General features: G+C 35.2%; 3 protein-coding genes across 8 annotated transcripts; 2 read left to right on the forward strand and 1 right to left on the reverse strand.

Annotated features, from left to right (window-relative positions):
• The first annotated feature begins 9480 nt into the window (after positions 1–9480).
• LOC109012581 (homeobox-leucine zipper protein MERISTEM L1-like) lies at positions 9481–14721 on the forward strand. Of its 3 annotated transcripts, none has more exons than XM_018994292.2 (12): positions 9481–10291; positions 10967–11239; positions 11334–11451; positions 11593–11781; positions 11880–12320; positions 12413–12514; positions 12643–12843; positions 12930–13104; positions 13219–13490; positions 13620–13715; positions 13858–14251; positions 14438–14721. In XM_018994292.2, the coding sequence occupies exons 2-11, from the start codon at positions 11004–11006 to the stop codon at positions 14224–14226; spliced, it is 2199 nt and encodes a 732-aa protein (XP_018849837.1). In that variant the 5' UTR covers positions 9481–10291; positions 10967–11003; the 3' UTR covers positions 14227–14251; positions 14438–14721. The 3 variants fall into 3 exon arrangements, with proteins under 3 accessions (XP_018849837.1, XP_018849836.1, XP_035544330.1); XM_018994291.2 differs by having other exon boundaries at positions 14441–14721; XM_035688437.1 differs by lacking the exon at positions 9481–10291 and adding an exon at positions 10360–10375.
• Positions 14722–33845: 19124 nt separating this feature from the next.
• On the forward strand, positions 33846–36898 carry LOC109012576 (tryptophan synthase beta chain 1-like). The gene is made up of 5 exons (XM_018994282.2): positions 33846–34332; positions 35098–35454; positions 35563–35996; positions 36345–36439; positions 36529–36898. The coding sequence occupies exons 1-5, from the start codon at positions 33961–33963 to the stop codon at positions 36699–36701; spliced, it is 1431 nt and encodes a 476-aa protein (XP_018849827.2). The 5' UTR covers positions 33846–33960; the 3' UTR covers positions 36702–36898.
• Positions 36899–37472: 574 nt separating this feature from the next.
• On the reverse strand, positions 37473–44780 carry LOC109012574 (polyadenylation and cleavage factor homolog 4-like). Of its 4 annotated transcripts, none has more exons than XR_001999474.2 (8): positions 44271–44780; positions 42864–42965; positions 42515–42769; positions 40927–41718; positions 39367–40329; positions 38663–39211; positions 38246–38343; positions 37473–38137 (listed from the first exon to the last, which is right to left on the reverse strand). XR_001999474.2 is itself a non-coding variant. In XM_018994280.2 (7 exons), exons 1-7 carry the CDS (start codon positions 44619–44621, stop codon positions 38296–38298), a joined length of 3057 nt encoding a protein of 1018 aa, XP_018849825.2. In that variant the 5' UTR covers positions 44622–44780; the 3' UTR covers positions 37473–38295. The 4 variants fall into 4 exon arrangements, 2 of the variants coding, with proteins under 2 accessions (XP_018849825.2, XP_018849824.2); XR_001999473.2 differs by having other exon boundaries at positions 37473–38140; XM_018994280.2 differs by having other exon boundaries at positions 37473–38343; positions 39367–40326.
• Between the last annotated feature and the right edge of the window lie 16168 nt (positions 44781–60948).

Here is a 60948-nt window from a genome sequence, read left to right on the forward strand (position 1 = left end):
TTTCTCTCTCCCTTGAAGCGTTACAACATTAGAAGTATTGATCATATTTCGATTTCTTTTATGACATATAATTACTTTGGTCTAATTAAAAGTATGACTTGAGACTCCTCGAAGCATCACAGATTGTCGTGAAATGTATATACTGTTACTAATATATATAGTAATCTTAACGGATCATCCCGCGTGCATCAAATGCATAATATAGGATTATTAGAATATATCTCTCGTGATAAATGTTATCAAAGGAATATATATGACCATTTAATTGTAATAAATATATTACATTATATTCAATGAGATGAAAATAAGATGGTAGTATGGTATATAAAATTTTCTTATATATATAATTCTTTAATTTCGTTTATTAGTTATTTTGTACTGAGGCGTCCTAATGATTTTATGAACCGAGTGGTGATATTTTATTCTCTTTAGAATTAACAACAAGACCATTAAAGAAAATATAAATTGTAGTTAGGTAGTAGAGTGTATGGTTGGTGAACGTTGTAATTCTAGCATAACGATATATTATATATATGACTTTATTTTTTTTTGTTCTCATTAATAAATGTTCTGCCATACTACTGATCGCCAAAGGCAGAGCTGGAACAAGTAGTACTACTGGTGGCTGGGTGAAAAAGTTAAAACTCCTAAAGTAGTTAATGCATTTGTAGAGATAGAACATTAATTCGAAGATGATGGGTAAAATTAATACGATAATTTCAACCATCCAAATCAATCTGGACAAAAATAAATATCACCTCCTGTCGCGTACCTACGTACTACGTACAGGTATTTATTGGTAATTCCTGAAAGCAATCCCTTCCAACAATTTGGACAAGAAAACAAGTACTAATATATATGTATAGTAAATTAGACATATCTAAAAGAGTACTAATATATATGTATAGTAAGAAGTACTTAAGTATTATACAGTAACTTTGAAGTAGAATTTATTTTCGTCTCTCAAGTCGACAGAACTTCTATCTCCTAATTAATAAATAAACACATTACAGTAATTAACAGTGAGCCTAATTTTAATTATTTTGTTCCGAAGCAAGGATTGATATCCATGGGATGGTTTTGTTCCATTCAAATATTCGCAATCCGGATTATTGAATACGATACCAAAGCAAACTTATATAGAAATAACCATTTAATTTTTAAAAAATAGACACGTACGTAATTATATTGTCGGTGCATGAATTCATTACCAAAAAAAAAATAACATATGTGACGAGTTACTTAGGACGAAAATATTTATTTGTCATGAGAATAAATTTATTTTAATAAAAATAATTATTTTAATAGAAAATAATTGATGATAACTAAAGGGACCAAGTTGCTAATATTATAACCGGACGAAGATCGAATTAGAACATTTTTATTGATTTGGTCAAATTTATTTTTAAAATTTAACTAATATCACACTTCTTTGCATTTGTTTATTCTATTTAAATTCAATCCTCACATTAGATTATTCATTCACTTTCTATATAATAATAAAATATTATTAATTAATAATTTTTTTATTTAATTTATTTTTATTACATTTTATAGTTTTGTCAATTAAATGTTAATAATTGATTTTATTATATTCTAATTAAATTAATATTAAAAAATCATATTTTTAAAAGTCATTTAATGCTAATAACAAACAATACTTGATTAAACTCAACTAAAATTCTATCTAAATTTCTTAATTACAAATTAAATAGTATTTTTGTTTGGAGTGAAAAATTAATATTTTAATATTCGATGAACTAACTAATATTAATCTTCGATCTTTAGTCATATATTATAGCTAAAATCTAAATTATTTTAGATATATAGAGAAATAATAATTACAATCGTAAATACGTAAATACCGTTATACTATACAAATATTTTAAAAATAAATAAATAAAAGATTCTTATAATAAAAAATTAAAATTTTAATAGTGTCCACTCTTTTCGTATATGAAGTGGCCAAAAAGAGAACGGGCGCCGATTACGATTGCTTCTGTGAAGTGTGAGATTCACTGTGAAGTATCTTTCTGCCATAATGGTTACGGTACGTAATTATACGGCGGTTCTAAAATCTGTATGAAAATAAAGGCGACGGAGACTGGAGTGCTCAAATCCCAACACATAAGAAAATGAAAGATAAAAATTAAAAATTTAATAAAATATTATTTAAATATAATTAAAAAATAATTTTTAATATTATTTTTATTTTAAAATTTTAAAAACTTAAATTATTTATTATATTTTATTTTAAATTTTAAAAAAATTATAATAATTATATAAAATAAAATAAGATAAGATGAAATAAAAGAATCAACATAAATTTGACTTTCCGAGCAATTACATTAACTCACTTAGCCATTCACTTTTGCAAACTATACTGCATCCAGGATATACCTTTTATGAAAAAAAAAAAAAAACTCCAGAAGTTACAAAAATTCTAAATTCAAACTCTAAAAAAGTTAAAAGTTAGAAGAAATACAAGACAATTAAAAACTTATATTAATTTTCACAATAGATGATTTAAAGAATTAAAACAAACAATAGCAGATGATAAAAGTATTACTTTTAAATTTCATGCCTTCGACAAGCACTTAAATCATAATAATAATAATAATAATAGTAATAATAAAATTCGTTGATTTGGTACATTTTAAATGATACATAAATCAATCATATAAATTAAAAGTCAACTTCTTAAAGAAAAAGTCACTTAATTAATGTGATTTTGAAAAAAGATCTAATATGAAAAGTAGCTTTGGGCTAAATAAATAACTAAATAAGTATTCTCTTGGATGTGTTTTTGCGCATTTACAGCGTGAAAAAATCTATTCTCATTTATTTTTTATTATCATCTCATAATTTTATAATTTATCATTAGATGATTAGTTCATAAATAAAATATAATAAATAATTTCTAATCATATAATGACACATCATAAAATATTGGGTAGCATCACTCTTAACATCATAATAATTAATTGCATCCTGAATGTTAAAAATTCTATTTAAAGTCTTACACCACGTATTTATTTTTATTTATTATTATTTTTTTATTTTATTCTTTCGACAAGTGTGTGGTGTATAGCAATGATTACTAGTAGATCTAATTCAGCAAAGCACAATGAAAATTGGATTGGATGTGTATATATCCAACATTCAGAGTAGATTTTCTTTTTAAATTTTTTGTCCCAAATATTTTTCAAAATCCTAGAGATAAACACGTACAATAATATACCCTACATATTAAGTGTGTCCAGAAATAATTACATGGATTTCAAGATTAAATACTTTTTAGTGACATTTTATACAGTTTACATCTGTTTTTTTGTTAATGAAAAGTAAAACGGTGTTAAGTTTAAACGGCATCTCTTCGTTCGAATTAAGTACCGGATTTTGTTCAAAATTTCATATATCATTGTTCAAATTAACAAAATAAATTCCGTTCAAACGACATAATGATTTCGAACAAATTTTATTACTTATATCATTTATTTTAATGAAAGTAAAACGGTGTAAGTTTGAACAGCATCTCTTCGTTCGAACTACCGGATTTTGTTCAAATTTTCATATATCATTATTTAAATTAACAAAATGAATTCCGTTCGAACAACATGATGTTTTCAATCAAATTTTATTACTTCACATCCAAAATATATGCAATTCTCTCGCTAAAATATCCATTCGAACTATTATTATACGTTCGAATAGAAAAATATATTCATTCCAATGGTAGACAATCAATTTGAACGGTATATATACCTATTCGTGGATGACATATTTTCGTCTCAAATCAATCCGTTCGAACGATTTTCAGATGTTGGAACTTTATGGGACAAAACATCAATTCTATCCCTAAAAGTGACTTTTTAATAAGAAATTCAATTTAAATTGGATTAATTGGTTCCAAAAGGCCATCAAATTTTTTGTAGTGCCATTAGGTGTTTGAGTAATGCTACTCATCATCTCAATTTTTATCATTTTCTCATTATTCTATGATGTGGTATTAAGTGATTGGAAATTATTTATTATATTTTACTTATAAACCTATCATCTAATGTCACATCATGAGATAATGAAAATTGAGATGATGAATAACTTTTTTTTTTGATACATTACCAATCTTTTACTCCTTAATAATAGGACCACATGATGATGAAGTACGTACTAGCATGCATGCTATTGTCACAACTCCCAGGTCAGAGGAGGATGCATGCATGAAAATTGGGGGTCATCGAAGATAGTGATGCGTGCTAGAGATGAATTCATATTATATCGACGTCTTCCAATATACCTATCATTAATGGCGTGGACCAGCTATCGACGACAACTCAATCCCACAAAAATGAATTGTGGGGAACGATCGCGCGATATGTAATGCCATCCAAATTAACAAAAATGCATGGCTTAAACAAAATCATGCCCAACTTTAGCTGTGGTACTTAAATTCTGATCAGTGTCTTTTTTTTTTTTTTCTTTCTTTCTTTTCCTCTAGCTAAGTGCTTGCCTTAATATTGTTCATATTTATGTCATTAGAGTCAAAATCTGAACGTATTGAAGGGTACGTACGTAGAGGCTAGCTCTACATGACGGCCTCTAATGGGTCACTTGGTATTAAGTACATAATATAAATAATCAAATCTATTTCTTTCTATTAATTTAAGGTCTAGTTTAATTACACAGATCAAACCATCTCATTATAATCATTATAATTTTTTCAAACTGATTTTATACAAAATATAATAAACAATTTAGTTTTTTCAAATTTCAAAACAAAAATGATATTAAAAAAAATGATATTCTAACAATATTTTATTCAATTTTTATCTCATCTCATTTGTGTAACCAAATGAGATTTTTTTATGATAAGTGGTGATTTCACATGGTATCAAAGTAGAAATCTTAAGTTAAGATCAACTTGTCTCTAAACTTCATTCATTTAAATAGTTAAATATTTTATGTGTTGGGCATACTAAGTGAGAGGAAGTGTTAAGAATATAATATGAATAAAACCTATATTTTCTCATCATTTTAAACTTTTAAGATAAGTTGATCTAAGATAAATGGACTGTAAGGGCCGCTGTTGGGGAATAGAGATGGTTTCATCTCATCTTAAATTTTCTCTTCTATTTTTCCTTCCAAATATCACTCAAACACAAATAATTTTCAATTTTAAATTAAATGTAGTCATGCGATTTAATTCCGGCCAATATGCATGGGATACCGATCGTGATTGATCTCATTTGATCAATTCTCTCTTCTTCTTACGTCCTAATTAATTTCTCGGCCGGAGTGCTGCATGCATGTGATACACAATATATATTATCATGTAGGAATATTATAACCTGCCTTATTAATTTCATATATAAATATGTAGGAGCTAGCTAACAAGAAACAAACATGATCAGTTGGCAGATATTGCTTCGAAGCTTTAAAGGCTTTTGAGAGAGAGAGAGAGAGAGAGAGAGATTACCTTTAATATCTATAATTGTTATAATAACTTGCAATGACTTAACATTATTATCTTAATTTCATCTGTTAAAATTAGTTTGAGGAGGCCTAGTCTTAATTAATTAAGACACGTACGATAGCTTCCATGCCTGATTCTTTATTTAGCTGGTACGTAGGGCTGTACAACAAACCGAGAAAGCAACCTAGACCGACTCAGACCGGCTTCCGGAGCTCGGAACCGGTCGGCGTGTGGCAGAAAATAGTGCAAATCGATATCAGCATGTTCGGCGTCGGTTCGAACCTGGTTCAAACCGCTGAACCGGCCAATTAAAGAAATGTTAATTTTTTTTTATATATTCTGTATTCAAAACGACGTCGTTACACTTAAGTTTCTCTCATCTCACAATCTTTTCCCCCCTCATACAAGCATTCGGGACAGGAAGATTTAAAGATTGAAGCAATTCTTCATCTCCTTGCTTGATATTATTCTGGTCTTAAAATTTTAAGGTAACCCAAGATAACCAATATTTAATAGATATCCAAACAGTATCAATAGATTCAAAGGAACCCTCCATCTGAGCTTTACATCTTCGCCACCACAAACGCCAAGTGATAATAACAGGAAGGAGACCAAAAATCTGACCATGACAAGAGGATCGTTTAGCCTGACGAAACCAACACTCCATCCGCTCTTTCCAATTTCTTCCAATCAAAATCGGCATGCCTAAAAGGAGACATGCCCGGCACCAAATTTGTGATGCAAATTCACCCAATGCAAGAACATGCTCTTGATCCTCATAGGCTCCCAAAGCACAACAATCACACTTTGAAACCAAAACAATACCCACTCTCTTCAATCTATCATCTACAAGAAGGCAACCATTCAAAGCTTTCCATATCAATATGAACATTTTTTTGGTAATAAACGGGTGCCAAACCCAATCCATCCACGGAAACTTAGGTGCTTGAGCACGAAAACACTCACAAGCACTTTTAGTGGAAAACCTTCCATCCGCCTTTGGAACCCAAATAAGAACATCCTCACCATTTTTTAAATTTTCCAATTTTTCAATCAAAAGATCTGTTTTTTCCAAGCTAACCAATATGTGAAATAGGTCAATATTCCACCCTGCTCCGGATTTACACTCTGCCAACATGATAGAAGGAAGATCCATAATTGGTTGTTACTCAAACAAAGGGCCCTCACCAACCTAGATATCCTACCAAAAAGAAATATTTCCATTTTTTACCCTCCATAATGATTTTTTTTTCCACAAAAGGAAGGCTCTTCATAATTATACGCCAAAACCGAGTTCCCTTGCAAGAGTCAACTAGCGAGCATGGTCCGAACTCACATACTTGGCTAAGAAAAATTGAGACCAGAGAGATTTACCTTGGAGAAGATTCCAAGCAAGCTTCATATGGAGAGAACTTTGAACTTCATTAAGATTTCGAAGGCCTGCACCCCCTTCCAAAATAGGTTTACACAAAGCATCCCATGAACACCATTTTCTTTTTGGTTTTCCTTCCCAAACTCTCCAAAACAATGTACTCATAAGCCTCTTAATCTTTTCCAACACCGAAATTGGCATAGACAAAATGGAAAGGCAATGAATCGGAATACTTTTCAAAACATGTTTAATTAAGAGAAGACGAGCACCCGTGGAAAGTAATTTAGCTTTCCAACCCTCTAATCTACTTCGGATTTTATTAACTAAATCATCAAAGTGATGCGTCAACAAGCGCCCAGAAATAATCGGAACTCCTAGATAAGTAAAAGGTTATTTACCTTCAGTAAAACCAGTCTGTCTCAGAAGCATACGTCGTCTAGCCGCAGTAATCTTATTGGAGAAAATTATCGAGGATTTTGCCTTATTCACAACCTGGGCCGACCAAGCTTCATAATCCTGTAATATCTTCATGATAGCTCTTAAAGAAGCTTTTCCCCATTAGAAAATATAGTAATATCATCCGCATATAATAAATGAGAAATCACAGGGGAGTCCATTGGATGGAGAAAATGCTGTATTTTCCTCAAAGCAACCTGGTGTATGATCATCCGGGAGAGGACTTCTTCCACAATAATAAATATGTATGGGGAGAAGGGATCACCTTGTCTCAATCCTCTACCACTCTTAAAAAAACCTTTAAGGGATGCCATTTAAAATAATAGAAAACCATGGAGTAGAGATGCACTGACCTATTAAGCCACAAAGTGAAGCCGAGAATCCAAAAGAAGCCAGAACATGAAGAAGGAAACCCCAGTCAATACTATCATAAGACTTAACCATATCAATTTTAAGCACAATCCCCCGAGTGGGTTTATTTAGGCCATGGATCAACTCTTGAGTCAAACTAATATTCTCCTAAATATTGCGCCCTAGGATGAAGGCATCATGTTCTGGAGAAATAAACTGGGCAAGCAAATGAGAGAGGCGATTTACCAGAATTTTGGAGCAAACCTTATAAATCACCAAGCAGGGACTAATGGAATGGAATTTATCAAAACTTTCCAGATTTTCAACCTTAGGAATAAGAACCAAATAGGACGCAGTGTAAAACCGAGGCAGAACACCCCCTCTAAAAAATTCAGCCACAGAATCAAGCACATCACTACTAATAATATGCTAGCAGGATCTAAAGAAACCCGAGTTAAAACCATCTGGTCCCTGACAACTATCCACAGAAATGGACCAAAGAGCATCATACACCTTTTAAAGTAGAGGAACTTTATACAAAGCAATCTTATCATCATCAGAAATAATGTGATCAAACAAACCACCAAGATCCGGAAGCGCTATACATAGTCGAGCCTAAAAAAATTTATGAAAATATTCTACCGCACTTGCAAGAATCTGTTCAGGTGAAGTAAGCATGGTCACATCCCCAAGTCCCATCTTATTGATAAGGAATTGATTCTTCTTACTCTTAGCACTGAAAAATTCAATATTCGCCTCACCCTTTTGCAACCAAGTCTGTTTCACTTGCTAAGCCAAACGAGTCTCTTCCCTCTCCATCCAAACCAATAATTCCATTTGAAAAACCAACAAATCTGACTCCAATTCAGCTGAATAGCCAGCTTGCAAATCGGACTCTAGCCCCTGAATACGAGCTTCCAACTCTACAATATGCACCTGTGTCCTCCCAAAAGCTTGTTTATTCCACACTTTCAAAGCAATTTTCAATCTTTTAAGCTTGCCAGCCAATCTGACAAGACCTAAACCATTGGATTCCTCCAACCAAACTGATGAAACAAGTTCCATAAACTTTCATGCGAAGTCCACATTTGTTGGAATTTAAAGGATGAATAACCATACGGTGCTACACTCCTTAGTCCTTTCCAAATTAATGACCATCGGAGCATGATCTGAAGAAGTACGAGGAAGGTACTAAAAAGAAGCCTCTGAGAACATATACATGCCCCCACAATTTAAAAGAACACGGTCAAGTCACGCCCAACTACGAGTGAGGCTTTGATGCCCATTACACCAAGACAAGGAATTTTCAGTGTAACTCATCTCCATGAGATCACAATGATCCATATAAGCATTATAGTCTTCCATAGCTGCCGCCAAACGAGGACGACCACCACATCTTTTACCATCATGCCAAATTATATTAAAATCTTCCGTAACAAACCACAAACAATTGAAAGATTCTAATTTTTTTTTTTTTGAGAGAGATTGAAAACTTCTAACTGACTCCATAAACAACGTCTATCTTGATCGTTACATTTAGCATAAACAAATGTCAAAAACACCTCAACAACGCGCACCCTAATAAGTTGCTCACTCATACTAACAACAACTAGGCTCACCGTATACGAGAAGAGTACCTAGAGAAGAGAGACCCTCGCTCTGACATTCTCTCTCTCTCGCAATTACACCATGCACCCTCCCCTCCATAAATGCTATTACATCCTCTCAATACGCTGTGTATTAACTCCACGCTGATAAATACCCTCCACTCGTTTCCATTTCTTCCTCTTCTCAACCCCTCAAGCGGCGCCCCCTGATCTCTCGATTTTATATTCTGTTTTTCCTCGACCGTTTCTCTTTCTCTTTGCGTCTTCTTTGCTCTCTGATCATCTTCATCACCGGGTTTTTCTTGAACCCTTTTTAAACAGTACTAGTATAAATCATCATGCCCCAAGAAAAACTAAAAAACCAGTAACCTTTCGGCCTTCAAAACTAAGCGTACGGTGACCCAAAAGTCAAAAAGAGATCTAACCGTCCTCTCACGGTTCTTTCCTAGCAACTTCCAAAGGGTTTTTGTGCTTCAAGCTAAAACATCCATATCACATATATCTGTTGTGACTTGTATCTCAAACCATTGTCCGTTACTTTAGCATAAAACGGACATGATTGAGAGAGAGTGATCGAGCAGTCCGTGCTTGTGTTCACCGAGATCTTAGCATGCGTTATATATAATCTTAGTTTTGAAGTGTAGATGTCTAAGGCCTTCTCAAGAGTGTCAACTCTTTCCTGCCACGTTTGTTTCAAAATCTAGTCTTTTGGCACGTAAAAGAGCAAAAAGGTTGAAGACTTTTGGAGGCCCAAATCAGTAATATCTGCCCCTCTGCTACATGTACTATTCCTATTAGCTTTTCTCAGATAGTGACAGAGAATCTATTTAAAGGATTCCCCCATTTGCTCCAACTCAATTGAAACCAAACCGGCCCCGTCCTCCCTACACATCGTAAACACTGGTTTCTAGGTTTTGTACTGGAAGAGGGAAGCATGGTAGCCGGGAAAATGCATCCGGTGAATGAGTTAAAGGGAGCATAAAAGCTGCTGAACAGCTTAATGCAGTCATCTTTGTGGCGGAGCGGCAACAGGTAATTAGCTGTTTCATTACTTTTTTGAGGATAATCATTTCTCACCTCTTATTAATATTTATGCTGAAAAAGAGAAGATAAAAGGTGTGTACGTGGTGTATTCTAAATATGGTTTAGGATTGTTTCACTATTTCATTTTCTATTTCTCACGTTTGAATGAGTGGGCTTTTATTTGTTTTACTTTTCCCTCCTCAACATACACTAATAATTAGGATCAATTAGATTATTATCGATGTCTAAGCGGAGTTATTAAAAATAGCCCAAAGAGAAACATTTATGCCGATAGATCAAATAAGTAAATGGGAAAGAGAAATTGCATATATGGCTTGCAAGTTTACATCCTTACTCAGTGCACGTATATCACCTTCGACATGATGAGCGGGATACAGATCACTTGCCATACAATATTTATTTACTATTTATTAGTTACGGCTCTCTCTCTCTCTCTCTCTCTCTCTTTCTCTCTCTCTCCTAATTTGTTCCTTTTTTTTTCTTGGAATTATGGGGTACTGGGTAGTTTAACATACGTGTATATATATATATATATATATTCCACTGTTCTAGAAATTTGATTTTTCGTGGTATTCATATTTCATTCAGGTCTCAAATATTGCGTTAACATGATCATCTTCTTCTTCCAAGTCATTAATTAATTAGCTTCTATTTTCCTTCCAGAGTAAAAAACACAGAGTTCCAATATTCGTAGATAGTTATGGAAATGTTTCAGCCAAACATGTTCGATACTCACCATCTTATGCTGGACATAATGACACCCAAGTCTTCCGAAAGTGAATTGGTAAAGATTAGAGATCAGGACGATTTCGAGACTGGATCAGGCACTGAAATCATGGAAGTAGCTCCCTCCGGAGAAGACCAAGATCCCAACCAAAGCTCCAAAAGAAAGCGCTACCACCGCCATACCCAGGGACAAATCCAGGAAATGGAAACGTAAGCATTCCCACTATTAATACAGGAAAGAGCTAGAGATGTCCGTTATAACTGTACGATATAATTTTTTGAGTGATTTGAACTTTGTTTCCAGCTTCTTCAAGGAGTGCCCTCATCCAGATGACAGGCAAAGGAAAGAACTGAGCCGTCAGCTAGGGTTAGAGCCTCTACAAGTCAAATTTTGGTTCCAAAATAAGCGGACGCAAATGAAAGTACGTAACGCATTCACATATAAGAGTATATATGCATTTCAGAACTTTTATGCGTTTCCCTAAAACGTAACTACTTCAAACATTCATGCACGGCCTAATGCTAATGATCACACACGAATGACTAAACTTCTTCCATCATAGGCCCAACATGAACGCCATGAGAATGCAATTTTAAAGGCAGAGAACGAAAAACTTCGTGCGGAGAACAATAGGTTCAAGGAATCCCTGGGGAATACGTCATGCCCCAACTGTGGAGGTCCAGCGACTCTTGGTGAGATGTCGTTCGACGAGCAGCATTTGAGGATCGAGAATGCTCGTTTAAGAGAAGAGGTGAATTAATTATGCCTAGATTTAGCAAATATTGTGTTGTATTTGCATTTTATTAAGTAATAGTCTTATGAATTTTTTTGTTTTCGGGTTGATCACAGATTGATAGGATATCTGTGATTGCGGCCAAATATGTTGGCAAGCCTTTGACTTCGTATTCTCACCTTTCACCCCTCGTGCCTTCCCGCTCCGGCCTTGATCTTGGGGTCGGGAACTTTAAAGCACAGACAGGGTTTGTAGGGGAGATGTATGGAGGGAATGATCTCCTCAGGTCAGTTTCAGGGCCTACTGAGGCAGATAAGCCAATGATTGTTGAGCTCGCCGTGGCAGCAATGGAAGAACTCGTAAGGATGGCTCAGGGTGGAGAGCCATTGTGGGTTTCGTGTGCCAACTCTACTGAGATATTGAATGAAGAAGAATATTTGCGGACTTTCCCTAGGGGAATAGGCCCCAAACCATTAGGATTAAAATCAGAAGCATCGAGGGAATCTGCCGTAGTTATTATGAATCATATCAACCTTGTTGAGATTCTCATGGATGTGGTAGGCACTTCTCCCATGCATAGATTAATATGATTATATGCTTATTATGAATTAATTTGAAACGTTTCTTACACTAATATGGTTTTGATCAGAAACGATGGTCAACTGTGTTTTGTGGTATTGTTTCGAGAGCAACGACTTTAGATGTTCTCTCAACTGGAGTGGCAGGGAACTATAATGGAGCCTTGCAAGTGGTATTTAAAGAGTCCTTTTACTCTTCAAACTTATTTTGGAAACGAATCTAATGTGCTTTCCTAGGCAAGAACAGATATTTTTTAGCAAGAAAATGCTAGAGCTGCGCCTAACTTTTGTTCTCCTACAGATGAAAGCTGAATTCCAAGTCCCTTCACCGCTTGTTCCAACTCGTGAAAATTACTTTGTAAGGTACTGTAAACAGCATGCCGATGGGACTTGGGCAGTTGTTGATGTTTCCTTGGATAATTTGCGCCCTAGTTTTATTTCGAGGAGTCGACGAAGGCCATCTGGTTGTTTGATCCAAGAATTGCCAAATGGTTACTCAAAAGTAATGAAAGCTCTTAAATCCACCTTGTTTATAATATTAGATAATTTAGTCGTCTAATTTGTCATACTTTCGTAATTGATCTGTAGGTTATATGGATCGAACATGTAGAAGTAGATGACAGAGCTGTTCACAGTATATACAGACCATTGGTCAATTCAGGTATTGCTTTTGGAGCAAAACGTTGGCTGGCGACCTTAGATCGACAATGTGAACGTCTTACTAGTTCAATGGCCAATAACATTCCAGCAGGAGATTTATGTGGTAAACTATTTCAGTTGTTTTTCCTTTTTGGTAAACTCATATTCTTAGGATCATAGAAACTTCATTCACCAGATTTGTCTGCCCTGCTCTTTCTAATTCAATTGTAATGCACAGTAATAACAAGCACAGAAGGGAGAAAGAGTATGCTGAAGTTGGCAGAAAGAATGGTGATGAGCTTTTGTACTGGTGTGGGTGCTTCTACTGCGCACGCATGGACAACATTATCAGCAACAGGTTCTGATGAAGTAAGGGTTATGACCAGAAAGAGCATGGATGATCCCGGCAGGCCTCCTGGTATTGTGCTGAGCGCTGCAACTTCCTTCTGGATTCCAGTTCCAACAAAGAGGGTTTTTGACTTCCTTCGGTATGAGAACTCTCGAACCCAGGTACATGCGTGCGAAGCTTTTCATTAAGTTCTTGCATAGATTTCTTCTATTATGTTAAAACTACTGGCTGTTCAGTATTTGGTAAGCAAAATATACTTTGTTTCTAAAGGATTTTGATCTTTCATATAGTGGGATATCCTTTCGAACGGTGGCCTAGTTCAAGAAATGGCACACATAGCCAATGGTCGTGATCAAGGCAACTGTGTCTCTTTACTACGAGTAAATGTAAGTTCCTGTGTGCGTGCAACATCTATCTAGCTAGCCCGTGCTCAATATATCCGAAAATCTATCTCATCAAAATCGAAACTGACGATTCTCATTGAGAAAATTAACTAATTAATTGTCTCTCTGTCACGACGAACTGCAGAGCGCGAATTCGAGTCAAAGTAATATGCTGATACTACAAGAGAGTTGCACTGATTCAACTGGATCATACGTAATTTATGCTCCAGTTGATATAGTTGCCATGAACGTGGTCTTAAGCGGCGGGGATCCAGATTACGTCGCACTTCTACCATCAGGATTTGCCATACTGCCCGATGGGCCTGCAGGTGTAAACGGTGGGGGCATTCTTGGGGTTGGATCTGGTGGCTCTCTGTTGACAGTTGCGTTTCAAATCTTAGTAGATTCAGTCCCAACGGCAAAACTCTCTCTCGGATCAGTGGCTACAGTGAACAGTCTAATAAAGTGCACGGTAGAAAGGATCAAGGCTGCAGTCATGTGTGAGAATTCATGATTGACATGATCACTTAATTAATATGGTGAGAGATCGAATCTTCAAACTCGGTTTTAGTTTTATTTGATCATATATAATGCACTTACATTAACAAGTTTTTTGGGGTCAGTGGTGAAATTGAACTAATAATTCGTATCTTGTCTCTAATTATTAATTACTTCGGAAATTAAGGACCTAACTTCCTTTTTGCCCTTTATGATATTAATTGCAGCAGAACAAAAGAACGGAAGAAAAGAAGGGAGCCAAGTCAGGGAAGCTGGTACGTGATCATGCGTAGTCCAAAATTCGGATCAGAAAAATAGCCAAGGAAAGAAGTCAAGAACGCACCTTATAATAATATCCTTGCCTGGCAGATCATGTCAATCTGCCGCCCTGCGAGGGTTATAGGTTCGGGTATTGACTTCACCTATATAATAAAGAGGAATTTTGTAAAATCAGACTGTTTTTATAATTAGGTAGTCTCCTGCAGTCAGCTTTTCTAATTAACTTCCTATATATGAGGATTATGATATATATATATATATATATATATATATATATATATTAGGTTTTCTTTGATGAGTGGTTGTACGTCTTAGAATAGGTATTAGTTCGACCATTGAAGGTCGGTCGACGGTAACAAATTTAGGGTTTTCTTTGTTGTATTTGTAGTTTTTAGAATGAACCAATAAGCTCTTTTACAAGCTGAGCTATCCTATCCGAGTATTGATATATGAGATCTGAATTTAAGGGCAAAGTCGATTTACTCATGTGATAGACTATTAAGTACCACTTTGAAATCTACTTTACATTTACAATAAAAATATATTTATAGTCTAATGTACTATATAATCAAATCACGTCAATTTATAAATTTATTTTTATAAAATTCTTTTACAGCTAGCCAAAGCGTTAATTCTCAAACAAGAATAGAGCTGACTTATGGTGCACAAACTCGCTTGTATCTAGCAAAACCCTAATATTATACATTGCGAGTCCCCCCAATGCATTGTCTCCACCATAATAGGGCTGACTTATAATATTGTAACTTATCATGTATCTGATATATACCAGATAAAGCAACTACCTACCTACGTACCATGCGCTCCTCCCTTATAAATTACGTATTGAAAATCCTGACCTACCGCCTTGATCATCTTCGGCCTAAATTCAGGAAAGGATCGATGTTTGAATTTAACTCATTTCCCTACCTAGCTGCCTGCTACCTCTCATCTTTTCTCAACCCATCTCTGATCCTCTCCCCTAACTTATATTAAAATCCTCCACCCAGCCCTTCCAATATAGCAACCAGGTAATTATAGAGCCTACCTAGGAGCTGGAATCTTACATTATATTAATCATTGGTCATAAAAACTCACCCATCGATAACTACAGATAATTGGTTTCTTCTATAGTATTTGTGCAAGACTGCCCCATAAAAAGTGTGAAGGATCGGATCTTTATTTTGCTTGAAACAACAATCGATTTATACTCTCATGTCTATATATTGAATCAATTATATTATATATATATATATATATATATATATATATTGATCGGTTCTCCATATTAAGGCAGTGGAATTACCAAAGGCTTCTAGAAGCAAGAAGAAGATTCAAGAAGATTTGCATTGTAACTAATCGAGTGACGTGTCCCAATCATAAGGGTTCTGTTGCTTTCTGATTTCTCTTTATATTCATTCATGTACGCACTGCCTTTGTAATGTAGTGGTTAGAATACTCTTCCTCTTCAATACTAAGAGAAAGTTTCTCCTAGACATTCTATCAAACTCTTGGTGCGCATTACTCAATATGGTATCAAGAGCCTGACCAGGACTCACGTCCTTCCCCTTCCTGCGTTTCTACATATATATATATTTTTTTCCCACAATGGCTCCATCCGATAAAACCACAAATATCCTCACTACTGCATCTCACTTCATTACAATCAAGCTTACCATAGATAACTATCTTCTATGGAAAGCTCAAATTGTTCCTTTCTTGCAGGGCCATCAATTATACGGGCATGTTGATGGTTCTCTACCGATGCCTCCTTCCTCCATTGACAATGTTCCTAATCCAGAGCACAAAAAATGGGTTTTACAAGATAAACTCATTATTTCTACTCTAAATTCGTCCCATTCAGATTCAGTCCTCGGACAAGTTCTGGATTGTCATACTTCTGCTGAAATATGGACCACTCTCCAGAATCTCTTTTCTGCAAGATCTTCCGCTCATGTGTGTCACACAAAATTTCAGTTAGCCACTCTCCGAAAGGGTCCCGAATCAGTCTCTGATTATTATAACAGAGCCAAGTCTCTTGCCGCTAGCTTAACTGCTGTTGGTCATGTTCTCAACGACTCAGAATTTTCCATTTCTTTGCTCGCGGGTCTAGGCACTGAGTATGAATCTTTGGTTACTTCTCTAACCACTCGTGCTGATACTATTTCTTCCGCTCAGCTCTACAGTTACCTCCTAAATCATGAGTCCCGTATTTCTTATCAAACCCAGAATTTACTTGCTAATACTTCTCTTGCTGCCCATCATACCGTTCGATATCCTCCTTCTCCTCAATCCTCTCGTGCTCCATCCCGTGGAGGTCGACGAGGTCGTGGGCGTGGTCCTTTCACTCCATGTCCCGCTTCACCCCAGTTTTATCCTGCTTCTCCACGTCCTGATACTCGTCCACAATGCCAATTGTGTCAAAAATTTGGTCACACTGCCTTGACCTGCTACCATCGGCTTACCACTCCATACCCATCATCTTCTCCCGCACCTTTTCTAGCCAATAACACATCTCTGTCTACTCCATCACCCAATACCACAACCTGGTATCCTGATACCGCTGCCTCTCACCACTTCACTTCAGAGTTCAATAATCTCAACCTGGAGTCGACGCCATATTAGGGACCTGACCAAGTCTTCATCGGAGATGGCTCATCACTTCCTATTCATCATCTCGGTTCCGCATTCCTTTTGGGCCTAGGCTTTTCAAACCGCCACTTTTTTGATTAATTCTATGCCAACTCCACTTTTGCAAAATAAGTCGCCCTTTGAGGTATTAATGGGCCGTCTTCCCGATTATAAATTTTTTAAAATTTTTGGGTCTGTATGTTGGCCCAATCTCAGGCCTTTTAATCAACATAAAATGGATTATAGATCCAAACCCTGTGTTTTCATGGGCTATAGTCCAGATCACAAAGGGTACATTTGTCTTCATATTCCCACAGGTCGCAATTATATTTCTCGTGATGTAATTTTTTATGAGACTGTCTTTCCTTTTGCGTCTCAAGCTGATCTCTCTCCCATAACCCAACAGCACCGGCCTTCCATCTTTTCTTCTCAAAATAATTCTAGCCTCCTTCCGTCTGATTCCATACACGTCTCAAGGCCCACTTCTCCTATAACCCAGCCCATATCTCCATCTAACCCTAACTCCATCTTATTCTCTCCTACCCGCTCGTCTGCCGCTAGCTTGTCTTCAAGTTCTTCCTCTTCGTCTCAATCTTCCCTGTCTCCTGCTGCCGTCACATCACCCTTGCCGAATACGGTTTCACAACTCGAGTCTGCTGACATTCCCTCTTCTTCTCATGATCAACATCCTTCTTCTTCCACTCATCCCATGGTTACAAGGTCCAAAACCCATACTCTATGTCCTCGCCGTCGTACTGATGGAACGATCCCGTGGCCTTCTCGTCAACCATCTGGTTCTCTTACCACATCCACAATTCCCCAAACTTCTTCTTCCCTTTCAGTTCCCGAAGAACCAACCTCGTTCTCAGAGGCTTCTAAATATGCTGAATGGCGTACTGCCATGGCTACTGAGTTTGATGCTCTTCTCCATAATCAAACTTAGGATCTTATTCCTCCCTCACCGACCTATAATCTCCTTGGATCCAAGTGGGTTCTCAAGTCCAAGCGCCACGCTGATGGTTCTCTTGAGCGTCGCAAGGCACGCCTTGTTGCTCAAGGGTTTCATCAGCAACTCGGATTGGACTCTCATGAAACCTATAGTCCGGTTGTGAAACCAGTTACCATTCGGCTTTTGCTCTCTCTTGTTGTTACCTCAAACTGGTCGCTGCACCAACTTGACGTCCAAATCGCTTTTCTGCATGGTGACCTTGAGGAGGCTGTCTACATGAAGCAACCTCCCAGTTTCGTGAATCCCGATTTTCCGGCACATGTCTGTAAGTTGAAAAAATCTCTATACGGTCTAAAACAGGCCCCTAGGGCCTGGTTTGCCAAGTTAAGTGACAAGCTCCTTCATCTTGGTTTTACGTGTTCTACTTTGGATTCATCCCTTTTTATTATGCGTACTGCTTCTGACTGTTTATATCTTCTGATATATGTTGATGACATATTGGTGACTGGTTCAAGTTCCACTCTTATTGCTGATTTTATTTCTTCCTTGAAGCAATATTTTCCTGTTAAAGATTTAGGGTTCCTCAATTTTTTCCTTGGTATAGAAGTGTTCCGCACACAATCTGGTTTATGTCTATCTCAATCCAAATATATTCATGATTTGTTGATACGGACTCACATGCATGAATCTAAACCAGTAAATACGCCTATGTCTGTTACAGAAAAATTAACAGCCTTAGATGGACCTCTTTTTGATGACCCTCACTGGTACATAAGTGTTGTAGGAAGTCTTCAATATCTAGCCTTTACTATACCAGATATCTCATTTGCTGTTAATCGTGTTTGTCAGTACATGCATAGTCCTCGCCTTCCCCACTGGAAGGCAGTCAAGCGCATTCTTCGTTACTTGAATCATACCTACACTTTTGGTCTTTGTTTTTCCTCATCTTCATCATATAAACTTGATGCCTTCTCTGATGCCGACTGGGCCGGGTGTCCAGATGATCATCGCTCCACAGGAGGTTTTTGTATTTACTTTGGTAGTCATTTAATTTCTTGGGGTTCAAAAAAACAATCCACTGTTGCTCGGTCTTCCACGGAAGCCGAGTATAAATCTGTTGCTAATGCTGCCTGTGAAGTTATTTGGTTGCAGTCACTATTGCAAGAACTCGGTATTCGGCTCTCAACTCCACCAATTCTTTGGTGTGATAATCTCGGAGCTACATACCTTTCACTTAATCCAGTTATGCATTCAAGAACGAAACACGTGGAGCTAGATTACCACTTTGTTCGGGAACGAGTTGCAGCCAAAACTTTACAAGTTTCTTTCATTTCCAGCAAAGATCAGATCGCCGACATCATGACTAAATCTCTCTCAGCACCTCGGTTTACACAGCTTCGATCAAGCCTCACCATTGTTCCAGTGATGCTTGGCTCGCGGGGGGATATTAAGGCAGTGGAATTACCAAAGGCTTCTAGAAGCAAGAAGAAGATTCAAGAAGATTTGCATTGTAACTAATCGAGTGACGTGTCCCAATCATAAGGGTTCTGTTGCTTTCTGATTTCTCTATATATTCATTCATGTACGCACTGCCTTTGTAATGTAGTGGTTAGAATACTCTTCCTCTTCAATACTAAGAGAAAGTTTCTCCTAGACATTCTATCAAACTCTTGGTGCACATTACTCAATACTCCATGATGTAATTGGCGATTCCAAACCATGCATGCAATCTTTTTGTGACTAATTACTTCATTAATTAAGCAAGTTTTGGGAAGAGCCCCTAAATTACCCAAATTAATTAAGATGCGTGACTACTTCTCACTGATCACATGAATTGCTTCCAAGCGGCTTACACTAGTCCATGCATACTGACCACTTCAGATGTCGATCGTAGTGGGATTAATAGATTGATCAGGCTTTTTCTTTCTTTGTTTTTTTGTTAATTTCTTAATAGAATCTACTCTCTGCAACCCTCTTTAGGGCTAGTCTTGTTGGTGTACAAAAGGCCTCGTTCAATTCCTCCATTATACCCAATTTATTGCCATTGTTTCCTTGATGCCGAGAACCCAATTTTGGTTCATGTATTTTGTCGCGATCGATCGATTAATATTGGTTATACGTAGTAGGTCGACTTGCTTGAGAAGGACCCTGAATTCCTGATCTAATTTTTGGAAAAATAATAATTATTGATGGCTATTAATTAGAACATGATTAGGTACTAATACTGAATATTCACTAAGAGGTTGTTTGGATGGAGAGGGTTTTTCAACTCATTTCATCTTATTTTAATCATTATAACTTTTTCAAACTTTTACACAAATACCATAAACAATTCAGCTTTTGTAAATCCTAAAACAATAATAATATTAAAATGTAATATTATATTAATATTTTATTCAAATTTCAACTTTCATCTTATCTCATCTCATATTATGATTAATTCACTATCTAAACATCCCCTAAGTGAACAGAAAAAACAGTTATGTTGTCATTGCCCGCATTTATATATGATAAATAACAATAAATAACATAATATCTTTCCCTGGACAAAAAACACTTAAAAAAAAAATAGTGACCCTGCCACAAACCATGCATATATATGATCTTCCATGAGAGCCAATCAGGGGTGGGAGCCATGACCACTATGGTGTCGTTTGGATAGTGAATTAAAATGAGATGAGTTAGATGAAAGTTAAAAGTTAAATAAAATATTATTATAATATTATTATTATTTTATGATTTGAAAAAATTAAATTGTTTATTATATTTTGTATAAAAATTTGATAAAATTATAATAATAAAATAAGATGAAATAAAATAAAATGAAACACTATTTAAAATTCCAAAGGAAAATGCTAAGCGTCCAGCAGGAGCTACCGCTTGCATTAGTGCGTCTTTTTTTGTGTTTTTGTTTAGTTCTTTTTTTATATAGATTTTGTTAATAATTTTAAATATTTAAAAAAATCATAATATTATTAAAAAATATTTTCTTAATCATGAAGTAAAATAAAAAAAAAAATTTATTTTACTTTATGATTAAGAAAGTATTTTTTTTTAATGATTTTTTTTTTACTTTCTGATTAAAGAAGTATTTTTTAATAATATTTTAAATTTATTTTATTTTTTTAAAATATGTAAAAGTGTTAAAAAATCTATATAATAAATAACTTTAAAAAATAACACTAGAAAGAACAGGGGGCTGTAGCATTGTCCATTTCCAAACGGAGCGGCAGCTAGCTGCAGTAGATTTTATTAATTTCACCGTATTTAGTACTGAATTATAATCCTCACTGAAAAGCTGAAGCCAAGCGACAACAATCATAATTGCAGTGGAAGCCCTAGTCATCAGAACCTCACTTTTATGTGGTACAAAAAGGCAAACTTCATGGAGTTCCTCAGGGTTGTTGACACCAATGAATATATATTTCAAAAACTTTACAGTACCAGTTCAGAGTGCCTGTAGAGTTGGGTGATGTTCATTGTTACTTGCTGGTATAGCTCTATATGCTGGCAGTGGCAGTGGATTACGCTATTGTGCAATCATGAGCGGCCGGCGTCTAAGACGGGGAATAAGGTCCATGAAGAGTGTTTGGTGTTTACCATTTACGAATTATCTAATCAAGAACAAACACCATTGCAAATCTTTATATATTGGTTTGATCTGAATAAATACCGTCCAAGGACGTTCTTGGAAGTTTTGGTCTTCTTTGAAAATAAATTTTGGTCAAGCATCTCTTGAAAAACAACGCTCAAGGGGATTCATTAAAAAAGTTCCCGTATGCGACCGTAATTACAACCAATTAGCATCATGATTAATTCATGCATGGAAAAAATCTCCCGGCAGTATATATATATATATAATATAGCAGCAATGAAAAGAAAATTAACCATGTCTGGTAAATTAATCGTCTACGTATATAAGTTCTGGCTGGAACAAGATCATCGGAAGCAAATTAAGAAACGTTTGAAAAACCATTTATTCAAGGAAATTAATATTCCTACTGATGTACCCGCATTGTAGATCATGGTAATGTGCTGCTACTGTCATTTCCGCGCACTACCGGCAGCCTGCACGGTTTACGAGAAAGTCATTGACTCAGTGCCACCCAACACCTTTAGTTATCATAGTAAAGATTTATACACCAACGTCAGCGATCATTAAGATGGAACGTTGTGAACTGCAGAAAGCCATTAATTTGTGCAAGAACTTTGTCCACCAGGAGTTAAATATTTTATAACTTGAATGTACAATTCGCTGCTTTTTTACACCTTATTGTGTTCTGCAGGAACTATATATGTCGTATGAATGGTTGCTTCTGTTTCTTGTTCTTGTTCCATCTACACATTTCTTCTCACCCTCAATGCATGTTGCAGAGGCAGATCAATTTATTGCGGTTGAAGACAGGGTTGCGCTAGCTTTTATTGAGTTCATGGGAGCAATGAAGGTGGTTAGGTTTCGTTAGCTTTTAATAGGCAAGCCTTTGCGCGGTTGTGGGTGGCTATAAACGTTGTTCATTTTGACAATTAATTGCTGAAAAAACAAGAGGCGGCCATTAATCATCTGATTAAATTGACAAAAAAGAAAAAAGATTTTGATTTGCGTGAATTTTTTTTTCTTTTGTTGATTTTTGATATTAGGAGAAGTGTCTCATGAATGAAGGAAAATATATAAGGATATGTATTCTTCATTCAACGAGTCCAATCAAAGTATTTTGGGATCGAATATAATTAATATTTCTATATACGCGAGAAAGGAGAAGTTTTAAAACCAAGAAGATTGATTATCTTTTACATATATTAGAGTATAAAGTTACAGATCTCTGGCTTCTCTAGCGAACGAATAAAGAGTAATGAAATGAGTTGTGAGATGAGCTGAGATAAGTTGAGATAAATTGTGAATAGTAGTGAGATTTGTGAGTTAAAGTTGCTGAATAGTAATGAATAGTAGTGAGATGAGTTGAGATGAGCTGAGATGACTTGCGAATCCAAACTGTGCCTAAGAATACTAGTGATGTTGGAGGGAAAATATACCAAGAAAGCCCAATTGAAAACAAATCTGCCTCTTGGGCCCAAAGCCAAGAGGGCTTGAGAGAACAATGGGCCTCCAAAGAGTGGGCCTTGCCCGAAAGTGCTCGCGATGAGCAAACCTAGCTCACTTCTGACTTCTGAGCTAGGAGTCGAACTCAGCCAAAAGTGTTCACTAGGAGGGAACCTCGTAGTAAGTTGCTCGTACGTGACGAATCTCACCCAAAAGCGTTCATTGAGGAGGAATCTCATGATCCTGTAGTGCTCGCTAAAAAAGAGTTGTATTTTGAATGAGTGAGACAGACAAACAAGGAAGGCACATTTAATCAAGAAATGACCTGAAGGCTCATTAAATGATTAGGACGTAAAACTTGATGAATTAGCCCGGTTTGGATTCACAATCCATCTCAATTTATCTCATTACTATTTATCAATTTTAACTTACAAATCTCACTACTATTCACAATTCATCTTCAAATCCAAACGAGACCTTAATAAGACATGGAATTGATCGGCCGGTAGCATGGCAAACAATGGTGGCTATCTATTCCTGTCTTTTGGACGCCTATAAATACTACCCAAACCCCAAAGGAAAGGTTAGGTGAATTCTTCTATGCTTTTACTTATTATCTTCATTCTGAGCCCATATGAGAAGTATTTGAATCCAACACCACCAACAAATCATCCATTACTAGCAAGGAAGAATAATGATATTTTGCTGAGTAATGTTAAATTAAGCTCTAGGGTGTACAAGTCCCACATCTTTTGTAAAAAGTGGAATTTATCATTAAAAAATTAATTTTTTAACATTTCAATCTCAAATTTACCTATTTTTTTTACATGGAGTATGTAGAATTTATACACTCTAAAACTAAAAATATCATATATATATATATATATATATATCTTGGGACGAAAACTATATCAACGAGTAATAAATAAATTATAAAAAATCAATCATTACTCTTATTATTGTCATATGGAAGCATGCATTAATTGGGTCTTGGAATCGGTTAGGTTCTATATGAGATGCCTCAACCAAAACCCAACTCCCCATGACAGGTTTGGGTTTCGTAGGCCAAGTTCGATCCGTACGGAAAAGGAAAACAAAGACTCGAGCTTGCTCACTAGTTGGGGATAGAATTAGCCTGCTCAATTCTTAAGGCCTGGGCCCATATTCAACACCCCACTTTCTTTTAATTTAATCCCCGATGACCCAAAAGAGAGCAAAGGAATAATCTAGTAATGGATTACAGTTAAGTGTTCTTTGTAGAAGAATCGCACAGATTATTAAAGAATAGTTCTTTTTTATTTTATTCTTTGGTTTGTATCATTGTACACGTGTCCATTTACTGTGTATATAAAAGGCCAGATATTGTAATTAACACTTTACTTTTGATTACAATAACAGAAAGAGAAATTCTTCTTGCAGTCGAGGATTTCAGTGCACTCCCAACGTGGCAAAAACTCACCGTTTCACTTAAATTCAATACGACGTCATTTGGACTAAAGAGAAATGAAGAGCTACTGAAACACTTTTCCCTTTCCCCTTTCCCCTTCGAGAGACTGCTCCCGAACTCTCCCCTTCTCCTTCTCCTTCCGCTTGAGCTTCGTTGTCCATCTCCGGTACCTATGCGTCGTCCCCTTCCTTTGTGCCAACAGGTTGATGCAGCGCTGAAACACTTTCCCATTTCCCCTTATCTTTGAAAGGCTGAGTTTTTTCTCAAAGAAGGACTGAAGCTACTGGTCAAGCTCTTGGAGGGCTTCTCTAGCCTTGTATGGGTCTACTTGAAACTGTTGTGAATCTTTCTCCATTGCATGAACGATATAGAATGAAAAGGAAGAGCACTCAAAAAGAAGATCATGGGAGTGCTCTTCCTTTCTTAAACGCAACATCATCACCATGTGTTAAGGATTGAGAGATAAATGTATTGGGCATGTAGGAGATAGAAGTTGGTGGAGGTGCCTGGTGGCTTGTTGAGTCATTGATCAATGAGTTGCAAAAAAAATTATATTGTGCTAGTCAACAATGGCGTAAATGACTTTGATTTTCTCTTTCACAAGAATGGGATAGAAGGTGAGGTCGTGTATTCAAGACCTACTGGTAGTGGATTTGCCATTGTATTACTACTGCTCGATTCTCAGTGTATTCAAGACCTACTGGCAGGATCACTCGGTTGAAGCATCATCTCGCCTCCAATCTCTGACCTTATTTTTCTTTTCTTCTCTTTGTTTTTTTTTCATTTCATCAAGCAACTCCTTCATTTGCCATTTTACATCTTCAGAGACCTTTTTACATGCTTCTATATTGCCTGGAATTCCAGCTAGATGATGCTTCAACCGAGCGATCCTACCACCTCTAATTACTTTATTACAATATAAACATTTAGTATTATTTATTGCCCTTGACATTGCACGTGCATGGGCCCATGCTGGATCTTCTAATCTTACCCGAGCAAGTGTTGAAGTCATACTCATACCACCGGTTGATTGACAACTAGACATTTTTTACTATTAAAGTATAAAAAATTAACACTTATAAGTAAACAAAAGTTATAGATGGTATACAATGTAGAAAACAGTAACTATTTAAAACTAAGCTTCACAAATGAATAATTTAAAACGAATCAAAAGTCAACATGTTGTACAAAAATCCCTAACCAAGATTTCAAAAAATTCATAAACTAAGCTTCACAATAAGTGGCCAATGAATTAAAGCAGTAACTATTTACAAAAATTAGACTGTATGATACTAAAATTAGACTATTTACAGCTTCATATTTACCAATTTCGTCCTATCAAAAAAATTAAAAAGCCTATCAAAATATTTATCCATTTTGTGTAGACTGCATAGGCTCAAATTAACAATTACAAAAACAAAATCATGTTAAAAAAAAGAGTTCAAAAGTTTCAATCATGCATCTACAAAACATAAATCTAAGTAAACTTTAATTTACTTGGAGTTTAGACTAAAACAGCCCCAAATCAATTTAATTTTTCACAATTTTATCAGTTGCAAACTGCAAAAACACAGCCAAATAAACACAACACAACATATTCACAGCCAAAACAATAGATCAGTTTCACTGGAATCACAACCAATAAATTACATTCACAGAATCATAAACAATAGATTAGTTTCATGGGATCACAGATTCACGACCAATAAATCAGCAAAAAAAAACAAAACAAAACACTCACTCTTCCGTGATATTGAGAAAGGGACAGAGAAAGGCGAGTCAACAACAGGGAAAAAAATTCAAGATTCCAAGAAATCAGCTTCGATTTCAAAATCTTGTATAATCTTCAAAGAAAATAAAACATCAGAATCTCATATTCAAAGAGAGAGAGAGAGAGAGAGAGAGAGAGAGAGAGAGAGAGAGAGAGAGAGATGAGAGGCGACGGGAGAAGAGGGAGAACCGAAGAAGAGAGATGTTCAAAAGAGGGAGTTGAGAGGAGCTGACGGAGACGCTGGGCACGACGGCTACATGCGACGAGACGATGGCTACATGCGATGAGATGGACGGCAATGTGCAACGGAGGGGTGAAATCGAAGGAGGTCTGGGCGAGGGAGAAGCCGCGATTGCTGGGAAAGGAAAAAAAAAACCTTGGGTGGTACGAAACAAGGAACTTATCTGTACCGGCCACTGTTCCGGTATGACATATACCAGCCGTACAGGCCGGTACGGTACCAAAAAAAGTGGTTGGAATTGCAGGAGAACTCGACTAACAGAGTGAAATTCGGTAAAGCGTGAGAGCAGGGGTCTTTTGGTCATTCGACTTGGACATGGACAAGGGACACGTAGTGGAGTACGTGGGGACTGAGATTGGGGACTGTATGTAGCAACTCTCTTTCAATAATATTTGCACTTTCCCCTTTCACATGGTATCAGACGTTTCTCGAACTTAGCTTTTTCTCTCAAACATTTCACATGGCATCTTCCGTTTCCATCTTTTCAACTGGGCATGATTATTCAAACCCTTACTTCCCCACCAATTCAGATGGCCCTGATTCTATCCTTGTTACGTAGCCTCTCACATGTGACAATTATCCTACATGGTCCCATTCGATGCTTATGGCTTTGCGTGCCAAGAATAAATTAGGATTTGTCAGTAATTCGATTTCACAACCTCCACCTATTGATCCGATGTTAGGAGCTTAGGAACAATGCAACAATACCTTGCTATCATGGATTTTGAATTCGGTTTCAAAGGAGATTGCAACCAGCGTTATTTACGCCTCGTCTACCTCTGAGGTTTGGTCAGATCTTCAAGAACGTTTTGATCAAGGTAATGGCCCTCGCATCTATCAATTAGAGAAAGAATTTCCGTCTCTCACTTAAGGTCAGATTTCTATAAGTTCCTATTATACTCATATGAAGGAGATTTGAGATGAATTGGCCAATTATTCTCCTGTTCCGCATTGTTCATGTGGTGCTTTAGAAACATTACTGGATTATCAACAACGCTAGTATGTTTTTCATTTTCTTATGGGACTTAATGAGAATTTTTCTCATGTTTGTGGTCAAATCTGTTAATGGAACCTTTGCCATCCATTAACAAAGTATTTTCTCTTGTTTTGCAAGAAGAAAAACAGCAACAGTTATCTGTTTCGACTCCTATGTTTGGGTCTGCTTCTATGCTCACCAAAGCTAGTGTCTCTATGATTATTTCTGGTAAACCTAATATTCGCAAAGAAAGACCTCTTTGCTCTCACTGTGGTGTTGCTAGCCACACTGTTGATAAATGCTATAAGTTGCACGGGTATCCCCTGGCTTTGGCTCCAAGTTCAGAAAGTCCCTACTACAAATCAGGTTACTCAAGAGTCTTAAGATCATGATTCTCTCTCCTCTACAATGGCTATTCCTGAATTGCCTATCTCCCTGGAGCAGTGTCAACAATTATTGGCCTTCCTTATTGCTCAAAATTCGTTGCTCACTAAAACTCCCAACCTATCTAGCTCAAAGGCTGTAAATGTAGTCTCCGATGCTTCCACATCTTCATCTTTGTCAGGTATATCTCACTCTATTTTTTCTTTCAATCAAACTCCTAGCACTTCAATTCATTCTAGCACTTGGATCATTGATATTGGTATAACTGACCATAACATTTTTTCCATTTCCTTTTATACTACTTTCACTTCCACAGTCGATATTGCTGTCACATTACCTAATGGTTCCAGTGTTAATGTGACTCGTGTTGGTACTGTAAAGCTCTCAGAATCTTTAATTCTTACAGATGTTTTATGTGTACCCTCTTTTAGCTTCAATTTACTGTCTGTTAGTAAACTCACAACTTCATCCTCTTGTCTATTTCTTTTTCTTTCCAATTGCTTTTTCATTCAGGACCTCATCCATTAGAGGACAATTGGCTTAGGTAACAAAAGAGGCAATCTATATGTTCTACAGTAGTCATCTCATTCTTCTATACCTGTTGTTTCTAATGTTTCCAATCATTTGTTGCCATTAATAAAGACTCATGTTGATCTTTGGCATGTTAGATTAGGTCATCCTTCTTTTTCTAAGTTGGATGTTTTACACAAATCTGTATCTGAAATTCCTTCTTCTTATAATAAAGCATTTCATTGTCTTGTATGTCCTGTTGCAAAATAGAAGCGTTTAGCTTTTTCTCACAGTACACATACTACTACATCTATTTTTGCCTTAATTCATTGTGACATTTGGGTCCATTTTCCACTTCTACATTTGATGGTTTCAATTATTTCCTATCCATTGTCAATGATTACTCTCGAGCTATTTGGGTATATTTGATGAAACAAAAATCAGATACTTGATTCCTATTACAGTCCTTTTTTACTCTTGTTGAAACTCAATTCAACAAAAAAATTCAGATCATTCGAACAGACAATGGTAAAGAGTTTGATATGTCGAGCTTTTTACTCTCAAAGGTGTAATCCATCACCGTAATTGAGTTGCCACCCCCATCAAAATTCTGTTGTTGAAAGAAAACATCAACATCTTCTCAATGTTGCTCGATCATTGAGATTTCAAGCTAATCTTCATCTTTCTTTTTGGGGTGAGTGTGTTTTACATGCTGCTCATCTCATCAATAGACTTCCAACACCTGTTTTCAAATCTCCTTAATAAAATGTTATACAATAAAATTCCTTGTTATTCTCATCTTAAAGTGTTTGGATGTTTTTGCTATACATCTACTCTTTCTCATCTTCGATCTAAATTTGATGCTCGAGCCACACCTTGTCTCTTTATTGGATATCCTTATGGTGGAAGGGCTACAAATTGTATGATTTAATCCAAAAATCTGTTTTGTTTCTTGAGATGTTACATTTCATGAAGACATTTTCCCTTATCATGACTTTCACAGTCAAATTTATACCCATTCTTCTAATCATCCTATTTGACCTTGTCCTTTTGTTGACATCCTCACTCCTAACACTCTTTACAGCCCTAATAATCTTTCTTCATCTATTCCTACCCTCCCTAGAAGGTCTTCCAGAACACATCGACCACCTGGCTATTTGCAGAATTATTACTGTTATAATGTCTCAAATTCTACCTCAACATGTGGTTCACCTTTGTTTGCAGGTCCAAGTAAATCTTATCCTATTTCTCATTCCCTTTCATATTCAAATCTTTCTTCTTCACACAAATATTATATTCTTACTCTTTCAAACAACTCAGAACCCACCTCTTTTACTCAAGCAATGAAATTTTCTCATTGGAGAAAGGCCATGGCAACTGAAATATCTACTCTAGAGGAGAATAATACTTGGTCTATTACTCCTTTGCCTCCTAGTAAGCATCCTATAGGCTGTAAATGGGTTTATAAGATTAAATATAAGTCCGATGGTTCTCTTGAACGATATAAGGCTAGACTAGTTGTGAAAGGTTATACACAGAGGGAAGGTTTGGATTATCTTGAAACCTTTTCCCCTGTAGCCAAAATGGTCATTGTTCGCTGTCTCATTGCCCTTGTTGCCATTCATGGTTGGTCTTTTGTTCAATTGGACGTTAATAATATTTTTTTTGCATGGTTCCTTAGATGAAGAGGTTTATATGAAATTACCTCCTAGATTTACTTGTAAGGGGGGAGAATCTTGTATGCAAACTGAACAAATCTCTTTATGGCTTGAAACAACCTCTCGACAGTGGTTATCAAAATTTTCTGCCACCTTACTTGCTCATGGGTTTTATCAATCAAAAAATTATTACTCTTTGTTTTCAAGAACTCAAGGTTCCCTTCTAGTATATGTGGATGATATAGTCGTTGCTAGTAATGATGATGTTGTTGTTTTGGCTTTAAAGGATTTTCTGCATTCTCAGTTCAAGCTTAAGGACTTGGGTCCTCTCAAGTATTTCTTACGACTTAAGATTGCACGTTCCACCAAAGGTATTACTGTTTGTTAGCGCAAATATACATTGGATATTCTTAATGACACTAGATTTCTTGGGGCCAAACCAGTCTCTTTTCCAATGGAACAAAATCTGCATCTTAGTAAAATTGATGGTGAATTACTTCCTAATCCGAGTGTGTTTCGTTGACTCATTGGGAGACTCTTGTATTTGACTCTTATTAGACTTGATCTCACATTTGAGTCAGTTTTGACTCTTGTATTTGACTCATATTTAGTCCACACTTTGAGTCAGTTTCTTGATAAGCCACGTGACTCTCATTTACATGTAGCTCATCGTATTTTAAGATACATCAAGGCTTCTCCTAGTTTAGGCCTATTTTTTTTTTTTTATCAAAGTCAGCCATTCATCTTAAGAGTTTTACAGACTCAGATTGGGAAGCTTGTCCTGATTCTCGCTGTTGTATTATGGGCTTCTGTGTGTCTCTTAGTTACTCACTTTTGGCTTGAAAATAAAAAATAAAAAATAGCATACAGTATCTCGTTCCTCTGCTAAAGCCAAGTATCGAGCAATGACATCTGCAGTTTGTGAGTTATCTTGGCTTCGTTCTCTTTTACTTGACTTCTCTATTTCACATCCGCAGACTGCACTCTTATTTTGTGACAATAAAGCTGCTCTCCACATAGCTACAAATCATGTGTTTCATGAGCGAAATAGGCACATTGAAATTGATTGTCATCTTGTCTGTGATAAGCTTTAGGCTGGTCTCATACGTACACTACATGTCTCTTCCACTAATTAGTTGACAGATATTCTTACTAAGCCTTTTGGGTTTACAACATTTTCTAATTTGATCTGCAAGATGAGTCTTCTGAACATTTATTTCCCATCTTGAGGAAGAGTATTAAATAATAGTTATTTTTTATTTTATTCTTTGGTTTGTATCATTGTACACGTGTCCATTTAATATTTATATAAAAGGTTAGATATTGTAATTAACACTTTACTTTTGATTTCAATAATATTTGCACTTTCCTTTTTCACACAGATCATTCTGTGACGTAGTTTTGGAACCATGTCATGTGATGGAAGCAATGCATATTGGAGGAGTTAATATTGGTCTGACCTAAACTAGGAGCCCAAGGTCCATCATCCATAAATGATAGCTATTCAAAAGAGTCACGTAACTTAACGAAGACCTTGTGCAAAGTCAATTAGTTTATAGTACTCATCCAATATTTTCCATGCATATATATAGCGTCAATAGGTAATATTCGAATCATTTGATTGAACATTCTTAAATTATTAAATTATTATCTCTTATTTATTGCTAACTTAAATATCAAAAAGGTTACAAGCAAACCGTACCCCTGACCCACTTAACGATTTATAGGTTAACAATCACGACTGGTGGTGAGACACGTGCTTTACATATGGTTTGACGTTTAGATCAAAAAACGCATTTGATTTGTGGAGATGGTGAAACCAGATATTAAAGACTTCACAAAAGGTCATGTATATGTGACAAAGGGCTACAAACTGGCACGTGTTTAATTTAGACAAGATGGATGCCCATAGAAAAATTCAAGTCAATAAGCAAGTCGACAATGCATGTATGTGTGACATGCAAGTAGGTGGCGTGAAACGGATCCACACGCCGTACGTTGACGATTTGTGTCAAACACGTTTGATCAGCGAATAACGTTGTTGTCATTGGTTTGAGGCCGGAGGGTCATCACTTTCATTAATAGTGCATATGTATTGTGTGATTTGATGGTGAAGTAAATCTAACTTTCTATGTAAAGGTTGGATATATAATAATTACACGAAGCTTTCAAAAATTAATTTGTTTGGCAAATTGGTTTTTTTTTAAATTATTATTTTAATATAAATGGTAGTAATGTTAGATTTAGATGCGTAAGTTTTGTGGATGCATTTTGTTAAAAAATAGGCTGATCACTGGGAAAAAGATTTTTTATATACTTTTTTACAGTGGAGTTTAATTTTTTTGTTTTTAATAAAAGACATGCAAAACTTGTATATTTAGAATTTATGCAAGTTATTACAGGATAAATATAGAGTTCGAGTGATATATTTATTATTTATTCCTCTCTCAACTAAAATGAAGGATTAATATTTTCTTAAGTTTTGTTTGAATTTGAGAGTTTAAAATAAAAGAAATAAACACATAAAATAGATTTGATAATATTTATTATTATTATTAATAAATATTTCCAACGTCACTTAATATCAATAACCCATTTGATATATCTATTTTTTCCTTGACATCCTGACATTCGCATGACAAATTCGAGAGATATTTTCTTGAGGATAATGTTACGTATAAATAGACAAATTCTATGTAGATCATTTGTAAAAATGTGGATTCCATTAAAAAAAAAATTATAATTTCTTAAAATTGAATACTCTTTTACAAAAATTTATATAAAATTTATCTATCTGAGACGTATACAAATTATTGGTTTTATTAGCTACTCATTATTCACACATATTATACATCACACTTATTTTTATTTTTAATTTTTAGATTTTTTTTTTAAATAATTAAATTATTCTATTCATCATTCATATATTATATATTTAGTAAAAAAATAAAAAATTATGTACAATATATGATACGAGGATAGTGAATTTAAAATTTTCAATTTATTTCTCTTTCCTTAATCGATTGAGATGTTACGGTTAAAAAGTGTTAAAAGCGCAGTCAGATGTGCCATGCATGCCGGAAAGGTTGGAAGGGCCGTGCTGAAAACGCACACCACGAGGCCATGCCACGAGTCATGCCACGAGTAATCTATGTTGAACATTTTTTTTTTCTTTTTTTATAATCACGTGGAACGTGTTTTCTTTTTCTTTTTTTTAATCATCACGTGGAACAAGTTATTTGGCAGCCGGTCCAAACAAGCGGGAGAAATAAATGAAAAAATAATTTACATATAATATTTTATATAATACATTATATAATAATATGTTAAATGAGGAGTATTTTTATAAAACATCTTATAAAAGTAACATAATTTTATAAAAATATTTTATTTTTATAATATTATTATATAATGTATTGTATAATTTATTGTGTAAATTATTTTTCTTTTTAAAAATAGATAAAATTTAGGAATGGTGTATTTTAATTAAAATTTAAGAAATTGTATAGGAACCGGATGGATGGGATGATTTGGACGTTTCATTGATTTGATTTCCACCAGCTCGCTCGCAAGATGCTTCGCGAGAGGAATCTTCTTGGACGGAAACATTAATTCGTACGTAGCCTCATGTGGTTCTTGTTTCATGGCATGGCATCATGCGTTCCTCGTTTTTCTGACGATTCCTTCGAGAAAATGACTTCTCTGTGTGGTGGAGACCATCTCTCACTAGTATATAATAACCTCAATACCAGACGTTTTTAAAAGAATCACAGCAATAATTAAGTGCCCAAGAAATTATTAACTTTTCTATATATAAATCTCTCTCTCTCTCTCAGAGTACACTCGATCGTATATATTCACTAATATATATGACTGCTTGTAATATGAGATCAACTGAGTTTCTTGGTACCCAAATAGGTCCACACATGAGTAGTGGCTATTTGAGTGTTAAGATCAGAAGAAATGGCAATGCCAAGGTGGTTCGTGCAGTAGCTGTTGATCACAGCAGTACTGTGGTTAAGGAGGTTTCGGGGATACTGAGGACGACATTGACACCAATTCCACGAGTAGTTGAAACCGAGAAAAGGAAGGTCAGTGCTGATGATGATGATGGTGGTGGTAATGATCATCTAGGAAGGTTTGGTAGGTTCGGAGGGAAGTACGTGCCGGAGACTTTGATGGCTTGTTTGAGCCAGCTTGAATCCGAATTCAACTCGGTTTTAAAAGACACCGAATTTCAGGTAATTAATAATGAGTTTTGTTACAAATTATCAACTGTTCACGTCACATATCACACACCTCTAATTTTTTCAGTATACGGATGTTTTTCATTAAGTATAAGAATATTTTTCATAAAGTGTAGACTATATGTAAAATGATAAATAATGACTGATGAAAAGAATTTTTCATTAATAATTAGTGTCCTTAATTAAAAGCAAACATCTTTAGTTGTCGAAAATAGACAGAAATACCCAAATGATGCACTTTAATAGTATGTATCTCACTATTAAATATTGCGAGATAATTTACATGTTGTGGATGATGACTCTCTAAATTATAAAAATTATTTTAAAAAAGTTGCAGAAATAAAATCACGTGAGTACTTCATGAGGTCATCATCTGCCACGAAGAATAAAAACATGGGTAAAAACTAAAAACTCTGCATATATATTCATTCCAACTCTCACTTTTTTGACAAACGGATTGGGGTGCCCTACCATTGCACATATATATATTTGGAAAAAACACATGCAGGAGACAGAGAGAGACACAGAAAAAGATCTATCTGAGGAGGGCTGGGTAACTGTCCTCGGGAAGGTGGGAGACTTTAGTACCAATCATCCCCTCAAAACTATGAACAGTTTAATATATTATCTTCAAAAACCCAACTTTTTGTCGGTATCTAAGAAAGTACTACTCGTTATTTATCTTTTACAGCCAACATGATAGAGAGGAATTAAGAAAATGCTAGAATGAGTTTCTTTGTTATGGATGTATTGATGTAGGCAGAGCTCGCAACAGCACTAAGAGACTATGTTGGGAGAGAGACACCTCTCTACTTTGCCCAGAGGCTCACAAATCGCTACAAGAACAGCAACGGAGAAGGACCCCATATATATCTAAAACGAGAGGATCTCAACCATGGTGGAGCATACAAGATGAACAACGCCATCGCACAGGCGATGATTGCCAAACGCTTGTGCCGAAAAACTGTGGTGGCAGCCACCGGTGCTGGGCAGCATGGTGTCGCAACAGCTGCTGCTTGTGCCAAACTTTCTTTGGAGTGCACCATCTTCATGGGTACCAAAGACATGGAAAAACAGTCTTCTAATTTGCACTTGATGAAGTTGCTGGGTGCCAATGTATTGTACTGCTGCTTTAAATATCTCCAAGCTCTTCCCAATTTGCGAAAAAAAAAAATTAATCTTTTAGGTCAACTAATTCTTTTTCATATGCGCATTCTGTCATAGGTTGTATCCGTGGTTGGAAATTTTAAGGATGCAAGTTCGGAGGCCATTCGAAACTGGGTAGGAAATCTAGAAACCAGCTATTACTTGTCTGGCACAGTGGTGGGGCCTCATCCATGTCCAAGCATAGTACGCGAATTTCAATCGGTGATTGGAAAGGAAACGAGGAGGCAAGCAATGAAGAAATGGGGTGGAAAGCCTGATGTATTGCTTGCCTGTGTAGGGAGTGGCTCTAATGCTTTGGGGCTGTTCCATGAATTTGTTAAAGATAAAGATGTGAGGTTGATTGGGGTTGAGGGTGCAGGGTTTGGCTTGGAAAGTGGCAGGCACTCTGCAACTCTGGCTAGAGGTGATGTTGGTGTTTATCATGGAGCCATGAGCTATTTGTTGCAAGATGAGGAAGGTCAAATTCTAGAGCCATACTCTATTGCTGTGGGGTAAGTGAAAAAACCATCAGATTTTTATTGCATAAAATCAATTACCATCTGTAGCAAATACCCTGATCACAACATGGCAAAGGTAGCACTTCAAATTCAGTAGTTAATTCTAAAATTAATATTTAAACTGGAAATCACATACAAGAATCATTTGATTACAAAAAAAAAAGGGTATTGGAACATATGTTTATAGGCTACACAACATGAGGAGGTAATCCTAGCCTCTGTTATCTTGAGATCTAATCATTTGATTACAGAAATAAGAGACTTCACCGCTAAACCGAATATTAAAGGAATGAAAAAGCTTATTGTTAGGAAGATATGTGCCTAATCCACTAATACATGCAGACTGCAGTACCCTGGGGTTGGCCCGGAGCTGAGCTTTCTCAAAGCCAGTGGGCGTGCGGAGTTCTACACTGCCACAGACCAGGAAGCCCTAGATGGTATGCCAGGAGGCAATTATACATTCAAGAAAGAAAATGATTTACTTTCTAAAATTGAAACCATTAATTTGATTCCCTATTGTTTGCAGCATGCCAACTTTTATGTAGATTGGAAGGTATAATTCCCTCATTGGAGGCCTCTCATGCATTGGCGTTTCTAAATAAACTGTGTCCTTCATTACCCTCTGGCACAAAGGTTGTAGTAAGTTGTAGCGGACGTGGAGACAAGGATGTTGCAACGCTTTACAATTCCAATCATTGATGTTGCTTAATGTAGCAACGGTTGCCTATTTTCTTACTACTTGCAAATGAATGTAAGGCACCCAAAAAGGTGTATAAATCTGAACACTTGCGAATCTACGTTTTAGACTAGTAGTTCTGGAAATGCGTACAATATGTACTGCACGATTGTAAGAAATATTCGTCGAGTATTTTGGATGATACAAGTGATTTAACCAATACCTGGTAAATCAGCTTTTTTTTTTCATATCCAATTCATGATACATTTGCAACAATCTGTTGAAAAGGCCAGAAGCATTAACTCAGTTCAACTATTGAAGCGTCGAGTGAGAGGGAGGATCAAAATTGCCATCATACATTAAATTCTACATTACAAAATCATATATTTCAGAAAGGGCAAAAAAAAAAAAGACATACTGCAGTAAAGAAGATCTCGTGATCTTCCTCAAGCATTAGACAACCACTGCCCAAGTAAACTAATAATAATAATAAATAAAAAAAAAGGTTTTGACAAGTACCACACTTGTTCCTCGCAGAATTATTCAGAAGAAACGGCTAAATAAGAATGAAGCAGAAACATCTAACTGCTGCCATTATTACAAGTTTCCTGATCCACTGTAGAGATGTCATTATCTTTTTCAGTAGGACGGCAAAAAGAATATGATCCATTCATAAGCAAAGCCATGCAGAGTGAATGTCATGGACCATGGTTTGCAAGCTTCGAAGGAAATAGGCTATCATTATCATCAAAGGTATACACATTGCAACCTTGAATTTAAAGACATGAGCAAGGTGCTTGAAGATAAATTCATTCAACTTAATAACAGCAAGTACATTTGTTCGCTCAAAAAGAACAAAAAAAAAATACATTTGTTTAAATCAGAAGAAATTTAGCACTTATCATAGAAGTTAGATTACAGCTTACCAAAAAAAGAAAGAAGTAGAAGAAGAGTACCAGCTGAAAACAAGAGTCTTAAAGCTAACAGTGCACAACCACCGCTACAGAAAGAAATTCTTAATTACATCATAAACAACCCAAAACCAAATCCTGGGAACCAAAAATTGGAAGCAGGGCTCGAAACCTATCTGTGGCTTGAACAGCAATTGTAGAGTATCATTTCCGTTGATCTATTGGTTTGATGAGAAATAAGCACAAGAGGCCTTAGCTTGCAGTTGTAGATAGAACTGCTCATGCTTCACCCTGCATAATGTTTACAGAAAAGATGGGTGGAAAAAGTGGATCCAATACTTTGGCATCTGGCAGCATCCCCATTGCCTTGCTATCTTTTCTTTCTTTTTGACTTGTTCTATTTTAAATAAGCCTTTTGGCATGGTTCAAACTGATCCTTAAGCAGACCTATTGATGAACATAAACCAATGTTTCTAATGCCCCATGACGTTTTGACAGCAAAAGAGGAAAATAATGCCAGAAGGTAAACACGCAAGAATTTGTAACCTCTGCTGCAAGATAATTTTGCATGGTTCAAGTTCAACTATACATGTACAATATTCTGGCATGAAGCCAAGAAGCTCCAATGCTACCGTAAAAGTAAGTTAAGAGCATACCATTGACATGAAGAAAATCACACTAAGTTACAGACAACAAAGAAGTCGATCTAACTAAGCCGCATTCGTTTGCTCTGACTACCCTCTGCAGTAATTCCCTGAATATGAAAATTCGAAACAATGAATATAGAAAATAGCAGTAGAATTGTACACATAAGAATAATGAGGAAAAAAGAAGAAAAGAAAACATGAAAATAACCATAGAAAATAGAAGTAGAACTCAAGCACATTAACAATGAAAAAAAAGGAAGAAAGTATCAACATAACTGCATGTTCCAATTGCTCATTGTCCCAAACGTGAATGAAGAAAAAATACCTCAAACAAAATACTAATCACAATGACAGTCAAACAGAGACAGATTTTCTGAAGATTGTAAAAATGTAAAATTTATAAAAATTTGAACAAGAAATCCATACCCCTTCGTCTTGTCTATAACCGTCGGTAGAAACCGCACTAGATTCAGACCGACACTTAGCATGCACTATAGGACCTAACTGAGACCTATCCATGCCTGCTGTCGAGCCGCAGGGCGCATTTAAGTATACAGCCCCCTTATACATCCACTCTTCTGTCTCGTCACTGTAAAAATCATCAAAAGGCTCTCCACATAATGCACATGCATTCTGATCCTCATCGGCAGGAACAGCCATTTCTTCATCATCCTTCTTCTCTACAATGATCTCAGTAGGCAAAAACCCAGGAACTGCTTCAGTTCCTAATGCCTCCGCACCACTGAGCCACATGCTTGAACTTACAAACCACTTCCGAGAAGGCTTCTGCTTACGGTTCTTAGACATACGATTCTTGGTTACATGCCAATCCATATGACTACTGTGCTCTTCTTGGCACTTGAATCGAAGGCCACAAGTTGTGCATTGTCTTGGGAGATCAGCGTATAGGGAACTTATTGCAGTCTCATGACGCACCTTGAGAAGGTCCACATTGAACTCAACTCCTACAGAATCCTATATATTGAATAACTTGTTCAGAAACTATCTCTTTTATATATATATATATATATAATTTACTTGGTTGAGAAACAATCTAAAAATTGATCAAAGGGAAAAACCCAAGTTTTCAACATTTAAAGCATACAGGGAAACATCAATGTGGTATTTACCTGTATAGGGGTTGGTTTGGTCAATGAGATAAAACCCTGAGCCATGAGAGAACCAATCAATCCAGAAATGTTCGTCTGTTGATTAGCGACAGCAGGAACTGCATTTTGTGTGAAAGGTATCATATGTGATGAAGTGGGAGGGGCACCGGGAGGTAAAGGAGGCAAGGCTCCCCCCTGTAAATGTAATGAGCTTGGGATGTTTTGAACTGGTAACATCAACTGAACACCAGTTACAGGATTTGACAGAACTGTGCTAACAGTGGAACCATGCATTTGTGGGCTGTATCCACGATTATAAGGTGGTGCCACTAAATGAGGTTGCACTACAGCTGCTAAAGATGGATGTGCCTCCTGAGATGGAAGAAATTGTGGACGTAAAGGAGTGCCTTGAACCTGGTTTCGCTGAGTCACATGAATTAGTCCTGCATGCTGATTAGGCAGTTGTGGCAGCTTTGCAGAACTCAGCTCCCTGTTTCTAAAACCATCCGACTGCAGCTCGGGCATATGTAAAGACCCATTTGGACGAAGATTATTGACAGCATTGCTAGTGTTTATTGACTCAAATTGGCCCCCCATCACTCTCTGCCGTGGAAAAATATGCTGCAGGTATGGTGGGCGAGAGTTATGAACATTTAGCGAAGGCCTTACACCCCTAGATGCTGGTAGAACAGTCGGCCGAGCCTCAACACTAATAGAATCAAGATTGGAAGAACCAAATCTTGATATAATAGTTCCATGAAGTTGTGGGTCAGCATCAGGAAGTTTATCAATAAGAGAGGGCATTTTGTCAGTGTCTGATGAAGATATACGACTTGCCAATAAGGGCAAATTGTAATTCCTTCCTCTTCCTTTGGAGAGATGGGGAGGCAAATTCCAGGCGTCCTGAGGATAGCGAGGATCAATAATCTGATTTCTCTCAGCTTGGAATCCTGATATCTTCCTCATTGATCCATGACCAAACTGCTGTAGAAATATCAGAACTTCCAATGTTAAGGTATTAAGTTCATTTCCCAGAATAAATTAGTAGTCTAGACATTAAAAGAAAATGATACTTTTTTTTTGTTTGTATAGGTAATCAAAGATATTATATTCATAGAAAAAGGCAAGGCCCAGGTACACAGGAAGTATACATGAAGATCGATTAAAAGAAAATGATACTCTGATAGCAAAAACTTCAAATGATGTTGGGCTGCACTGAAGAGGATTATTATGGCTTTCTACCAAGACTTTAGTGGGTAAAAGATAGGAAAATCAGTGGTTTCAGGTTCTTAAAGGAGAAAGAAGAGGGTACAGGTTGAATTCTAAAGTTAGGGTTTAAAAATAAAACTAAGTTCTCAATTGAAGACCCTCAAATATGATCTCAAGTGGCTGAAAAGAACCAGGTGGAGAAAGAGGAAATCCTATAAAGAAGTGCTCTAGTCCAATTATAACAAAGGAAAAGATTTAGAATCTATAAAAAGAATACGCTACAGCCAAAAATATTATTTGAATTCCATATCATCTAACAAAGCTTCCTAAAAAGAAAAAAGAATGGCACAGCAAACAAGTTGAAAAGCATACACTTAGTAAGGGGACTGAATCTTCAGCATTAACAGAAGCATCATCCACTGCAGGAAGCTGAGCCTGACCAGCATTCAGAGCGGAAGCACTCTGTACTCCAATACCAGGCCTTGTCCTTGGCAAGAAATCATTACTCCTATTACTGTCTGCTAAAGTGGGGCTCATATCTTCCCAATCAAACTCTTCCTCTTCAGTAGTCTGCCATGATGGTGTAGCAACCTTATTGTCTATACTGTTTAAGTCAAGGCGTTGACCCTGCAGAGGCTTATTGTTAAAAGATCTCTTCCCTGTGTCATTTCCATAGGCATCAATTAGAGCTCTTGGTCCTTGGTGCTCACGTCCATTACTAAGGTTGTGTAGTAATTTAGTTTCAAAGTGGTTATGCTTATTATCGGAATAGTGTTTTCTCTGCCGGCCACTCATTTCCTCGTCTCTAGCAGTTGCTCTACTTAGTCCATACTCGTATATGGGATGAGCTGGAGAGCCCCCACCAACAAACCTTCTAGGAGAATGGTCTGCAGCAAATTCTTCAACCGCCAACGATAAGGACCTATCAGGCCTAGTTCTTGATGGAGAAGAGGGTCTCCCAAGTCTGATGGTTGAAGGTGGACGCACCTTATTAGCCCCGAAGGTAAAAGGGGCATTACCTGCATTTCCTGTTGAGCTCAATCTTTCAGCTCCAACCTGGGAGGGTACAAGCTCTGCCTGACCAGAATCAAACTCATCAAAGCCAATGGCAGGTTTTTTACCAAACATTTTTACAGCTGAAGTTCCTCTAGCTTGCTGGATATTCTGAAAGTTACAGATTACACATTTAAAAAAAAAGTGTCCACCTTACTTACAAATCGATAACAAAATAAACACATCTATAATCATTTCAGGTTCTCTAGCTTAAGGTACAATAAGATGAACTCCCGGCCTAGTTCTCATTAATAAAATTCTTATTGACTGTGAAAAAAAAGGTATAATAAGATGAACCAATGTAGAAAAAAAAGAACTATTTAGACTTGATTAGCATCTAGAATCAAAATATAACGAGGCCATGTTATGATCAATAAGATTTTGTTTACCAATAAAAAAATATAATGAGGCATGTTCCTCAGTCAAACCATCAAGTTAGACTTCCTTTACTGATGGAAAGCAAGGAGGGGGAAATGTTCAACACCATTTAATGCCATTGTAACTCTTTTCTGTCATTGAAACCCTCCAGATATCAAATTAGTTATACCAAACTACGGTATTGGAAGAAAATACTTCCACATAATCAACAATCGTCGGTCACAGCCCCTATAAAAAATTTGGATATCGACTTACAAATTTTACAAAAATCAAAGACATAGATCTAGTATATTCCAATGAGATTACTTCTGGTGACAAACATACCCTTCTACTAGTCCAGCAATAAGGTCAATAGAATATGCAGCATAGCATTTGAGTACAGATATCTCATTGCATCTTTAATATGTATGATATCTGAGTAAGCAGACTTTCACGAACTAAACTAGTAAAGGTAGAAGTCTAATCCTTGCGTCTTGAAGGGAGGGAAAAACAGAGGAAGATAGAGAATTCAACCAAAAAAAAAACATACACTGTCCACAGCTGAATGTTCAAACTGACGCAGATACTTTGGATTAACATGTATGCCATGGCTTGGTCGAGGAGATTCCGAAGCTCTCAAGGGATTCAAACCAGATGATTGCTGGTTTACCAAAGGAGAAAATTGCAGTTGTACCTCAATTTTATGTAGGACAGAAGGTGGGAATACTGCTGACCAGGTGCCAAAGAGATGGCGCATGGAATTATACTGGTTAGGGTGAACTTGCCTGTATGCCTCGCAAAAAACCTTTGCAAAGATGACGTAAAAAATTTATAAGAATTGTGTGATTCACAAACTAATGAGTTATGAAACAATACACAATAGATAGTGCAAAACGCACCTCTGGCAGACGAGAAGAGAAGTACGTAACATAATCCCGGCCAATATTCTTCACAATACTGTCTAAAAGATATAATGAAGGCAGCTTTTGCTCGACTGGGGCCTGCAGAAGAAGGTATTGAATTATGAGGGATGATATAAGGATAGCATACGATATACAACAATTCCCCCTATTTTCCCAAAAATAGGTCCAACCAAAACCCTACCAAGAAAGATAAAAATTTGACAAATGTACTTGAAGGATAGCAAAAAGAAAGAAAAAATATAAAACTCCATGCATTTATCTTGCCAGTTGAGGAACAACTTGGAACACTATAGGTTTTGTTTTCAAATTAAACTATACAACTATAGGTTCCAAATAACAACCCCCACTGCCCCAAAAAAAAATAAAAAAAAAAACAAATAAATTTCGATAAAGAAATTGAAAGACAATATTAATTTATAGCATGCTCTCTACTTATTAAAAAAGAAAAAAGAATATTGATTTATGGCATAATCTGTACTTTTACAAAGTAATTATCTTTTCAAAAGTCATGTCAAGGATTGGATATGATTAGAAATGGTAACAATTTACTCTTCCAAGTCCTACCACAGTATCATTATCATAGTGCGTCAAGGTAAGACGATTTTAGTTATTGTTTCACAGCAATGAAACATGAGATGCCACACAAGTTCAACCCCTTAAAACAATGAATCCTAAAACTTAGTATGTCCAGGTAACACTCATATACAGATTTAGTAGTACTACTGATCATATTGATACCTACTTCCAATCCTTGTGCTAATATGACACAGACCATAAATCCTGTGAATCTAGAAGTATTACAAGCAACATTCAGACTACTTCAGAGGCTGAAATTACAGATTTAATCCTGTTCAGCTATGGCCAATCTTCCATTGGATACAGGAATCACGTATTTTTCAATTTCAGAGGGCTCGTACTAACCGGAGTCGGTTCTTAGAAATCTATCACAATATTAATGTCATTAACTTGCAAAGAATGCTGCAAATTGTAGTACTAGACACCGGGGAGTCTACCATAATATACCATTTGTGAGTATTAAGACTGCATTAAAATGAAATGTATTCGAGCAACCGATCAGGGCATAAACGAAAGGGAACGGGAAATTTTGAATTCCAAAACTTAGTTTGACTCAATTTAATGGAGGTTTTAGTCGATAAGACCCCAAATAACCAAGTATCAAAATTCGAAATTTCTCTCTTTCCCCCAAGCCCTCTCGGAAATCAAACTGGTACAAAATTTTAATATTTACACTTCCAAGAGCTTAATAATTACACAAAACCAAGTTGCGTACATGAGAAATACAAAAACCCTAAAATCCCATAACTATACAAATTCAGCGAAACCCTCTCCCCTCCCCAAGATTCCACAAGCACCGAAACGAACCTCGAGAATCCGAGCGCAAATGGCGTCGGCGATGCCCTTGCCGAGTTCCTTATGCTCGCCGGCTATTATAGTGAGATCCGTGATAATGGGCTTCGAATTAAACGTTAGTTCCGACAACAAGAGATCGTAAAGCTGCACGATTTCCTCGGCGCTCGGCGGAGAGACGGCATCGTCTACGGCCGAGTTCCTAAACTCATCGTCGCGCTGCTTGAGCAGAGACCTGAAGCGATCAAGAATCGTTTGGGGTGACTTTTGCGGCGCGAGCTCGTTGGCCATAACCCTCGTCACCGCGGATTGGTTCCTTAGGTTTTCTCTGTTAACTAAGAGCTTTTCCGAGTCCAAGTAGGCCATCAGAGAATAACAGGACAGAGATTTGCGGCTAGGGTTTTGTCCCACCACGTCAGGGTGAGAATCGAATTAGGGCTAGCTCCCACCATAGATAGAAGAACATAAACAGAGAAATCAGAGAGAGAGAGAGAGAGAGAGAGAGAGAGAGAGAGTTATGGTACTTTTCTCGTTAGGATTTTTACAGAGAAAGGGAACCGTTATCTTTGTGATCTATATAACATCAAGAATCGAACGGTCAATATTAGGAAGATGGTTCTGAGCTTGGGCCCACCGAATCTCCCAGGGAGCAAAAACATTCAGGTGTGAGTAACCACACGGAAATAAAACATTAAAAATGGAACTATTAAACGGTTTATATCTTTGAATCAAGCCGACTATAGGAGCAGTGCCCGACACGTGGCTTTACTAACCTTGCGTTTAAATAGCCCCCACCCACCCGAAACCCGACCCTTTGAAACCGAACAGAAGGAAGTCCATGTCGTCTCAGACTCACAGGAATTGGCTGTCTTAAAATTTAGCTGCAAACTAGGAGTGCTATTCCATGTAAGATCGATCTCTCTCTCTACCTCATCCATTACCGTGCGTTTCTTAATTTCGTGTGTCTTGTTTACAAGGGTGTAATCGATCCGGTCCGATTCGATTTTGAATAAAATTTAGGATCGAATCAGTATGTATTAATTTTGTATTTTTTAAAATTGATTACGCACCGATTACCCTCCTAGACTGGTACTTCCGGTTTTATAGATTTTCGATCCGGTCCAGTCTAGTTTTTCAATTTTTTTAAAATGTAAGTTTCACAATTTATCATTAAAAATTTACTTATAAAAAAAAATTGATTTAAAAAAAACTGTTTTATATTTTTATTAATATATTAGACTATATAATAGTATTAATATTAGACTATTGATATAGTTATAAGTTATATATTAGTATTAGTTATAAACTTATAGTGATTTAGTATTAATATTTTATGTAATAATTTATAAATTATAATAAGAAATTATTTCGTATATGAATATATATATTATATATAAATTTCACATAAAAATTTATAAGTATACATTATATATAAAACTTATATATATTAATATTTAATATATATAAAATATTTTGTATAAAACTTAGATATAAAAATATTATTTTTTATTTTTTTAATCAACCGGTCCTGTCCGGTTCGGTCCGGGTCAAAAAATCCCAAAACCAGAATCGGACCAAAGCTAGCTGGTTTTTACATTTTAAAAATCGGTTCCTAACCGAACCGGTTCAAAATCGGTCCGGTCCGGTCCGGACCGGTTTTCCAGTTTTCCGATTTGAGTTTACACCCCTACTTGTTTGAATTTTGGTATTTGTAAGAGAAAATAATTAAAGAGTACTGCTAGAGCCATCGCTGATGGCTCCCGCTGGAAGCCACCGCTAGCTCTAGTATGTGTTTTTTTATGTGTTTTTTTTATAGTTATTTTTTATAGAAATTTTTTTAATACTTTTAAATCTTTTTAAAAAATAAAATAAATTTATAATATTATTAAAAAATACTTCCTTAATCATGAAGTAAAAAAAATTATTAAAAAATACTTCTTTAATCACGAAGTGAAATAAAAAAAATAACTTTTTATTTTTTTTATTTTTTTGTTTACTTCATGATTAAGAAAGTATTTTTTAATAATATTATAAACTTTTTTATTTTTTTAAATATTTAAAATTATTAAAAAAATCTATATAAAAATAAAATTAAAAAAAACACATAAAAAAATACATAATAGAGCTGGCGGTAGCTCCCATAATTAAAAGCTTCTTTTCTTTTAGAGAACTGCTACAGGCAGGCACAGCATTGTGCCTGCCCGCGGACGACACTTACGTGGCATTTTGCCACTTAAGTAATTAATTAAAAAAAAATGAAATCGAAATTGAAAACAATAGAAACAGAAGCTGTCGAGCGGGAGAAATATACATACTGAATCTGCCGTGGGTGAAGTGAATATGCTTTGAGTGAAAATCTGCGTACGTGAGAGGGAGAAACAGAAGCCGTCGACGCCCATTCATGCAGAAGGGAAAACGCCATGAGTGAACATCTGCCGTGAGTCTCCGCCGTGAGTGACCATTTGCCGTCTCCGGAAGGGGAAAACGCCCAGTTGCTGTAACCCATTTCCATTTGAAATTGGTAATGTCCATTTCCAGTTGCTGCAACTATTAAGTGTGATTTGTGGATTGAAAAAAATGGAAAATATGTAGTTTATTTTGTTTAGATGTTTAGTTTTTTTAGTCTATTTTTTCTTGTTGATAAGTTTTAATAGAAAATGGCTAGCATTTTCCTTGGCTTGATTGCATCTGAAAGGGAGAAATTTATTTGGGATGAATATTTACATTCCGTTTGAAAGAGTATACCAAATTGATTGTAATTTTTTTTGTGTAAAAAAATACTGAGTGAAAAATATAGTAAAAAGTTGTATATATATAATAAAAGTGTCCAACTAAATTATTTTTTCTTATTCAAGTATTTATGTAAAGATTTTTCGGTTTACTTATATATTTGTAAAGATTGACTTCTAGTATAGAATAAAATTTTAATTTCAAAAGTGTAGAATAAATTATGATGCTAAGCTAAGTCCTAAAGGCTAAGTCCTAAAGGTTAAGTCCTAAAGGGATATCTTGACTTCTGGTTGCTATGTGTAATAGGAAAAAAAAATGTTTTTGCCATATTGAAAGTCATTTTAATATAATATTGTAGGTGCGTGCATCTTAATTTTATTATTGAGATAGATAGATGGAGAAAGAAAAAGAGAAAGAAGATGTATCCCGCATAACAGTTCCTATCACCAATCCATCAATCTAGGTATTATAAACCTCTTTCAACAGTTGGCATGTGTTTATTTTATGTGTAGTCATTATCGAACTGGGTTGATTAACATTATGTTGCTATATATTAGGACAACATATCAAGACCACTGTATCCAACTTTTTCAAATTACATGCCAAGTTACTATGGTCCAGTGCCTCATGCATGGTTACCACATTTTGTGCCTCCTCCAAACGCCTACCCATATTCATTGAGCAACCAGGTGATCATTTCTTGAAATATTTATTATAGTTAGTGTGCTTTAATTTTCTAAACTTGAATATTTTGTCTAATTATTTATGTTTAAATTTTTTCTGGAAAACTACAGCAACACCCATGGAACTCTACCTCCGCTGTCGCGTCAAGTATTGCTGCCTTGAGTAGTTCCAGTGCTGCGTCAAGTACTGCTGCCTTGTATAGTTCCGCTATACAAATGATGGGACCTCCTCCAACTGCCTACCCATATCCATGGAGAAGCCAGATGATCATTTTGTAGAGTATGTCTTTGTAGTTAATGTTGTACTTGAATATTTGGTCTAACTTCTTATGTCTACGACATACTTTTTGGAAAACTGCAGCAACACTCATGGATCTCTACTTCCGCTCCCACGTCTAGTTCCGCAAGTAGTATCAGCTCTAGTGTAGCTGCCAGTTCTAATGTACAAACCAGCGCTAGTGTTGCTGCTAGCTCTTGTTCGGCTTTACCAGCACTCGTTCCTCCAACTTCTACCAACCCATATCCATGTGCTAGTGAGGTGATGTCTTGGATTCTCCACGTACAGTGTCTTTTACATTATTCAAAACATATTTTTTCATGTCATACTTTTTTCTACTAATTTACAAGAAAATAAAGTGCAGCAAAGTAATTCTGTTGAAGATAATCCATTAAAAAAAATAATAATTTTAATCTCTACAACAATGTTCTTTCCAAAATACCAAATCCATGACATCTTCAATTATCCTAATAGAATACAATTGTATTCTCAGCTTTTAGTCTATGCTCGGTACATGGCAGTAATAGCAATTTTATGTTAATTGTTGCACTTTTAACTAGCTAGCTTACAAAGTAATGTATTTTATGATGCATCCATTGTCCAAACCAATGACTACCCGAAACTTTTATGTAATCTTTTTGTACTATTAAAATATTTCTCTACCTGTTTATGTCCAACCAAACAGATCATCAATTTAATTAAGATCCCCGGCCATACATCTTGTAAATTTGGAAAATGGTTAATTTGGTTATAAAAAGGTCCAAATTAAACAAACAGGATTATTATAAATTTCCAAGCACATTGAGAAGGTTTGAAAGGATGGAACCTAAGAGGGCATACTTCACAACATGTATTTTGTTTTGGTGAAGTGCAAATAATGCAATTATTAGCTCTGTTGCATTCCCACATGTTGCATTCAGAAGCCCTTCAACTGCAAATCCAGTGCTACTTAATATTAATTTTTACTAGTTTTCTCAATGAATTTTGGTTCAAATCCGAATCACTGAGGTATAAGGAATGGGTTAATGAGAAAAACATACCCATTGGACCAGTGAAGTATGCAATTTGCCTGAGTTTAATTTGTTGATGGAAAAACAAAAGAAATAAAAATGTTAGAAAATCTTCCCACATTAATTGTCATCTTAAATATGATCAGTAACTTACTCAGTTAGGAAGCTGACATGTTCAGCAAGTAGGGCGAGTCCAAGCAAGCTCAAAGCAAATATCCAAGGCTACAAATTTAAAGAGCTATCATTATAAACACATCATAATTATATATATAATATGTGTGTATAAGTTGGATTGAGAGGCTCTGACACTAGCCCATTTGAATTTCTGCATTCTTATATTGATTAGGATACTTCTTGTAATTTGTTGTTTGGTTGAAATTTGTAATTAGGATATATGCTGACATGCTGGTTGTTGAGTGTAAATTGTCAGGAAATTCTGAAATTTTGCCAAAACCCATGTGGGCTTCTGAGTGCATACAAAATTTATATACTGATATGAGTATATTTCAATACACAAATTGTGTAACCTGTTTCTCAATGAACTGACCACATGTCGATAGTTGGGAAAAAAAGGCTTCTCCCCTAAAAAATACTATCTAAAATCAATAGTGAAACCTAAAAAATACTATCTAAAATCCTATCTTTCACTGAATTAACAGAGATTCCTATATTCTTTGATTCCACTGAATTAACCTAAAAAATACTATCTAAAATCCTATCTTCCACTCAAGGAGCTAACCCACTAGTTTAGAATGATTTTGCCCAATAATTACGCTCTCTGTATGGTATGGTTTGTCCACAATCATATTCGCAATCAGCACTATTCTAGTCAAAGTGCTAGCCACCAACTTTCCAATGAAAATTTCCAATTCCATCCACCAACAATTTCAAATAAAATGTACCATATTCATCTAAGATAGGAAAGTTACCTAGGATGGTGCCGCTTGGTGGATAGCTGGAGTGCGAATCTTCCTCGGCGTCGCACAGGTGCGTTAGGGTTAGGTTTAGGTTTGGGAGAGAGATCGGACAGGGGAGAGATTCCTGAAAGAAGAAACGAAGAAGAAGAAAGGGGCGATGAAAAATCGAGAAACGAAGAGGAGCAACGATGAAGAAGATCGAGTGAGTACGGGGAGAAAGAAGAAGCGATTCGAAATCACCCTGGGAGAGCAGAGAGTTCTTAGGAGGGAGATGGATCGAAGAAGCAGAAAACAAAACGCACCGTATTCAGTTCAGAAGGCAGCCATATGAGTGGAAACAAAACGCACCGTTTTGGAGTAAATAAAATGGTGCGTTTTGTTTCCACGTAGGATGTCGTCCGCGGGGAGGCCTCAATCGTGACTGCGTTTAGCTTTTCTCTTTCTTTTATGAGTAGTTTTGAAGTTTATTTGACGCTGACTACAGTAGTTGTTTTACGAAATGGAAAATTTTATCTATTATTTTCGTACATCATATATCATATGTAATTTTTTAATTTTTATTATTATCAAATATATAATATATGAATGTTAAATAGAAGAATTTAATTAATTAAAAAAAATATAAATATAATATATAATATATAAAAATGATGAGTAACAAAAATTGAGGCTGAGGTATTGCGTGATGTAACTGTATATAGAAAACTACAAGCAGAAAAGGGGAAAAAAATTACTTCATACGCGACCAAACACCATAAAGGCAATAACGGAATTTTGTTTTTGTAATATCTACTTTATTTATTTTAATTAAGGATTAGTATATATTATTTATTTATTTTAAAGATTTCTTATAACAGCGTTTATCTGGTCTTACAGTCCTCAAGACATCGACAAGGTTGTGAGTATTTCTACTAAATCCGAACATTGGCCCAGCAATAACATTGGAGTTTTTGGGACAATAGTCAGATGATGATTTTTGGAGAAATTAAGTCTCAGAAGACTTATTACATCACATGGGTTAATTATTCAGCGACTATTGCTAATTTTATGACTCAATTCTCACTGGAAGAGGCAAACATTGATGCTCTTTGCTTTTATATGTAAAGACCAAAAGTAATTGCTTTTTGCTTATATACTAACGTGTCGTTTGAATAGTGAGTTGAGACTAAAAAATTAAAATGAAAATTGAATAAAATATTATTATAATATTATTTTTTAATATTATTATTATTTTAAAAATTGAAAAATATATTTTGTATAAAAATTTATAAAAATTATAATGATAAAATGAGATGAAACATTTTTTCTCTTAAATTTATAAATTCAGTTTTTGCCATAATAACTCCTCCATCAATTTCTTTCATTCTTGTGGATGAGGAAATGTTATGACACAGAGGGTTTTTGACGCCTCCATGCACCGAATCTATCTATTACTTTTATATAAAAACCAAATTTGGGTTTTCCAATGTGTTATTCATCCCGTGCCCTTCGGTTTTAGAACATGCATTTTCGGTTTTAAACCATTTCACGAATCATTGTGATGGCTTCCGCCCGAAATGCTTTTTCAGTTTTTTGCACTTTCGAACTCTTCTTCCTTTGGATAATCCTTAAAATCTCTCAGAAACCTACGCATATTCGTCGCAAGACAATCATACACAAACACAATAAGTAAGCACATGGATTGACGCCACCAACGAAGTCTCTTTCTCCATCCATTTCTTCAGCGACTTAACCTATCATTTCTCTGCCGTTTCATCTCCGACTTCAAAGTCTCCCAAAGGGCATCGTTTGCAATGCGTGTTTGTATACAAAAATCTATATATAAACTCAACGAGCAAAAGGCTTCAGAATTCATAAAGAGGTTCTATCACAGATAATAAATACATTATATATTGCAACACATGTACTAATTCCATTTGATAAATGTAATAGTTAGTTTATTTTCTGTTATTTCCTTCTTTACTTCCTTCTTTTACTCTCTGGTTATAAATACAGAGAATTTAGATTGTAAAGATACGGAAAATGAATAAAGTTTAGTTTCAGTCTTTTTCAGACTTCTCTCTTTGCTTTCTTTTACTTCGTATCATGTTATCGGTGTAAGAAAATCCATGTCCATTAATTCAGATTCCATTTCCGCTTCAAACTCTACGAATATAGAGAGCAATCCATACCATTTACAGAATGGTGATTCACCAGGTGCAATCTTGGTGTCCAACGTTCTCACTGGAAAATATTACCATACATGAGCAGATTCATGATAATGGCGTTGAAGGCAAAAAACAAAATTGGATTTGTAAATGGATCGATAGTTCGACCAGCTTCAACAGATGCTTCGAGTGTTCTATAGGAATGATGCAACAATATGGTATCTTCTTGGGTTATCAGTTATGTATCAAGAGAAATTGGGACCAGTATCATTTGTGCACAAATTGCTAAGGATATGTGGCAAGATCTCAAGAATAGGTTCACAAGAAAATGGGCCAATAATTTTTCAACTTCAGAAAGATTTATCGATGATGACTCAAGAAAATATGTCGGTAAGAGATTACTATACGAAATTCAAGTCTTTATGGGATGAATTGGTTTATTACAATCAAATTCCCATTTGTTCTTGTCCTATTTTAAGAACTTGTACTTGTGATGTCATTCGGCAATTCTTGAAATATCAAAATAGGCAACATGTCATTCAATTCTTAATGGGATTGAATGAATGTTTTTCTAATGTTAGATGGCAGATTCTGATGATGGAATCTCTACCAGAAATAAACAAAGTATTTTCTTTAATGGTCCAAGAAGAGAAACAAAGAGAAATTAACAAAACTAGTACAATTGACACTATTGCTTCTATGAGTAAAATGCAAGAATCAAATTCATCATGCCAAAGATTTGTTCCTAGAAATCAGTAACACAGAAGAGCAAAATTATTTTGCACTCATTGTGGGATGACTAATCATAAGGTTGATAAATGTTACAAAGTATACGGCTATCCTCCAAGCTTCAAATCTACCAACTCTCAACATAAAGGAAAGTCTTCATCAGCAAACCAAGTCATGAGCCAACCTCTTGATATACCTTTTGAGTCTTATAATAACATGCCTTTCTCTCCAAATGACTATAAAAAATTGTTAGTTTTAATCCACTCACAATCTAATGAAACCATCACTCATCAAGCAGCCAATGTTGTTTCTAACACTCATTTTCAAACTACCCAAGGTATGATATTTTACAATTTCTCTTCAAATTGTTTATCATCTTCTTCAATATCTCAGAATAATTGGATTGTAGATACTAGTGCTACAGACCATATTATTCATTCCATTGATATATTTTCCTCCATAACAAAGCCTTTAAACACTTCTGTTAAGCTACCAAATGGCAATAATGTACCAGCCACCTATTCTACACAATTAAATTGTCTGAAAATTTAATTCTCAAAGATGTATTTTGTGTACTATATTTTTCATATAATTTACTTTCGGTTAGCAAACTTACTTCATCACAAAAATGCACTTTTATATTCCTACATGATGTTTGTTTTATTCAAAAATTTACCCCATGAAATATGATTGGGATTGCTACAAAGTCTGATGGGCTATACATCTTGCAATAATCAAGTGCTTATGTTGCTGAGTTTCTACCAAAATCAAACACTATGAACTCTATTACAAATTCCAAAATTTGGCATAGTAAATTAGGACATCCTTCTATGTCCCAATTAACTCTTCTTTCAAAAAATTTACTATATATTAATTTTTCAGACAAACATGATGGCCATTGTACAGTTTGTCCTCTAGCCAAACAAAAAAGGATTTCTTTTGAGACTCATTCATATAATACAAGTTATTCTTTCAATCTCGTTCATGCTGATATATGGAGTCTTTTTTCTATTTCAACTCATAATGAGTCTAGATACTTTCTTACCTTAGTGGATGATCACACTAGATTTACTTAGACCTACTAAATGAAAACAAAATCTGAAGTTCAAAATATCTTCATTGCTTTTTATAAACTAGTTGAAATACAATTTGAGACAAAAATAAAATGTGTGAAATCTGACAGTAATTTAGAGTTTAAAATGACAATTTTTTTTTTAATTCAAAAGGAATTTTGCATCAAGTGTCTTGTGGAGAAACACCTCAATAAAATTTTATAATTGAGAGAAACATCAACATTTATTAAATATAATAAGAGCTTTAAAATTTCAATCAAACGTACTTTTAATTTTTTGGAGAAAATGTTTATTCACTGCAACATAACTTTTTAATAGAATTCCTTAATTTTGAATAACAGATCTCCACGTGAAGTTCTGTACAATTCAATTTCAACATACAATCATTTATTATGCATCAACCCTTAAAAAAAATAGATCAAAATTCTCACCAAGATCAAGAAAATGTATTTATTATCTGTGATAGGTTCTCTCTATTTGCCACCGAGACAGTCTTTGCATCAAAGTTTTTATACCATATGCAGAGGTAGATTCTTGAAGAAGCACGTCGTCTGTCGAAACCGAGTTCAAATTTCTCACCTTTAATTCTAGCTTGTCGATTGCTGTAGAGACTGACACGCTGAAATTGTATCACCTACAAGGGAGAAACATGCTTTGTGGTAGAAAAGGTTTAGAAGCAGGTTGAAGAACAAAGAAATGCCATGACTTGGATTCCGTCACTCTAGACGAAGAAGATGGCAGAAGAATCTAGAATGGGCATTTATAACGAAACGGTTTGTTTCATTTAAGGCCTTGTTTGTTTTGGAAAAATATATCATCTCATCTCATCTCATCTCATCTAATTATTACAATTTTCTTAACTTCCAATATAAAATAAAATAAACAATTCAACTTTTTCAAATCTCAAAATAAAAATAATATTAAAAAATATACTTTAACAATATTTTATTTAATTTTTTAATTTTAATTTCATCTCATTTTATCTTATCTCTAAAAACAAACGAGACTTTGTTCCTCCCACTTTTTATTTTTTAATCATTATTATTATTATTTTACATATGGGGCTCCTACATTACTTACTGGCGCTGAGTGGCGCATTTGGGTTTTAGAAAATAAATTTGATTATTAGGAATTTTAAGAGCTAATTTGTTGGCCTCTTAAAAGGTCTGTGTCAGTGAACTATACACAAAGTGTATGTATAAAGCATGTGATATAATATTATTATTTGTAGAATGATGTATTTGTTGTTGACGGTAAAACTATTTCCTTTTTTTTGGTTTTTGATATGATGATGTATTTAGTTTTTTTTTTTTTTTTTGGCACGATTTATATACATCGTCAGGATGTGACTCATCTATTACTATATATATGAAAGCAGAGTCATATAATTCCGACTGGCATTCTATCTATTAGATTTGAAGTATTATATTTATGAAGCAGTAAACCTTTTAAAATCAATGTTTTATTATGAACTATTATAACTTTATAGTTTTAATATTTTATTATGAATTGTTGTAACTTTTAAGTTTCATTTATTTATGTTTATGAAGCGGTAAATTTTTAAAATCTATGTTTCATTATAAATTTTTATAACTTTTAAGTTTTATTTCTTTTCTTATATATAAAAAAATAAATCGATTTAAGTCTCCACCTAAAAATACTATTTTAATATTTATATTATTTTGTCAAATAAACCTCCTTATAAACCGTTTTGAATTTCTTCACTTAAAGCCCGATCTCTCTCTAAATCTATCCCTCTCATACACAACCTACACAACAATCCGCGGGTTATAGGCTCGTTGTCTTAATAATTTTGATACTTTGCTTTTTACGTACCCGAGCTTTCTTAGGCTCCAACGCATGCGGCGGAACTCCTGCCTTGTATGCCTGTCTTTTGTAATCTGATTGATTTGGCATTGGATGGGTGGTTAGTTGATCACTTGATCTTGACTGTTTCGGGCTCTGACCTTTTCTGAGATACCTCGCCAGCACTATAATGGGGACCTTAATGTACATGATCTTCCATCTTGTTTTAGAATTACCGAGATGGCTAAAACATTTTTTTTTTTTTTATAGGAAAACCAATATCATTGATTGATAGAGAGAAACATTACAAGTTTTTGTCAAGCCAAACATCATGTGCTACTGCATTCCCAGACTTGTCAACATGTTGGACCATACATTCAGTAAATAAAAGCTGAAGGTTCTTAAATCTCTCTTACCAGATTGCCTAGCAGGGAAAAAGAAACCCCATTGGCTTTGACTTCATTAGTCATCGGCAGACTATCCACAAGGATCAGTTTTTGAATCCCCATATTAGCACATATTTGGAGACCTCTAAATATAGCCAATAGCGCCTCTATGTCTTCTGGCTCATGCACTTTTCTACCTTAATTGCTGTCAAGACAATGTCCCCATTTTCATTTCTTAGCACAACCCCAAATCCTGCATCGTGAAGTCCCATCCACATTTAATTTCAAATACCCTGGAGGAAGTGGTTTCCAGCAGCAACACTTTCTTATCTTTGAGCTTGACAAAGCTTTGGCTCCCCTGTGTAAATATTGCAATGCGAAGGCATGTTCTATTGCTTGGTTTGGCTAAAACATTTATTTTTGGAATGATAACTTCGGGGGTTAGTCTCGACTGAGTTGACTCAGATTGTAAGAAAGATGATCGAATACCACACCCAGTGCCTCCATCCTTGGTGTCACACCTCAAGTGCATTAAAGTTTATAGATCTGATGGACGAGAGAACGACCTATATCAGCTGTGAAGATTTTGTGCTAAAAAATGCAGTTGTCTTGGAAATTAATTAATAGTTATATTGTGCATGAAGCATTCTGCAGGGGACTTTAGAAGCAAGAGAAAGTTTGTGAAACAGTTATTAGAGTTACCAAGGGTCAAAAAAATTGTGAGGTGGTTTTGAAATGAGCTTTTAAAGTCTCAGGAAATTAGCCATAATCCTAAACGCCTGTCACCCCTAAATTCTTAAAGGATGCTGCCCGGGGCTCAATGGTAAGGTCATTTAGGTCATGAGTAATGATATACAAATAATATAATATTTTTACAACACATTTCTCAATAATATTATAAGATGAGGGAATTTTGGTAAAATGATATTACTTTTATAAGATGTTTTATAAAAATATTCCACATTTAAAACATAATTGTGTAAAGTGTTGTGAAAGGTATCATGTGTAAATCATTCCCATTAGGCCATTGCCTAAGGCTCTCACTCTATGTAAGGTCCTAAAAATAAAAATAAGGTGTTTTTTCAAAAAATAAAAATAAAAATAAAGCCATTTCATTAAATAAAATTTTAATTAATTTTTATAGTTTTCAATGTGTGCAAGGTCCCATAATATTAAATTTAATATTTAATACAATGAATTTTTTTTTTATAAGTAATACAATGAATTATTTATATTTTAAATAATTTTTTTAAGATCTTGCTAAATTGACACACAAAAATATGCATTGAGAGCTCATTTGAAGTTGTTGCTGTAAATATAAATTCACAAAAACTATATTTAAAGATTTTAAATAAAATCTCATTTTATTAAAAATTTTAAAAATATTTTATATAATAATTTATATTTTATTGTATTATAATTACAAATGACACTTTAAAAATATTGTCTTAAACTTTAATTTGTATTGAGCCACCCATGAATTGCTGCCACGTGGTATAGTTTGCACAAAATTTATAATTATCCACGTGGTCTACAGTGATGGCTTCACCTTATACCTCCCAAAAAAAAAAAAAACAAAAAAAAAAAATCTTAAGATGGATATAGCTTACATTTGAGCAGATATACGAGTAATATTATTTGAAACTTGAAAGTGGTATCTTTGCAGGACTGTTCCTGCTTTTGTTACAAGAATACTTATGCTTTCGAAAAGAATACAAGAGAAACTTTTTGGGTTATGTTTTTGGGTCAAGTTCATCTCCATGTGGGATGTTGGTTTTGTAAGAGCTGTTCAGGATTGGGAACTTAATGAGGTGTCTAATTTTTTCTGCTTTCTTAGATATTGTTTGGATATAAAAATAGTTTCATCTCATTTTATTATTACAATTTTTTTAAATTCTCACATAAAATATAATAAACAATTTAACATTTTCAGATCTCAAAATAATAATAATATTTTAATAATATTTTATTCAACTTATCTAAAATCATCTCATCTTATCTCACTATACAAACCAGTATTAGCTACCATAGTGGGTCCTTAAGTGACCATTATGAATTTAACAAGTCTTAACAAATAAATAAAATACAATATTTATAATTACTAGGATCGTGTGAGTTTTTTATATGACTTAAAATTCTCACAATCAAATAACTTCACCGAAAGTTATATGTAGTTTACCCATGCATTCACAATATTAAATGAATGAAGACTTAGGTGCGGTTTAGATAGTAAGTTGAGGGTATTAGACGTCTTTGATTTCTAAATCAGATCGCTTATATAGACATCTACATCCTGATGAGGTTTTAAATACTCGTTATGCTTGAAACAAGGGCGGAACCAAAAAATCTAGTTTCGGGAGCTAAATAAGAAAAAAAAAATTTAGAGGGGTTAAATACTAATTTTTATATAGTCTACTTTATAAAAACACATTCTAAAACTTAATTTTCATCAAATTTTAAAAATTTGCCTTAAGGTAGTTCCACCCTGCTTGAAACACCAACCAAACCAGATGTCAAACCAGATGTGAAACCAAGAATTTTTGCTTGGGGGCTTTAGACCCGAGCATTCCAGTAAGTGACAAATGAGCATATCGTGAGCAATAGGCACAAATCATACATGGCATGGGATAGTAGCAATTCATTTTTGGCCTTTGATGTACAACCCAAAACGTGATAGCGACTCGTTCAGTTTTAAATTAATTACGAGAAGAAATTGTTGGTTGTCTAAAAGCTCATTTTCGTGTCCATTGCGCTTTTTTATAGGACAAGATGGTATCACTTATGAAAACCTGAAGGTCTCCGCGACATTGGAAGAGGTCATAGACGGTGTCTTGAGGGTTGGAGCCGAGAGTAGTGATGTTGTTGCAGGCGGTGAACACCTTGATAAGTTATGATTTATTGATAAATGTCACATTCATGTTATAATTGTCATTTTGAGCATAAAATATGTTGGTTAAAAATATAATATAAATAATTAAATCAATATTTTCTTATCAACTTAAGTTTTTGAAACAATTAGTACGGATGATTACACAGATACAGTTATAATAAGTTTTATTATGATAGTAACCAAAAACTCACAGGAAAAACTTTAAGATTGGCTGGCAGCAACGACATCTGAAGCTTTAGAAGCTAGTCTATTTTGTGTCAGCAGCAGGTGCTGTAAATGAATTTCTTTTTCATTCAAAATAAACAGCCATGTTAACCTTTTTTTTTAATGACGAGGAATTTCAAAGACCGTGCAGATGCAATATGTGTTATCGAGTAATTCTACTCTTAAGCCCATTATTTCTCCAACACTACACACCCAAATGAGGTGGACTTTTTTTTTATTATTGTTTTCAAAATGTTCGTTTTACTCCCAGCCCCTCCCCACTCCTGTGTTTTAACCCCCCCCCCTCAAAATCCCAAATCATCCCAAGTGACCTATTCAAATTTTTTCTTCACCTGCATCGTTCATAGTCCGAGGTTCTCTCTCTCGCACTTTGGATTTTTTTCAACTACAAAATCTCAGCTTTTTATAGAGGGATTTGATTTTTTTTTCTTTACAATGTGGAAGTTATAAGTGGATTAAAATGAAATGTTGATGCTTGAAATATAATCAGTGGACCCAGATTTTGGGTTTTCCTTCCCAAATTTTTTCTCTACAATGAGTAATGCGGATGTCTAACCTAGAGAAAAAGTATGGGTTAAATATTCAAAATCTGAGTACTATATTTGAGAAAAACTCAAAGATATAAATTTGTATAGTGCGAGAGAGAGAAATTTGGAGTCGTTGGTGACAATGTGGGTAAAGAAAAAATTTGAATAGGTTAATTCAGGATTTTGGGTGTGTGGAGCCTGGGTAAAACGCAGAGGGCAGGAGATGATTTAGGATTTGGGGGGGGGGGGTTCAAAACACAGAAGGGTGGGGAGAGTAAAACAAAAGTTTTGAAAAAAATAATAAAAAGAAGTCCATCTCACTTGGGTGTGTGGTGTTGGAGAAATAAGAGGCCTAAGAGTAGAATTACTCGCAAAGGATATGCATTCGTTAGAGTAGACAAACACATTTTTTTCAATATGAATAATAGCTAGCTCCTCTTTTTCCACATTACTCTCCTTCATTTCTTTCTCTTTTCTTCTATTTTCCTCAGTCACTCCCACTCATAATTTTCACTCATATTTTCTTTTGTTTGTTTTTTATTTTGCTATTTTTCACGGTTCAAAAACAGATACTAAAATAAGCTCATGTCTACACTGCAAGATGAAGAGGATCCTCAGAACATTGCTACTATCTCCCCTTAATGTGTCTAATACTTGTTTAAGGCCATAAATTGATATCATCAACTTGCATACTTTTGTTTCATTTAAATATTAATTTTGTTTTCGAATTTAAAAAAATTGAATTATTTTTTCTATTTTGTTTGAAAATTTGTAAAAATTGTAATGATTAAATAATGATTATATGAAAAAAAAAATCATTTAGAGACTAGTTTAAACCATGCATGAACAAAAGTTCTACGATTTCCTCCAAAATTTATGCAATATCCTTCACTAGCAATTTTTTTTTTTTTTTTTTTTTTTGGGGGGGGGGGGTTAATAAGAAAAAGTATGGACCTATTTTTTCAATTTATCTTCAATCAGAACCTCGATCTAATAGGTTGGATCCGGTCCAAGAGATGTATTTTTGAGGTTACAACCTGTTTCAATGCCCATCCCTTCAATTGGCTCTTCATTTCCTCGGAATCTAGAATACCATATGGGAGCTAAAGGAACACATCCAGCAAAAGTAACAGAGTAATAATAGAGGAGGAGGGAAATGACTCTGGCAGCGATTTTTTGAATACACCATCAGATCAGGCAGTGTAAGCAGAGGTTGATTCTGCGGCATTAATGCTTGAAATCTAAATACATCATATTACTATTTCATTTTCATCCTATTAAGTAAGATATGAT

This window comes from Juglans regia, chromosome 3 (assembly GCF_001411555.2).
Source record: "Juglans regia cultivar Chandler chromosome 3, Walnut 2.0, whole genome shotgun sequence".
Taxonomy (NCBI): Eukaryota; Viridiplantae; Streptophyta; class Magnoliopsida; order Fagales; family Juglandaceae; genus Juglans; species Juglans regia.

What these genes read in the sequence shown, in the direction of transcription:
- LOC109012581 (XM_018994292.2), top strand. Translation starts at nt 11,004, where the DNA reads ATGGAAATGTTTCAGCCAAACATGTTCGATACTCACCATCTTATGCTG. An exon ending in CAAATCCAGGAAATGGAAAC is followed by an intron (nt 11,240 to 11,333) that starts GTAAGCATTCCC and finishes CTTTGTTTCCAG; the next exon opens with CTTCTTCAAGGAGTGCCCTC. An exon ending in ATGAGAACTCTCGAACCCAG is followed by an intron (nt 13,491 to 13,619) that starts GTACATGCGTGC and finishes TCTTTCATATAG; the next exon opens with TGGGATATCCTTTCGAACGG.
- LOC109012576 (XM_018994282.2), top strand. Translation starts at nt 33,961, where the DNA reads ATGACTGCTTGTAATATGAGATCAACTGAGTTTCTTGGTACCCAAATA. An exon ending in TAAAAGACACCGAATTTCAG is followed by an intron (nt 34,333 to 35,097) that starts GTAATTAATAAT and finishes GTATTGATGTAG; the next exon opens with GCAGAGCTCGCAACAGCACT. An exon ending in CCATACTCTATTGCTGTGGG is followed by an intron (nt 35,997 to 36,344) that starts GTAAGTGAAAAA and finishes TAATACATGCAG; the next exon opens with ACTGCAGTACCCTGGGGTTG.
- LOC109012574 (XM_018994279.2), bottom strand. Translation starts at nt 44,621, where the DNA reads ATGGCCTACTTGGACTCGGAAAAGCTCTTAGTTAACAGAGAAAACCTA. An exon ending in TTTGCGCTCGGATTCTCGAG is followed by an intron (nt 42,966 to 44,270) that starts GTTCGTTTCGGT and finishes CTTCTTCTGCAG; the next exon opens with GCCCCAGTCGAGCAAAAGCT. An exon ending in GTTATAGACAAGACGAAGGG is followed by an intron (nt 38,344 to 38,662) that starts GTATGGATTTCT and finishes TTTCATATTCAG; the next exon opens with GGAATTACTGCAGAGGGTAG.